The sequence below is a fragment of the Hyla sarda genome, chromosome 3 (genome assembly GCF_029499605.1).
Source record: "Hyla sarda isolate aHylSar1 chromosome 3, aHylSar1.hap1, whole genome shotgun sequence".
In the NCBI taxonomy this organism is placed as follows: domain Eukaryota; kingdom Metazoa; phylum Chordata; class Amphibia; order Anura; family Hylidae; genus Hyla; species Hyla sarda.
The window spans coordinates 434,580,433-434,652,521 of NC_079191.1; the positions used below are offsets into that span (position 1 = coordinate 434,580,433).

Below are 72,089 nucleotides of genomic sequence, written 5' to 3' on the forward strand. Positions count from 1 at the left end.
AATTGCACCTCGGAAATTCTCCTTGGACTTCCCTGGCTTCAACTTCATTCCCCTACCCTGGATTGGTCCACTGGGGAGATCAAGAGTTGGGGGTCCTCTTGTTCCAAGAACTGTCTAAAACCGGTTCCCAGTAACCCTTGCCGTAACTCTGTGGTTCCTCCAGTAACCGGTCTCCCTAAGGCCTATATGGACTTCGCGGATGTTTTCTGCAAAAAACAAGCTGAGACTCTACCTCCTCACAGGCCTTATGATTGCCCTATCGACCTCCTCCCGGGTACTACTCCACCCCGGGGCAGAATTTATCCTCTCTCTGCCCCAGAGACTCTTGCCATGTCCGAATACGTCCAGGAGAATCTAAAAAAGGGCTTTATCCGTAAATCCTCCTCTCCTGCCGGAGCCGGATTTTTCTTTGTGTCCAAAAAGGATGGCTCCCTACGTCCTTGCATTGACTACCGCGGTCTTAATAAAATCACGGTTAAGAACCGCTACCCCTTACCCCTCATCTCTGAACTCTTTGATCGCCTCCAAGGTGCCCACATCTTCACTAAATTGGACTTAAGAGGCGCCTATAACCTCATCCGCATCAGAGAGGGGGACGAGTGGAAAACGGCATTTAACACCAGAGATGGACACTTTGAGTATCTGGTCATGCCCTTTGGACTGTGCAACGCCCCTGCCGTCTTCCAAGACTTTGTCAATGAAATTTTTCGTGATCTATTATACTCCTGTGTTGTTGTATATCTGGACGATATCCTAATTTTTTCTGCCAATCTAGAAGAACACCGCCAGCATGTCCGTATGGTTCTTCAGAGACTTCGTGACAACCAACTCTATGCCAAAATTGAGAAATGTCTGTTTGAATGCCAATCTCTTCCTTTTCTAGGATATTTGGTCTCTGGCCAGGGACTACAGATGGATCCAGACAAACTCTCTGCCGTCCTAGATTGGCCACGCCCCTCCGGACTACGTGCTATCCAACGCTTTTTGGGGTTCGCCAATTATTACAGGCAATTTATTCCACATTTTTCTACCATTGTGGCTCCTATCGTGGCTTTAACCAAAAAAAATGCTGATCCCAAGTCTTGGCCTCCTCAAGCAGAAGACGCCTTTAAACGACTCAAGTCTGCCTTTTCTTCGGCTCCCGTCCTCTCCAGACCTGACCCTTCCAAACCCTTCCTATTGGAGGTTGATGCCTCCTCAGTGGGAGCTGGAGCTGTTCTTCTACAAAAAAATTCTTCCGGGCATGCTGTCACTTGTGGTTTTTTCTCTAGGACCTTCTCTCCAGCGGAGAGGAACTACTCCATCGGGGATCGAGAGCTTCTAGCCATTAAATTAGCACTTGAGGAATGGAGACATCTGCTGGAGGGATCAAGTTCTCCTGTTATTATCTACACCGACCACAAGAACCTCTCCTACCTCCAGTCTGCCCAACGGCTGAATCCTCGCCAGGCCCGGTGGTCTCTGTTCTTTGCCCGATTTAATTTTGAGATTCACTTTCGTCCTGCCGATAAGAACATTAGGGCCGATGCTCTCTCTCGTTCCTCGGATGCCTCAGAAGTTGAACTCTCTCCGCAACACATCATTCCACCTGACTGCCTGATCTCCACTTCTCCTGCCTCCATCAGGCAGACTCCTCCAGGAAAGACCTTTGTTTCTCCTCGCCAACGCCTCGGAATCCTCAAATGGGGTCACTCCTCCCATCTCGCAGGTCATGCGGGTATCAAGAAATCTGTGCAACTCATCTCCCGCTTCTATTGGTGGCCGACTCTGGAGATGGATGTTGTGGACTTTGTGCGTGCCTGCACTATCTGTGCCCGGGATAAGACTCCTCGCCAGAAGCCCGCTGGTTTTCTTCATCCTCTGCCTGTCCCCGAACAGCCTTGGTCTCTGATTGGTATGGATTTTATTACTGATTTACCCCCTTCCCGTGGCAACACTGTTATTTGGGTGGTCGTTGATCGATTCTCCAAAATGGCACATTTCATCCCTCTTCCTGGTCTTCCTTCTGCGCCTCAGTTGGCTAAACAATTTTTTGTACACATTTTTCGTCTTCACGGATTGCCTACGCAGATTGTCTCGGATAGAGGCGTCCAATTCGTGTCTAAATTCTGGAGGGCTCTCTGTAAACAACTCAAGATTAAATTAAATTTTTCTTCTGCATATCATCCCCAGTCCAATGGACAAGTAGAAAGGATTAACCAGATCTTGGGTGATTATTTGCGACATTTTGTTTCCTCCCGCCAGGATGACTGGGCAGATCTCCTCCCATGGGCCGAATTCTCGTATAACTTCAGGGTCTCTGAGTCTTCCTCCAAATCCCCATTTTTCGTGGTGTACGGCCGTCACCCTCTTCCCCCCCTCCCTACTCCCTTGCCCTCTGGTCTGCCCGCTGTGGATGAAATTTCTCGTGACCTTTCCATCATATGGAGAGAGACCCAAAATTCTCTCTTACAGGCTTCATCACGCATGAAGAAGTTCGCGGATAAGAAAAGAAGAGCTCCCCCCGTTTTTTCCCCTGGAGACAAGGTATGGCTCTCCGCTAAATATGTCCGCTTCCGTGTCCCTAGCTACAAGTTGGGACCACGCTATCTTGGTCCTTTCAAAATTTTGTGTCAAATTAATCCTGTCTCTTATAAACTTCTTCTTCCTCCCTCTCTTCGTATCCCTAATGCCTTTCACGTCTCTCTTCTCAAACCTCTCATCCTCAACCGTTTTTCTCCCAAGTCTGTTCCTCCCACTCCTGTTTCCGGCTCCTCGGACATCTTCTCGGTCAAAGAAATTTTAGCTGCCAAAAAGGTCAGAGGGAAAAATTTTTTTTTAGTGGACTGGGAGGGTTGTGGTCCTGAAGAGAGATCCTGGGAACCTGAGGACAACATCCTAGACAAAAGTCTGCTCCTCAGGTTCTCAGGCTCTAAGAAGAGGGGGAGACCCAAGGGGGGGGGTACTGTTACGCCGAGCGCTCCGGGTCCCCGCTCCTCCCCGGAGCGCTCGCTTCACTCTCCCCGCGGCAGCGCTCCGGTCACGTCCTCTGACCCGGGGCGCTGCGATTCCGCTGCCAGCCGGGATGCGATTCGCGATGCGGGTAGCGCCCGCTCGCGATGCGCACCCCGGCTCCCCTACCTGACTCGCTCTCCGTCTGTTCTGTCCCGGCGCGCGCGGCCCCGCTCCCTAGGGCGCGCGCGCGCCGGGTCTCTGCGATTTAAAGGGCCACTGCGCCGCTGATTGGCGCAGTGGTTCCAATTAGTGTTTACACCTGTGCACTTCCCTATATCACCTCACTTCCCCTTCACTCCCTCGCCGGATCTTGTTGCCTTAGTGCCAGTGAAAGCGTTCCTTGTGTGTTCCTTGCCTGTGTTTCCAGACCTTCTGCCGTTGCCCCTGACTACGATCCTTGCTGCCTGCCCCGACCTTCTGCTACGTCCGACCTTGCTTTTGCCTACTCCCTTGTACCGCGCCTATCTTCAGCAGCCAGAGAGGTGAGCCGTTGCTAGTGGATACGACCTGGTCACTACCGCCGCAGCAAGACCATCCCGCTTTGCGGCGGGCTCTGGTGAAAACCAGTAGTGGCTTAGAACCGGTCCACTAGCACGGTCCACGCCAATCCCTCTCTGGCACAGAGGATCCACTACCTGCCAGCCGGCATCGTGACATATATATATATATATATATATGTTGTTCCTATGGTTGCCAATTTTTAATCTTACAGATAAAAGACCGTTTTTCCAAAAACAGCGCCAAATCCTGTCCTCAGGTCGTGTGGGGTAATTACAACTTGGCTCCATTCACTTCACAGGAACTGAGCTGCAATACCTCCTGAGGACAGAGTGGCGCTATTTTTTGGGGGAAACAAATCAAGCTTTTTTTTTTTTCTTTCTAATACTGGATATTATCAGATGTTCAATGGTTTCGTAGAGAAAAGTCTGAATTTTCGATTCTTGATCAATCTGCTGACTGGAAAACAATTAACTAAAAAGCAATAAAAATATCGTAATAAAACTAAAAACTGACCCTCACAAAGGCCAATTGATGGGGAAAAAAAAGGGGGTTTCGGATTAGGGCAAAGCAAATTCTTTTACGAAAGAAAAGGTATTTATAAAAAAAAAAAAAAAAAACAAACAACATAAAATTATAAGTAAAAAGTAATAAAAAAAAAAATCGTAATAAAACTAAAAACTACAGCTATTATGGCCCACAAAAAATAAACCCCACACAGGCCAATTGATGGGAAAATGAAAAAAAAAAAAAAAAAAAAGGGGTGGGGGGGATTTGGAATAGGGCAATTCTAAGCAATTCTTCTTATGAAAGAAAAAGTATATATAAAAAGAAAAACAGAACATAAAACTATATAGACAATATATTTGCTATCGTCCTCATAGCGTTGATCCACAGAATAATAGTGAATGCCATAAAAATGAAACCCCAAAAAACTATGTTATTTTTTTCCCCTCAATGGTTTCTCAGTAGATATCAACGATCACGTAAATGTCAGATACAGGAAATCGCAGGTTCATATTCAAAATGTGGTTGAAATAGACAAAAGTCGTAAACAGAGCCGTAAATGTATAAGGACCTTGGTATAGACGGATGCGTATCGGTCACCGCGGTCAATGCCCCTGCCGCAAATCTTTATGGCAAACTGGAAAAAAGTAATAAAACTAAAAGACATAAAGGAAATGACAGCAATTACATCTATCATGTGGGCGCTGCAGAGCTCAATGGCTAAACACACAGCATGGGATGGAGAGTTACTGACAAGGGGGCAGCCATAGGGGGCACCAGACACATGGTGAGGGGAGGGGGTGGTCTTCTGAAAGTAATCCCCCCCTAGAATGATTGCTTCTAAAATAACACCATATACAGACCTGACACATTTTAAGAAGAGACATGAAGGAGATTCAGAAAAGCAACATATAACACTTTATACATTATGCCCTGCCTCATTTTAATGGAACATCCCCTGCATCACATGTATATACAGACCCCAGACCAAACCTCCTGTACTAAAACAGACCCCAGGCCAGACCCCTAAACTAATATAGACCCCCCAGAAAACACCCCTACACTACCAGACCCCAAACTGATATAGACCCCAGACCAGACCCATAAACTAATAGAGACCCCAGATCAGATCCTTAAACTAATAAAGACCCCAGACCAGATCCCTAGACTAATACAGACCCCAGATCAGATCCCTAAACTAATACAGACCCCAGACCAGATCCCTAAACTAATGCAGACCCCAGACCAGATCCCTGAACTAATACAGACCCCAGACCAGATCCCTAAACTAATGCAGACCCCAGACCAGATCCCTAAACTAATACAGACCCCAGACCAGATCCCTAAACTAATACAGACCCCAGACCAGATCCCTAAACTAATGCAGACCCTACACCAGATCCCTAAACTAATACAGACCCCAGACCAGATCCCTAAACTAATGCAGACCCCAGACCAGATCCCTGAACTAATACAGACCCCAGACCAGATCCCTAAACTAATACAGACCCCAGACCAGATCCCTAAACTAATACAGACCCCCAGACCAGATCCCTAAACTAATACAGACCCCAGACCAGATCCCTAAACTAATACAGACCCCAGACCAGATCCCTAAACTAATACAGACCCCAGACCAGATCCCTAAACTAATACAGACCCCCAGACCAGATCCCTAAACTAATACAGACCCCAGACCAGATCCCTAAACTAATACAGACCCCAGACCAGATCCCTAAACTAATACAGACCCCAGACCAGATCCCTAAACTAATACAGACCCCAGACCAGATCCCTAAACTAATACAGACCCCAGACCAGATCCCTAAACTAATACAGACCCTAAACCAGATCCCTAAACTAATACAGACCCCAGACCAGATCCCTAAACTAATACAGACCCTAGACCAGATCCCTAAACTAATACAGACCCCAGACCAGACCCACTAAATGCAAACTACATAAAAACTGGTCCCTTAAAGGGGTACTCCGGCGGAAAACTTTTTTTTTTTTTTTTTTAAATCAACTGGTGCCAGAAAGTTAAACAGATTTGTAAATTATGTAGATTTATCAAATTGAATTTGAAACACCGGCGCTCCTGGATATACTATTGAAGCTGCTTTTATACCACTATAACAGACCCCTGATCCGCTGTTAAATTGTTGTGTATTTCTAGAAAAAAATGTATTCAGTGGTATTAGCGCTATTATGATGTACTATTGTACTCAGCGCTATTATGATGTACTATTGGACTCAGCGCTATTATGATGTACTATTGTAGGAACTGCTGTTACCCCAATAGTTGATTTGGTAATAAATAAAATAAAATAAAACTGCATGGAACAAATGTATATGGATAATGGGGGAGATTTATCAAAACCTGTGCAGAGGAAGAGTGGTGCAGTTGCCCATAGCAACCAATCAGATAGCTTCTTTCATTTTCCACAGGCCTCTAAAGAGGCCTGTGGAAAATGAAAGAAGCAATCTGATTGGTTGCTATGGGCAACTGCACCACTCTTCCTCTGCACAGGTTTTGATAAATCTCCCTCAATGACTCCATTTATCAAATTTTTTGCTGAGTGTGATGGACGATCTCCTTTTTGAGGGAGGTTGTCTGAAGTAGTCTGGGTCTTTGTGCCGTATCTTTAAAAAGTGATTCCTGCGCTGTATGCGATCGTAGATGTTAATCCTCCTTGATGCGATGCTCACGTGCTAGGAGAACGCCCCGGACGGTGGCGTCTGCAACCAGCGAACGTGAGATAGAGAAGAAGCGGGGATTGGACCTCCGGTGTTTAATGACTGCTCCTCAGGTACCTGTGAGCGCCAAGACTTCACCTGTCTGACGCGTTTCGGAAATGAGCAATTTCCTTTTTCAAAAAGGAAGAGAAACGTTCGGTCTGGTTGGCAAATTTTTGCCCCGTATGCGCTTTTATAACCGGACCTAAAACCGTGGTCGACCACGGTTTTAGGTGCGGGGGAAAAGTGCATACGGGGCAAAAATGAGCCGACCGAACGTTTCTCTGCAGTCGGCTCATTGAAATGAATTACATATGGGAACGCATAGAAAGGCATACCGTATAGGGGAAAACGTAATGGGAACCCAGCCTAACTCTCCATTACTTATCCTGCTCTTATCCTGTCTTATACTCCAGAGCTGTACTCACTATTCTGCTGGTGAAATCACTGTGTACATACATTACATTACTTATCCTGTACTGATCCTGAGTTATATCCTGTATTATACTCCAGAGCTGCACTTACTATTCTGCTGGTGAGGTCACTGTGTACATACATTACATTACTTATCCTGTACTGATCCTGAGTTATATCCTGTATTATACCCCAGAGCTGCACTCACTATTCTGCTGGTGAGGTCACTGTGTACATACATTACATTACTTATCCTGTACTGATCCTGAGTTATATCCTGTATTATACTCCAGAGCTGCACTTACTATTCTGCTGGTGAGGTCACTGTGTACATACATTACATTACTTATCCTGTACTGATCCTGAGTTATATCCTGTATTATACTCCAGGGCTGTACTCACTATTCTGCTGGTGAGGTCACTGTGTACATACATTACATTACTTATCCTGTACTGATCCTGAGTTATATCCTGTATTATACTCCAGAGCTGTACTCACTATTCTGCTGGTGAGGTCACTGTGTACATACATTACATTACTTATCCTGTACTGATCCCGAGTTATATCTTGTATTATACTCCAGAGCTGTACTCACTATTCTGCTGGTGAGGCCACCGTGTACATACATTACATTACTTATCCTGTACTGATCCTGAGTTATATCCTGTATTATACTCCAGAGCTGTTCTCACTATTCTGCTGGTGAGGTCACTGTGTACATACATTACATTACTTATCCTGTACTGATCCTGAGTTATATCCTGTATTATACTCCAGAGCTGTACTCACTATTCTACTGGTGAGGTCACTGTGTACATACATTACATTACTTATCCTGAACTGATCCTGAGTTATATCCTGTATTATACTCCAGAGCTGTTCTCACTATTCTGCTGGTGAGGTCACTGTGTACATACATTACATTACTTATCCTGTACTGATCCTGAGTTATATCCTGTATTATACTCCAGAGCTGCACTCACTATTCTGCTGGTGAGATCACTGTGTACATACATTACATTACTTATCCTGTACTGATCCTGAGTTATTTTCTGTATTATACTCCAGAGCTGTACTCACTATTCTGCTGGTGAGGTCATTGAGTACATACATTACATTACTTATCCTGTACTGATCCTGATTATATCCTGTATTATACTCCAGAGCTGCACTCACTATTCTGCTGGTGGGGTCACTGTGTACATACATTACATTACTTATCCTGTACTGATCCTGAGTTATATCCTGTATTATACTCCAGATCTGTACTCACTATTCTGCTGGTGAGGTCACTGTTTACATACATTACATTACTTATACTGTACTGATCCTGAGTTATATCCTGCATTATACTCCAGAGCTGTACTCACTATTCTGCTGGTGAGGTCACTGTGTACATACATTACATTACTTATCCTGTACTTATCCTGAGTTATATCCTGTATTATACCCCAGAGCTGTACTCACTATTCTGCTGGTGAGGTCACTGTGTACATACATTACATTACTTATCCTGTACTGATCCTGAGTTATATCCTGTATTATACTCCAGAGCTGTACTCACTATTCTGCTGGTGAGGTCACTGTGTAGATACATTACATTACTTATCCTGTACTGATCCTGAGTTATATCCTGTATTATACCCCAGAGCTGTACTCACTATTCTGCTGGTGAGGTCATTGAGAACATACATTACATTACTTATCCTGTACTGATCCTGAGTTATATCCTGTATTATACTCCAGAGCTGTACTCAGTATTCTGCTGGTGAGGTCATTGAGAACATACATTACATTACTTATTCTGTACTGAACATTTGGATACATACAGTGTAAGGCTGGATTCACACTACGTTTTGGACATACGGGGACCAGACCGGATCAGTACAGGATAAGTAATGTAATGTATGTACACAGTGACCTCACCAGCAGAATAGTGAGTACAGCTCTGGAGTATAATACAGGATATAACTCAGGATCAGTACAGGATAAGTAATGTAATGTATGTACACAGTGACCTCACCAGCAGAATAGTGAGTACAGCTCTGGAGTATAATACAGGATGAAAGCAGGATAAGTAATGGAGTTAGGTAATTTCTTATATATTTGTTTGGTAACCTTGGGGGATAAAGCCTTGTGGGGTGTAGGGTAGTTAGGGTGTTGCTGTTCGGAATAATAAAGGGCGCTGTTAACCCTTGTTACACGTGATGCCAGGGTGAGCGTTAAATACTGTAATCTTGATAGGCCTATTGCCACCCTTCCCAAGAGCAATAGGTGAATGTAGAATAAAGGATTGTTAACTGAAAACTTGCAGGAACTTTTACTGAAGAATTTCTGTACATGCGGCAATAGTAACAGTCCAGATAACAGAGTCTCTACAGATATGGTTGGGATCAGATAAGCTCATTTTAGCTTCTCAGAGATTTTGTAGCATAGATCCGCTGGATTTAGGGGTGCGCTTAGGTCCAGTGATCTTGTGGAGTGTAGGGGGGAATTGCTTAGTATAACCGCTTTGATATAGGCCGAGGCCGCAAGGCTTTGGCCTAGTAAATTGTCTTGTAAGCTGCGGAGGTCCTACCTCTTCCAGAATCAGCAATCCAAGAGAGCGAGTAATGGCCGCGGCTCCCTTATATGGGCAGGGGCGGGCCGTTTTGGATTGGTCCATAACAACTGTCACTCACCGTTACATTGCATTGTGGGTGAACACGTGACCAAAACCACCAAAGGTCCTTTAGCAAAACCAAAGAGTTCTGAACCTAATCACATGACCCGCAGGTCCTGCTATGCTGAACAGGTAGGCAATTGAATATATATATATATATATATATATATATATATATATATATAAATATATATATATATATATATTTACACTCATATTTATATGAATTTCTATACAAATATGAACCAATTAAGGGGTGACGAGGCGATAACTATAGAAGAGGGACCCCGACGTTCCTAGGGACTCTGACTATGGGGACCTCTACAAAGGTACAGTGTGAAATATGGTACCGGGACACCACAAACCCCCTTACTTAAAACCAATCGACCCCGACGCCTGTCCCCTAAGGCAGAGGAACTAGGACTAGGACAGGATTATTAATATATTCTGTACATCCTGACAAAATCTGAGTAAACATTAAACACCTTTGTACTTTCTTGTTACTCTGACTAGCATCTTGATTAGACAATATTGAAGCTATCTAGACATTCTGAAGCTATCTAGACATTTTGAAGCTTACTATACATTGATGAAGCTATCTATAGTTTCTAGCTCCTTGGACATTTCTATAGCTCTCTATAACATTTATGAGGCTAACTAGACATTTATAAAGCTCACTAGACATGTATATACAGCTTTCTATACATTTTGTTTCAAGCTGGCATTTTTGAAATCTTACCACATTTTTTTCTTTTTGCCACGATGAGTGACCTGTACACAGAAGGGTATGTTGGCTTGCCCGAGGCTCTCTACCAATAAGGTTAGCTACTAGGGTCTATTGGCTACACGCTACTTACCCCTAGAACACAACAGTGTAACCTACCTAGGTTACCTTTAGAAATACTTGTCTAATTTTTAGCTCGCAAGAGCACCTACTGGCCAGGTAGAGCATCTCACACACGTAATAAAGAGAAAAGAAATATGAGTGTACCTAACAGTGGCAGGAATTGGATATCAATAGGCTATATATTTTTGTTTTGTGTATGTACTGAAGAAGACTGAGGTAGTACTTTTAAGTGAGCAATTTGATGTACTTTGTGTGCAGGTGCCGAATGTGAATCTTGATACCTTAAGGGTAGTTTTATTTGATGAAAGGTGCTAGCGATTGGCGACTGGAATGCTACTCTCGGAGGAGCTGAGAGAGTCACCTATTTAGCAACTACTAAAACACCTTTTTAGTATTTTTATATATTTGCATGTACATGTTTACAAGAATTATTTATGTTTTTTTTTTTTTTTGGTGTACAAGTGCATCTAGCGGCAAAAATTTTTTTGTGTACAGCATTTACTTACTTTTTATGTACACAGACACAAAGCTATCTTTTCTGTGTACAAGGACCATATACATTTTTATTATACAAGCTTACACATCTATTAACACTCCAACAAGGTTAAGGCGCATACACCTGATAAGTCCAATTTTTAGCATGGGAGTCTCATAAATATAGAGGTATATGCACAAACTGGCGTGTAAGGATCTGCAGTCCACCTACACTAAGAGTCTATATTTCACGGCTGCCCCAAATCAACCGGGCACAAAACTTACGAATCTCCTACCGGCTAGGATGGTCAGGCACAAAGCTTGATGGTTACGTTGCTGAACTTGAAAATGGAACAATCTTAGCACAGTCCTGCAAGGCACAATCTCTTGAACTTGGTTACTGGAAAAACAAAAGTGGTTAGCAAAGTAAAGCAACAGTCATTACTTTACAGTCCTTCAAAATAAATTTTTCCGGAATCTTCTTGTGCCTCTTGTAGATCCCCTAGCCCTTCCTACATCAGGGGCTCGCTGGGAGTTAATGTAGCATTCCCACACCACATTGGTGAGGGTAGAGTGGGAAACAGCGGGATTCAAAGTGACCAGGGGCTTACTGGTCGGGATCAAAGTTGGTGTATAAGGTTTTAGCACCATCTCCATGCCAGGAGTAGGCCAAAGCACTTTCGTCGGTACCCTGGAAGCAGGCAAACTCTCCACATTGGAAGAGGGCCTTGGTACATATGTTGGTACCCATGCAGGAGGCAAACTCTCATTGCTCTGAGAGGGTCTAGGTACGGTCTCTGGTGCCCGCAATTTGGGCCAATTTTCTTGGTCTTGCGCAGGTCTTGACACTTTGCTGTATGAAGAAGATGACTGATGCTGTATAGGCTCCTCCTCCTTGAGGACGGTGGTAGAGGCATCAGGAGCAGACCCTTTCGGCCTCAGGTTGAAGGGATCTGATTCCCAATCTGTAGACGGAAAGTATTTGATGGGAAGCTGTGTTGGGGCTGTTGTTCTCCATGCAGGCTCTGGACGGGGGTGTACTCCACTATTTCACCCACCTCCAGGGAGTAGAACTTTTTGTGAAGATATGGTCTCTGTACTGCTCGCCGGTTTACAAGGATGGTTTGCCCTGTATGGCAATCTAGGAGTGTCCCATAACCTCTGAACTTGTCGAATTTGGCCACAGTTGATCTTAGTTGTTCTAGAGGCTCCTCCCCTTCTCAGGGATGGTCCCATTTGCGGATGAATAAAGCTTCCATTTCTTTAGTATTCTCCTGGTAATGAATTCTTTCCTCAGGAGGCAAATGCACATGCTTAGGGGCATACAGTTCTCTGTGTCGGGCCTTTAATTTGTATATCAACTTAGCCAGCTCGGCTTCCTGACGGGCCCTTTCTCTTTGAGCGGTTGGAATTGGTGGGAGTGGCTTAGCAGGTATAGGTTGTAGAACCGCGTGCATATACTCGTTGAGTCCCAGCGCGTCCCCAAAGATCCATTGGGGCAAATCTGGTGAGCACGGTCATGCACTTGGCAATCTGGATAGGGGTATTTCAGCTTCAGGGCTGGAGGAGGAAGAAAAGGCCACCTCTGGCGGTGTACTCACTGCAGACTCATCCGATGGGATTTTGGCCCACGAGCCCCAAGTTCTGTGGTGAGGGGACAATCTCACCGGTGATGCACCTCCAGGTGTCCCTGCGCTCTCCGGTGGAGGTGTGTCCAGCCAGTCATCGTCGTCATCGGGCAGTGGGGGAAGATTGCAGGCCCCCTCTTCGTCCAGTGACAACCGCTGCAGACGGTAGGCAATTTGTTGGAATAGTTGGGCTGTGACTGCCACAACTTTCCGCTGTTCCGGCGCCATTTTGGTGTTCTCACCACGTGGAACGCTGCTCTCCTCCATGTCTGTACTCTCCGGCTCCTTGTGCAGACTGAAGAGGTCGCTGTGCATGGTGTCTTTTATAATGGCCCAAAATTGCGGCCGGTATGAAGGACGTCATCGGTGCAGCCCCGACTTCCTGTCCTCCCAGAAACGACTCCTCTGTTTCCAAGTTCCCTTTCGGCTGCGATACAGCAACTTGATAGCCATGCCCAGGGGCTGAGCGTGGCGCGGGCCTTTTTCGCGCGCTTCTCTGGTAGCAGGTTAACTCTTTCTGTGCTGACCAGACCAGAGGATCGTAGCATGTATTCATTTCGCAGTTTACACATTCTTGCTGCGCATACATTTTCGCCTCCCCCCTTACTTTTCGCGTGGCCCCCTTGTAACGTGCACCACACGCACCGCTCACGTACACAATAATGCGGATTACAGCACATGAATAAAGTCCGTCATATTGGGGGGAGTACAGTTTCACTAGTGGAAACAGCAGCAGGCACACATCCGAATCCTGTTCGTGACGCCAAAAAGGCTTTGTGGTAACTTTGGTTGATAAAGCCTTGTGGGGTGTAGGGTAGTTAGGGCGTTGCTGTTCGGAATAATAAAGGGTGCTGTTAACTCTTGTCACTCGTGACGCCAGGGTGAGGGTTAAATACTGTAATCTTGATAGGCCTATTGCCACCCTTCCCAAGAGCAATAGATGAATGTAGAATAAAGGATTGTCCACAACCACTGTTAACTGAAAACTTGCAGGAACTTTTACTTAAGAATTTCTGTACATGCAGCAATAGTAACAGTCCAGATAACAGAGTCTCTACAGATATAGCTGAGGAGCGATTGACAGTTGGTTGGGATCAGATAAGCTCAATTTAGCTTCTTAGAGATTTTGTAGCATAGATCCGCTGGATTTAAGGGTGCGTTTAGGTCCAGTGATCTTGCGGAGAGTAGCGGGGAATCGCTTAGTATAACCGCTTTGATATAGACCGAGGCCGCAAGGCTTTGGCCTAGTAAATTGTCTTGTAAGCTGCGGAGGTCCTACCTCATCCAGAATCAGCAACCCAAGAGAGCGATCAAGATGGCGCAGCTCCCTTATATGGGCAGGGGCCGGACGTTTTGGATTGATCCATAACAAGTGTCACTCACCGTTACATTGCATTGTGGGTGAACACGTGACCAAAACCACCAAAGGTCCTTTAGCAAAACCATAGAGTTCTGAACCTAATCACATGACCCGCAGGTCCTGCTATGCTGAACAGGTAGGCAATTGAATATATATTTACACTTATATTTATATGAATTTCTATACAAATATGAACCAATTAAGGGGTGACGAGGGGATAACTATAGAAGAGGGACCCCGACGTTCCTAGGGACTCTGACTATGGGGACCTCTACAATGGTACAGTATGAAATACGGTACCGGGACACCACATTTGTAATATGTAAATGCATGCTCGGAGGTCTTCACTTTGACGTATTGAGAAGAATGTAAGATTTAGAATGCTCCTCCTGACCTTCCATATATTTTCAGCAGTTCTATTACCTTTCGATGAATGACAATGACATTCGGACGATTTACTAAGCGCAGCATAATGGGAGCTCCGGCTCTTTAATGACAGTGTAATTGCGCTCACATTGTCCGCGGTTACATTACGGACCTGTTCACACAAGGTGACCTTGTTTTCTGAAGGATGCTGTCACTTTACGGTAAGTCAGATAACACGAAGATTACTGGAGCGTTCTGGAAAAACAGCAGATGGGGGTTATAGGGCTCTGATCGAAAATGGCGCGGAAAAAAAAGAGGAAATTTAGATTTTTCTGCATGTACAAGTCTGTATTCAATATTGAGATGATAGCACATTGGCAATTGATTTTTTCCCCACTTTACGGTTATTAAATTGCCGCTGTTTTGCCGAGCACCTGGAGCTCTATTATAAACAGTCTAAAATTAGCCTCAAGAGATGACATTTCCTTTACAATAAAAATAACACCGGGCCTATGTGTTATCAATGTTTACGGTTCCCTGACCCAAGCAGCGGAGTGTTCAGGATAATATTCCATCCCGCTGTGAGCGCTGCATGACCGCGCTAAAGATTTCAGACATTTTATACCATCATTTTTCCCTTAAAATAACATATTTGACTATGAGTCCGTAATCTGTGTAGCCATTTCTCAGTTGTCTTGGTGCCTATAGGCCAGTGTTCTCCAAACTGTGGCCACTACAACTCCCTGCATGCCCAGACAGCCAAAGGTTGTCCAGTCTTGCTGGGACTTGTAGTTTTGCAACATCTGGAGGTCCACAGTTTAGAAAATACTGCTCTACATGGCAACTAAAAGTCATGCAACAACCATGACATGACTGTGGTAATTTCCTATTGCAACAAAATACAACCTTGGACTTTTGTGTTGGTTGCCCATGTTGATGGTGTTGGTTGCCCATGTTAATGGTGTTGGTTGCCCATGTTGATGGTGTTGGTTGTCCATGTTGGATGGTGTATGTTGCCCATGTTGATGGTGTTGGTTATCCATGTTGATGGTGTTGGTTGTCCATGTTGGATGGTGTCAGTTGTTTATCTTGGACAGTGTTAGTTGCCCATGTTGATGGTGTTGGTTGCCCATGTTGATGGTGTCAGTTGCTTATATTGGATGGTGTTGGTTGCCCATGTTGATGGTGTTGGTTGTCCATGTAGGATGGTGTCAGTTGCTTATATTGGATGGTGTTGGTTGCCCCATGTTGATGGTGTTGGTTGCCCATGTTGGATGGTGTTGGTTGCCCATATTGAATGTTGTTAGTTGCTTATATTGGATGGTGTTGGTTGCCCATGTTGGATGGTGTTGGTTGTCCATGTTGGATGGGGTCAGTTGCTTATATTGGCTGGTGTTGGTTGTCCATATTGATGATGTTGGTTGTCCATGTTGGATGGTGTCAGTTGCTTATATATGATGGTTTCAGTTGCTTATATTGGATGGTGTCAGTTGCTTATATTGGATAGTGTTGGTTGCCCATGTTGGATGGTGTTGGTTGCCCATATTGGATGGTGTCATGTTGGTTGTCCATGTTGGATGGTGTCAGTTGCTTATATTGGATGGTGTCAGTTGCTTATATTAGATGGTGTTGGTTATCCATGTTGGATGGTGTTAGTTGCCCATGTTGATGCTGTTGGTTGTCCATGTTGGTTGGTGTCAGTTGCTTATATATGATGGTGTTGGTTGCCTATGTTCATAGTGTTAGTTGCTCATGTTAATGGTGTTGGTTGCTTATATATGATGGTGTTGGTTGCCCATGTTGGATGGTGTCAGTTGCTTATATTGGAGGGTGTTGGTTACCCATGTAGATGGTGTTGGTTGCCCATGTTGATTGGTGTCAGTTACTCATATTGGAGGGTGTTGGTTGTCCATGTTGGATGGTGCCAGTTGCTTATATATGATGGAGTTTGTTGTCCATATTGATGGTGTCAGTTGCTTATATATGATGGTGTTGGTTGTCCATGTTGATGGTGTTGGTTGTCCATGTTGGATGGTGTCAGTTGCTTATATATGATGGTGTCAGTTGCTCATATTGGATGGTGTTGGTTGTCCATGTTGAATGGTGTCAGTTGCTTATATATAATGGTGTTGGTTGTCCATGTTGATGGTGTTGGTTGCCCATGTTGATGGTGTTGATTGTCCATGTAGGATGGTGTCAGTTGCTTATAATGGATGGTGTTGGTTGCCCATGTTGATGGTGTTGGTTGCCCATGTTGGATGGTGTTGGTTGCCCATATTGAATGTTGTCAGTTGCTTATATTGGATGGTGTTGGTTGCCCATGTTGGATGGTGTTGGTTGTCCATGTTGGATGGGGTCAGTTGCTTATATTGGCTGGTGTTGGTTGTTTATATTGGATGGTGTCAGTTGCTTATATTGGATAGTGTTGGTTGCCCATGTTGGATGGTGTTGGTTGCCCATATTGGATGGTGTCAGTTGCTTATATTAGATGGTGTCAGTTGCTTATATTAGATGGTGTTGGTTGTCCATGTTGGATGGTGTCAGTTGCTTATATTGGATGGTGTCAGTTGCTTATATTAGATGGTGTTGGTTGTCCATGTTGGATGGTGTTGGTTGCCCATGTTGATGCTGTTGGTTGTCCATGTTGGATGGTGTCAGTTGCTTATATATGATGGTGTTGGTTGTCCATGTTGGATGGTGTCAGTTGCTTATATATGATGGTGTTGGTTGTCCATGTTGTATGGTGCCAGTTGCTTATATATGATGGAGTTTGTTGTCCATATTGATGGTATCAGTTGCTTATATATGATGGTGTTGTTTGTCCATGTTGATGGTGTTGGTTGTCCATGTTGGATGGTGTCAGTTGCTTATATATGATGGAGTTTGTTGTCCATATTGATGGTGTCAGTTGCTTATATATGATGGTGTTGGTTGTCCATGTTGATGGTGTTGGTTGTCCATGATGGATGGTGTCAGTTGCTTATATATGATGGTGTTGGTTGTCCATGTTGATGGTGTTGGTTGTCCATGTTGGATGGTGTCAGTTGCTTATAAATGATGGTGTTGGTTGTCCATGTTGGATGGTGTCAGTTGCTGATATATGATGGTGTTGGTTGCCCATGTTGGATGGTGTCAGTTGCTTATATATAATGGTGTTGGTTGTCCATGTTGGATGGTGTCAGTTGCTTATATATGATGGTGTTTGTTGTCCATGTTGTATGGTGCCAGTTGCTTATATATGATGGAGTTTGTTGTCCATATTGATGGTATCAGTTGCTTATATATGATGGTGTTGTTTGTCCATGTTGATGGTGTTGGTTGTCCATGTTGGATGGTGTCAGTTGCTTATATATGATGGAGTTTGTTGTCCATATTGATGGTGTCAGTTGCTTATATATGATGGTGTTGGTTGTCCATGTTGATGGTGTTGGTTGTCCATGTTGGATGGTGTCAGTTGCTTATATATGATGGTGTTGGTTGTCCATGTTGATGGTGTTGGTTGTCCATGTTGGATGGTGTCAGTTGCTTATAAATGATGGTGTTGGTTGTCCATGTTGGATGGTGTCAGTTGCTGATATATGATGGTGTTGGTTGCCCATGTTGGATGGTGTCAGTTGCTTATATATGATGGTGTTGGTTGTCCATGTTGGATGGTGTCATTTGCTTATATATGATGGTGTTGGTTGTCCATGTTGATTGGTGTCATTTGCTTATATATGATGGTGTTGGTTGTCCATGTTGGATGGTGTCAGTTGCTTATATATGATGGTGTTGGTTGTCCATGTTGGATGGTGTCAGTTGCTTATATATGATGGTGTTGGTTGTCTATGTTGGATGGTGTTGATTGCTCATGGCAAAAAGATTTTTTTGCCCTGGTCAGGATGTATTGGAGACAAAATGTATCAATGTTCAACCAAGAAAAATGTATCAATAATGACATCATAATATACATTTTAGCCTAAGGATACTAAACATGTGACTGGCCGTATAGTATTATGTAAGTTCTGATATCAGTATCCAAATGAAAGGTGCAGGTAGGGCCAAGTGGGACTAGTGAGAAGCTGATGACTCTGGAACTGTCTGGTCTTAGAAACAGAATTTCTGAGGTGTGGTCATGTCTGCATACAGGAATAGCAAGGAGATGCATCATCTTGTGTTATAGACCAAAACACGGACTCTGTCATTTTAAATATTGCCTATAAATCACGCCTGTTCTTATGTACTACAAAATCAGAATGTTTTCTAGGACCAGACCTGCCCAGTGTCATCAGCTTCATACTAGTCCCGCTTGGTCCTACCTGCACCTCTAGTTTTGTACGGTGATATCAGAAGTTACAGAATACTATACAGCTTGATACATGTTTAATTTTCTGATGCCAGAATTGATCTTAAGCAGTACACTTTGTCCTGTCTGAACATATGACTTCTTACATTCTTACATAGACTTACAATACATGTATGTGAAAGTCCTTAATGTTGTGGTGTACAAATGACTAGAATATAACTATGATAATACTGCGCCTTATGTAAAAGAATATACCTGATAATATTCTCCAGTATGTAAAAGAATATACCAACTATAATGCTGCTCCCTATATACATTATACCTTCTATAATACTGCCATCTATGTACAAGAATATAACTACTCTAATACTGCTCCTATATTTAAGAATATACCTACTATAATACTGTTCCTATATACAAGAATATAACTATTATAATACTGCCCCCTATATACAAGAATATAACTACTATAATACTGCCTCCTATATACAAGAATATAACTACTATAATACTGCTCCCTATATACAAGAATATAACTACTATAATACTGCTCCTATATACAAGAATATAACTACTATAATACTGCTCCTATGTACAAGAATATAACTACTATAGTACTGCTCCTATATACAAGAATATAACTACTATAATACTGCCTCCTATATACAAGAATATAACTACTATAATACTGCTCCTATATACAAGAATATAACTACTATAATACTGCCTCCTATATACAAGAATATAACTACTATAATACTGCTCCTATATACAAGAATATAACTACTATAATACTGCTCCTATATACAAGAATATAACTACTATAATACTGCCTCCTATATACAAGAATATAACTACTATAATACTGCTCCTATATACAAGAATTTAACTACTATAATACAGCTCCTATATACAAGAATATAAATACTATAATACTGCTCCTATATACAAGAATATAACTACTATAATACTGCCTCCTATATACAAGAATATAACTACTATAATACTGCTCCTATATACAAGAATTTAACTACTATAATACAGCTCCTATATACAAGAATATAAATACTATAATACTGCTCCTATATACAAGAATATAACTACTATAATACTGCTCCTATATACAAGAATATAACTACTATAATACTGCTCCCATATCCGAGAATATAACTACTATAATACTGCTCCTATGTACGAGAATATATCTACTATAATACTGCTCCTAAATACAAGAATTTAACTACTATAATACTGCCTCCTATATACAAGAATATAACTACTATAATACAGCTCCTATATACAAGAATATAACTACTATAATACAGCTCCTATATACAAGAATATAACTACTATAATACTGCTCCTATATACAAGAATATAACTACTATAATACTGCTCCTATATACAAGAAAATAACTACTATAATACTGCTCCTATATACAAGAATATATCTACTATAATACTGCTCCTAAATACAAGAATATAACTACTATAATACTGCCTCCTATATACAAGAATATAACTACTATAATACTGCTCCTATATACAAGAATATAACTACTATAATACTGCTCCTATATACAAAAATATAACTACTATAATACTGCTCCTATATACAAGAATATAACTACTATAATACTGCCTCCTATATACAAGAATATATCTACTATAATACTGCTCCTAAATACAAGAATATAACTACTATAATACTGCCTCCTATATACAAGAATATAACTACTATAATACTGCTCCTATATACAAGAATATAACTACTATAATACTGCTCCTATATACAAAAATATAACTACTATAATACTGCTCCTATATACAAGAATATAACTACTATAATACTGCTCCTAAATACAAGAATATAACTACTATAATACTGCCTCCTATATACAGGAATATAACTACTATAGGCTCCTATATACAAGAATTTAACTACTGTAATACAGCTCCTATATACAAGAATATAACTACTATAATACTGCTCCTATATACAAGAATATAACTACTATAATACTACTCCTATATACAAGAATATAACTACTATAATACTGCTCCTATATACAAGAATATAACTACTATAATACTGCTCCTATATACAAGAATATAACTACTATAATAATGCTCCTATATACAAGAATATAACTACTATAATACTGCCTCCTATATACAAGAATATAACTACTATAATACTGCTCCTATATACAAGAATATAACTACTATAATACTGCTCCTATATACAAGAATATAACTACTATAATACTGCTCCTATATACAAGAATATAACTACTATAATACTGCTCCTATGTACAAGAATATAACTACTATTATATGTGAAGATGTCAGGTCTACAACCCGTATATACAAGAGGATTAACCCTTTAATCCTGGAAGTCCTGAGATCAGAAGGTTACAGGAGAACAGGCATCTATTGTTTGTCACACAATGGTTGCTATTCTGGAATTTTTTTGTTGCGGTGCATTTTTTGTCGGGATTATGTCACACTATGAGTAATGAGCTGCGATTAAAGCAGAAATAGAAGCTGACGGAAAGTGACAAAAGCAACTGGTAACATTCACAAGTCAGGGAGAAGCGCTGGAGGCGATGTGAGGACGATGGCGTTATTGAGTCTCCTCGGGTCTCTGGGCTGCACCATGCGCCATTCTGAACTGACTGCAGAGGGCAGCATATTGGCCCCCCAGTATTACCCTGGGACCCATCTACAATCTGTCATATCTAATACTGATGTCTTCCTATAAGGGGTTCAGGATACAAGGTCCAGGTGGGATTGGTTACCAAACAGTGAACCTCCAGCTACTGCAAAACTACAACTCCCAGCATGTTGGGAGTTGTAGTTTTGCAACATCTAGTGGTCCACAGTTGGAGACTACTTTCCTTTAGTTCTCCTGTTGTGCTACTCTACAATGATAGACAAAGGAAGTTACAAGAAATTTCCTGAGAGACTGTGTGTGTAAAGGGAGATAGCTCCTCCCCTGAGGAGCAGGGTAAGTGTTTTTTTTATGCCTTATTTTGAGTTTGGCATTTTAGGCACTACTACTGTGTGACTCTACAATGGGCTACGACATACTTGATTACTTTCAACATCTAGCAGACTCCCCAATTTTTTTTTATATTGCCCCACCCATTTATATAGGACGTGTCCCAACCTGAGCGTGCCACACCTAAAATGAAGTACAACCCCAGAGCAGATGTTCTGCACAACTGCAGAGTGCACCATTAACACTGAGCTAAACAAAAAGAGAGGGGCCCCCACAAAACTTCCCTCCCCTTTCAGGCCAAAGAGCACCTGCAAGGGTCCAGTATCAATGTTCCCCCTTTGCCGATGCTCAGGGAGGACCAACAAGGCTCCCGATTTCCACCTGGGCATCAAGCCAAGTTCCAGACTAAGAGCCAGGTGGCATCCCCGTGAAACAGGGACCCAGAGTTGCTGGGAGGTGAGGAACCAGATGGCCACAAACACCTCCCCTAGACCTCCAGGAGGGGCACCAAGGGTCAAATCCTGGGGGGAAATAGTGTAAGAACTCAAGATTTGTACTCATAAGCTGGTCCTGCAGGACTCTTGCTAATGGGAAAAGTGCAGGAACTCTGTTCCCATGCGTTTCTGCAGGACTTGAGCCCTGAGGGGCACCCAATATAGGTGTAAAACTTATACCCGTCCCGAAGTGGCATAGGGAAGAGAAAGTGTTTAGTGAGTTGTGCTCAGTTCTCAGGGGCAACTTGCTCTCATTGGGGAGATTCATCTGGTGCAAGGAGTCATATAGGCAACTGGCTATGCATCCTGGGAAAAAGCTATGCAAATTCAAGTGAAAGGCAGCTATGAGGATACCTGGAGGTTGTTCTCATAGCCAATGGACTTCCCATTTGAGGTTGGGGGCTCCTCCTCACATCTATGTATACCCCATTTTCAAGTCGAAGGGGTGCAGAAATGTAACCTATGAGAACACACACACAAAAGAGGGCCCCATAACAAAACCAGCGGGAAACCTACCTAACTACCCCCCTGGGGGGGGGGGGGGGTGATCAATAGTAAATACCTAAATTGGACTTGTAACCAAGTAAAACGGGGCTTTAGACAAGTATATGGCTAGGCTAGATGGAGATAGTTATTATTCCGGGCATACCTTTTTTTATTCCAATAGCCCTTTCCATCACCGAGATATAAGTGATTTTTGTTAATATGTAAATTAGACTTAAGTGTCCAGAGGGCACTCCCCAGCATGGGAAGTCCCAGGGTTAGTAGCCCATCTACTTGTTTCTTTACTTGCCTGCTCTTCCCCTTTGATTGACAGTGGCCATGAAGGTTGTGAATAGGAGGAGATGGACTGGTAACCCTGGACTCTTGCCACACCGGGGAATGCCCCATTGGCACTACAGCCTCATTTAAATATTGACAAACAAAAGCTTATATCTTGGCACTGGGAAGGACTATAGACATAAAAAAGGTATGTCCAGAATCGTGATGACCAGCTCTATCTAGCCATGCACTTTCTACTCCTGACAGGTCTGCCTTGCGGTCCACTGTCAAGCACCATAGCGTGATTACCATGTCCGCTACAGGGCCTGGGCTGAGCTGACTGGTAGGTTTTCCAGGAATAGTACAGGATAGGACCCTCAATAACGCGACCATGCACCGGCTAATAATAGCTCCTGTTTCCATCCTGAAGTCATGGTCTGACACAGAAAACATCACCGCCAGTCATTCCCACCGGCCACATAAAAAGATGAAAGGCCCGACTGACCGGGAACGGGAAGCAGTTTGCATTCCTGAGCGCTGATACATTTCACAGGGAAAAATTTCCTTTACCAAGTAGGGAAATTAGATCCTATAGGACGGTGGTCTCCAAACTGCGGACCTCCAGATGTTGCAAACCTACAACTCCCAGCATGCTCGGACAGCCGTTGGCTGTCCGGGCATGCTGGGAGTTGTAGGTTTGCAACATCTGGAGGTCCGCAGTTTGGAGACCACCGTCCTATAAGAATAACCCCCCCTCCCCCCGAATACCCCAACATCATCAGCTGCTCCATAACACCTTAAAAGGGGTACTCCGGTGGAAAACATTTTTTTTTATTTATTTTTTTTTCAAATCAACTGGTGCCACAAAGTTAAACCGATTTGTAAATTACTTCTATTTTAAAATATTAATCCTTCCAGTACTTAGCAGCTGCAATATGCTCCATAGGAGGTTGTGTCGTTCTTTCCAGTCTGACCACAGTGCTCTCTCTGTCTTTCTCAGGAACTGTCCAGAGCAGGAGAGGTTTTCTATGGGGATTTGCTCCTACTCTGGACAGTTCCTGACATGGACAGAGGTGTCAGCAGAGAGCACTGTGGTCAGACTGGAAAGAACTAAACAACTTCCTCAGCTGATAAGTACTGGAAGAATTAAGATTTTTTTTTTTTTTTTTTTTACATAGAAGTAATGACAAATCTGTTTAACTTTCTGGCACCAGTTGATTCAAAAAAAGGAAAAAAAAAGAAAAAACTTGTTTCCCTCCAGAGTACCCCTTTAAGAACACAGCGATTTTTCATATTTGTGTTGTCATTTTTTTATCCATCCTCGCCTTCTGAATTTTCTGAATCAATTTTCCACCTACAGACCCATATTAGTGCTTGTTTTAATGCGCCACCAATTGTACTTTGTAAGGACATTATTATTATTATGATAAAATCTACTGCAAAAAAAAAAAATATATATATATTTGGAGCAACTTTGGGGGGGGGAGGGGGGTTCGTTTCTACGCAGTGTACTTTACAGCGACACGTTATCTTTATTCTGTAGGTCCATACGACTACAGCAATAGACAATTTATACAGGTTTTGTTTTAGTTTACCACATTATAACTTTTTGAAAGAAAATTACCGTATATACTCGAGTATAAGCCGAGTTTTTCAGCACAATTTTTCGTGCTGAAAACACCCCCCTCGGCTTATACTCGAGTGAACTCTCCACCCGCAGTGGTCTTCAACCTGCGGACCTCCAGAGGTTTCAAAACTACAACTCCCAGCAAGCCCGGGCAGCCATCGGCTGTCCGGGCTTGCTGGGAGTTGTAGTTTTGAAACCTCCGGAGGTCCGCAGGTTGAAGACCACTGCGGCCTTCGACATCATCCAGCCCCATCTCACCCCCTTTAGTTCTGTACAGTACTCGCCTCCGCTCTGCGCTGGTCCGGTGCCGCAGGACTGTCCAGAGAGGAGGTGGTCCGGTGGGATACTGGTTCCGGGCTGCTATCTTCACCGGGGAGGCCTCTTCTAAGCGCTTCGGGCCCGGCCTCAGAATAGTCACGTTGCCTTGACAACGACGCAGAGGTACGTTCATTACCAACGTATTTCTGCGTCATTGTCAAGGCAACGCCTCTATTCCGGGCCGGAAGCGCGGAGAAGAGGAGCCCCCGGTGAAGATAGCAGCCCGGAACCACTATCCCACCGGACCACCTCCTCTCCGGACAGCCCTGCAGGACCGGACCAGCGCCGAGCGGAGGTGAGTACTCAGAACTAAAGGGGGTGAGAGGGGGGCTGGATGATGTCGAAGGCCGCAGTGGTCTTCAACCTGCGGACCTCCGGAGGTTTCAAAACTACAACTCCCAGCAAGCCCGGACAGCCGATGGCTGCCCGGGCTTGCTGGGAGTTGTAGTTTTGAAACCTCTGGAGGTCCGCAGGTTGAAGACCACTGAGGGCGGATGATGAGAAGAGGATGATGAAGGGGGGGGGGGTGGGATGATGACAAGAGGATGATGAAGGGGGGGTGGGGGATGATGAAGGGTGGTGGGGATGATGACAAGGGGATGATTAAGGGGGGTGGGGATGATGACAAGGGGATGATGACAAGGGGATGATGAAGGGGGGGGGTGTGGGATGATGACAAGGGTATGATGATGAGGGTCTGGATGATGACAGGCGGTGATGATGAGGATGTTAATGACGGGGGTCTGGATGATGACAGGGGGGGGATGATGTATTTCCCACTCTAGGCTTCTACTCGAGTCAATAACTTTTCCTGGGATTTTGGGTTGAAATTAGGGGTCTCGGCTTATACTCGGGTCGGCTTATACTCGAGTATATACGGATGACGAAAATTGTCCTCCTCTGACCCCTATAAATTATTATTTGTAGAGTAAAATTGAAAAAAATAAAAAGTAAAAAAAAAACATTTTGTAATTTAGGGCAGTGCACTTCTCTGGAAAAATGACACCTTATCGTTATTCTGTAGGTCCATACGGTTACAAGGACACCCAAGGGTTTATTTTACTACTTTAAAAGAAAATTATAACTACATGCACCAAAATTAGAGATGAGCGAACTTACAGTAAATTCGATTCGTCACAAACTTCTCGGCTCGGCAGTTGATGACTTATCCTGCATAAATTAGTTCAGCTTTCAGGTGCTCCCGTGGGCTGGAAAAGGTGGATACAGTCCTAGGAGACTCTTTCCTAGGACTGTATCCACCTTTTCCAGCCCACCGGAGCACCTGAAAGCTGAACTAATTTATACAGGAAAAGTCATCAACTGCCGAGCCGAGAAAGTTCGTGACAAATCGAATTTACTGTAAGTTCGCTCATCTCTAACCAAAATTAGTATGTTTGAAATTGTCACCTTCTGACACCTAAAAATTATTCTTCCACAAACGGGACTTTATGAGGTCTCATTTTTTTGCACCGTGATCTGTAACTTTTATCGGTTTTTGTTTTATATCACTTTGCTCATTTTTGGTCACTTCATATACCATAAAAAAAAATGAATAAAATTAAATGAGCAATTAAAATAGAACGTTAATAGGTCGGACATTTACGCATGCGCCAACTCCACCCATATTTATTTTTGTTTACATTTTTTTTTTTTTTTTAAAGGAAAATGGAGGGAGATTCAAACTTTTAAGGAAAGGGTTAAATTCACATTGCGATTGCATACACTGTTTGATGCTGGGCTTTGGCTTAGCATTGATCAGTGTTATCGGTGCTCTGCTTCTTCAGCCTGAAAAGCCTGGCTGGAGCATTAGAGCACCGATTGGACAGCGAGGAGGCAGGTAAGGGCTTTCCCGCCATCTACTCAGCTGATCAGGACCCCCCTCCCAGAGACATGAATGGAGGGGGTGTGGCATAACATCACATCTCCGGCCAGCAACGGGACACCCGATCAGTTATCTTATCCCCTATCCTTTGAATAGGGGAGAGGATGTCTGTGAGTGGAGTACCCCTTTAAAGGGGTACTCCGCAGCTCAGCTTTTGGAACAAACTGTTCCAGCTCGTGATGTCATAGACCCGCCCCCTCAATGCAAGTCTATGGGAGGGGGCGTGACAGCTGTCATGCCCCCTCCCATAGACTTGCATTGAGCAGATGGGGCTATGACACCATGAGGAGGCGGGGCTATGATGTCACAAGCTCCAGCGTTCAGAACAGTTTGTTCCAAATGCTGAGCAGCGGAGAACCCCTTTAAGGTGATAGAAAAACTACTTTACTCCTGTATGGTTATTCCAGTAGGCACCAAGTCCAGCAAAGTTAACTGTAGAAGAAACAACGGGTTCAGCTATTGGGGATGCAACATTAGTATTTCTGCCCCATAAGACACTTAAATTATAAATGGCTCATGGTAGGTGAGGGCCATGTTACGCCACTATTTCACTATGCTCTTGGGGGCACTATTATTTCCAGTGGGAAAAGTATTGTTATCATACCCTTATTTCTGGAGTATACTATTTGGGGTCACTGCTTAGGCCAGTGACCCCAAACTTAACATGCTCCTCAGGGGAGGAGCTATAACTGAACACCAGTTTCCTCTTCCAGGAGTCTGGGTTGGAAGGAAAAGTAAACAACCCTAATCCAAGAAGACTCCCCCTGTAGTCATTAGATGTAACTGCACTGTAATTACTTATATGGCCTATACAGCCTGTGCAGAGCTGGTATTTACCACTAGATCATTGTATATCGGTAATATTGGTCAATGTGATTAACATTACAACTTTTCTATTTCTATATAGAGCCTAAATAGCAGCTGAAATTTACCGTAAAATTGTGATGGACGCACGTTGGAACTTTTTTCCGTAGTTGCGGCTCACATCCGGTGAATCACTGGTACGCTTCAGTAATGTGAAGTTCTGCCCAAAACCCCAATTTCAGCAACCAAACACCCCTGGCAAAAATTCAGGACTCTCCCTGTAAATTCACAAAATGTTTAAAGGGGTACTCCCGTGGAAAACTTTTTTTAATTAACTGGTGCCAGAAAGTTAAACAGATTTGTAAATTACTTCTATTAAAAAAATCTTAATCCTTTCAGTACATATTAGCTGCTGACTACTACAGAGGAAATTGTTTTCTTTTTAGAACAGAGCTCTTTGCTGACATCACAAGCACAGTGCTCTCTGCTGACATCTCTGTCCATTTTAAGAACTGTCCAGAGTAGGAGAAAATCCCCATAGCAAACATATGCTTCTCTGCACAGTTCCTAAAATGGACAGATGTCAGCAGATCAGCAGAGCGCACTGTGGTCATGATGTCAGCAGAGAGCTCTGTGTTCCAAAAAGAAAACCATTTCCTCTGTAGTATTCAGCAGCTAATAAGTACTGGAAGGATTAAGATTTTTTGAATAGAAGTAATTTACAAATCTGTAACTTTCTGGCACCAGTTGATTAAAAAAACAAAATCAAAATAAGTTTTCCATGGTAGTACCCCTTTAATAGCTGAACTTTCTTCTCCATGTCGTCTCAATTTTTTCTTATATAGTGGGCATAGGCTATTAGAGGGATTCTTGTGTATGCCTTTGTGCCTACCTTTTTAGCCGATGGGGCAGGCATGGGATTCTCAGCCATCTTTATCTTCTATTTTAGAAGATAAATTATTTTCTCATGTTGCCTACATATGCCATGATTGCTCTGTCATTCCAGAGGGGGGGGGGGGGGGGGTAAGTCTCAATTGATCACTGCAACTCACCTAATGAGATGAACCTAATCACCTGACTAGATTCCAGTAAGCAGAAGCCTAGACTGCTTACTCCATAGAGATAGCAACAGTATACAGATAGAGCTGAGGGGAGGTGTATAACTTATGCATATCCTGATCCCATAGAGATAGCAGCAGAATATAGAAAGTTTAGGGGAGGTGTAACTCTTCTATATCCTGAACCCATAGAGATTGCAGCAGTTTACAGATGGAGCTGGAGGGGATGTGTATAACTTATACATATCCTCATCACCAGAGTAGTGTTTCACAACCAGGGCACCTCCAGCTAATGAGGCACCCTGGTGTGGAAACACTTACAGAGATAGCAGTTGTATACAGATAGAGCTAGAGGGAAAGTGTTGTAGTGTTAAGAGGCTTTTGGGGTTCCTCCAGTTGTTGCCAAACTACAACTCCCAGCATGCCCAGACAGCCAAAAACAACAGCTTGAGTATCCTTGGTTGGGACGACAATGCCTTAACCTAAACTCCCTTTAATAAATAAAATGAAGGCTGCTAAAATCTGAGTTTTTGGGAAATTTGTTAGTTTGATTTTAAATCAATTTCCTCATCTCAGCTATTAAAGGGGTACCCCGCCCCCTGATGTCTTATCCCCTATTCAAAAGGATACACCAAAGAATAGGGGATAAGATGTCCGATCGCTGGGGACCCTCGTGATCTCGGCTGCAGCACCCCAGACATCCGGTGCACTGCGTGAACTTCACTCCGTGCCGATGACTGGCGATGCAGGGCGGAGGCTCGTGAAGTCACGGCCACGCCCTGCTTATGACATCACTGGCACAACCCATCAATGCAAGTCTATTTGAGGGGGCGTGACAACCATCAGACCACACCCCCATAGATTTGCATTGAGGGGGCATGGCTGTGACATCACGAGCCTCGAGCGCTGCACCCAACGCTCTAAACGAACGCCGGGCGCAGCAGGGAGATTGCAGGGGTTTCCAGTGGCGGGACCCCGCGATCAGACATCTTATCCCCTATCCTTTGGATAGGGGATAATAAGTCTAGGGGCAGAGGAGTACCCCTTTAAACCTTGTTCCGTTTCATATCAGATTTCTGTATTTGCTACTAAGTAATAAAACCGGTGGCTGCTGTATACGTTGGGATCCCAAGGGTTGTAAAAGTGAACGATTCTGCAACCTAATGTCTCCCAACACCAAGACAGAAAGGTTCTTCTCCTGACTTTGTAAGACAACCAGACGGAATGCCCGGTCAGGGAGCGAGGATCCTCCGGTCACATACCAGGTTCTGCACAATGTCAGTCTGCTCCCTGTACAGTCAGGGTGGGGTGAAAAACAGCACTCCCGCACGTGCAAATAAAACCACCACATCGGCTGAGTTGGAAAGCAATTTGAAACTTTATTTACAACTGTCACAGTGACATAAAGGTTTTTGAAAAAAAAAAAAAAAGCTAGCATCTCCCTGAGCCTCAAAAATTACAGAAATATATATTTATATATAACTATTATACAACAGAGTTTACTCGAGTGCTTTTGTTCGCAGACATCTGTAACAAATGAAAATTTACAATACTCTCAATAAAAGGAGAAAAAACAAACAAAAAAAATCGAGACAAACACAAAAGTAGTTCCTTCCACTGAATTGACCTTAAAGTTTTTTTTTGTTGTTTATGTTTTGTTTTTTTCCGAGAGCTCAGAAGAACCTTTGACGGATGGCATAGAATGAAGATAGTCACGAGGTCTCAGTGGATTGTCACTACATATCTACTGGATCACCATCACAAGTGTATCACGTTCCATGCGGGTTACGGCACATCTGTTGCACTCATCGGTGATGCTCTAACATTTGCACCCCTTACCCCGTAACCAGTTTGTGAACCCATGACAGACATACACTATAACCTGGAGAGCCTTCAGATGGTCATGAAGACCATTTGACGGTGGACACTACCACAAACCTGTGCAAGATCTACACGAGAATTTTTTAGAATTTAACAGATCAAAGCACAAGAATTATTGCTGTATAATCATTGGAAAATATTTTACCGGTCTACAAGGACAAAGCATCTGGTAATATGATGTGTAATAGGCAATCTCCACAATGGCCACCAGCCGAGGTATCTTTCAATTCAACGGGTAGGAAAGTATTCTCTAAAAATAAAAGGCTTGAAACATTTGGTGGACTAAAGGGCAACTATGGGTCTTGTAAAAGGCCTTTTGGATTGTGAACGTGGGATCTCACTGGAAGAGATGGATATGTCTTTTTTTAAGAGCTCTCCTCTATGAGCTTCATCCGTCACAGCCTGCGAAATCAAGAATGTGCGAACAGACCACCAAACGTGGTTGACTTAACACAGAAAATATGTCCCGACAACCTCAATCCTGGATTGACTTCTAATACATCTTGCGAGAAGTTGAGTAACTCGTTGCCTACCACTAATATTTTGGCAAACTTTTCCCAATCTCATTTCCATGCCATAACGGACAGCCAACGTACAACTGCATTCAGCGATAGGTACAAGCCACGATGGTTGACGATGACCAACACACCAATTCGATGACTTCTGAGCACACACAACATAAGTGATACACAAGATGGCCATTTTATCCAGAAAGGAAGCGCAATGTTTTTTGTTTTTTTCATACCGGAGAACTTTACATACTGGTCTACAATGTTGACTTAGTTGCTGACCCCTACGACAAACCGAGGAACACACCAACATCTCATAGTACAGGACAAGTACATGACAATAATTGCATCCCTGTACACACTGATGAACACTGGTATTAATACTACAGAGACAGATTCCACTTTTTGATCCAATTACAAATAGTTACGACACATCGATGTCATTTAGAACTTGTTGGGAATGGAGCAGAGATGTACACAGCCAGTTCACCAGAAGATGGTATCAACCAAGACTCCAGTCTGGACAGAATGACAGAACATTCAGATGGAGAAGAGACGGGTTAACCTTGTGTTCTTGCAGAGAAGGCAGTTTTCTTAATAGTCGATGAGTCTGTGCCTCTGTCCAAAGAATTCCTTCTTACATTATTCTAAGATTATCACTGCATCTAGCCTTGGAAAAACCTCAGATAGTATTCTAATGATTGAATTAAAAAAAGCAAAAAAAAAAAACACTTCTTCAAGACTTGGGGCTTTTAATCACAACGGAGGCTGGATTCTTCCACCAAGAGGAAAAAGAAAAAAAAAAAAGACTCATCGTGCGTCTTGGAATTTGTCATGGTTAACAAAATCCTTCCTAACCGATTCATAGTAGGCCCATTGATGGGCAATTCCTCTTCCAAATGACAAGGGTCAAAACATGATTATTGCTCCTTGTTGTCTTTCTTTTGTGTATCGCAGTTGGATTCCTTCTCTTCTTCCACCAGGAACTCTTCTGGGGGCCATCTCAGTTCTCCGCTCTCCACATCCCCCTCTGTGGGCTCCACCACAATGGAGGGGAGCCGATCCTTCAGTTTGCAGCATCGTTCGAAGTCTGAAGGATCTGGGAAGATCTGTAGGAGAGAAACAAAAAAGGAAAAGGTCAACTCAAATATCCCAAAAAATTAAAGAGTACCTGTCATGATCTTGTTAAATGTTATAATCCTTCCAGGTCACTACCCCCATCATGATAAACCACCCCCTGCCTTTATTTATTAGTTTTCTACATTGATATTGCTCTGTATTTTCTGCTCAGTGAGATTCACAGACTGGGAAGGGGCGTTCCCCAGCAGGCGTGACGTCATCTGAAGCCATACAGGGGAGAACTTCCTCCCTCACTCTGCTACACAGCCCAGAGCAGTTCAGTGCGAAATGAGCTATGACTGGCTAAGGCTGCACACACACACCCCTCAGCACTCCAGACTGCATTTCCTGATTTTGGACTTCTGCCAGGCCAGCTGGCGTCCAAAGTCTGTGCAAGAGTTTGGGGGAAACGTGCTCTGAGCAGGTAGGGAGACACCTAGTGGCAGCTTTTTTTAAACACAAAACAATTTTTTTTAGAAAGATTAGAAAGATTTTTAGAAAGATTTTTTATTTACCATAAGGAGAGCAATAACAAAACTTTGATTTTATGACAGTGCCGATTTAAGACCTACAGAAGAGTTGTCAAAAAGACCATATCAAACCCCAAGTTGAGGTAATTAAAAAGCAACTAAATTTAATTAATGAAGAATTTAAGGCCCATTCGGCATATAAATATTACAACGTTTCTACAGAAGAGAAGAACATTTTGGAACTGGTCTGTAGGTGTCAAATCATGCAGGGAGTTCTATCTAGAGAGCTCGCGGTTACAAACCACTACCCTACACAGGCAGAACTAGGTGAAACACCAAAAAGCATCATCCTGGCCTATGGATACAACTGGAGAGGTGTGGACAGGGGCTTAAAGGGGGTCAAAACAGGTACTATCATAAATATACCTGCAAACATGACAATAGAAATCGAAAGTCTCACTTTCCATTTGGTAACTATGGGAGCAACCCAAACCTTTTCTGCCCCCTGTTTAAAGTATATAAAGAAGAACACCGGGTGCGCTCCCCCGGGTGGAATCCATAAATACAAAAGTATTACTTGAAGTGTAACTGAAACGCTCTCACCTGTACAGTGTCCATTTAGTCAGTCAGGCGAAACAGTGTCCCACCTCCTTCCTTGGACTGATCTCAGTCAGGCGTCAGCCACAACTCCCTCCTCAGTCATCCTAAACTCCCTCATCCGAAACAGTCATCCCTCAGACAAAAAAACCTTCCTGCCGTATAGCAGCGCCGAGTCAGTGTCGGCTCTCTGCTATACATGTTATTCAGACTCTGTAGTGGTCTGGTCGGCTCTGCTATGCGGCAGTAAATTGCGTCTAAGGGAGAATAGTCTGAGGCATGACTGTGCTTTGGGTGAGGGAGTTTCACTGAGGGAGGAGGGAGTTGTGGCTGAAGGATGACTGATTGGTGTGAGGGAGGAGGCGGGATGCTGTTTCGCCTGACGGGGGACGGAGTTGCGGCTGATCACTGACGATGTCCCAAAATGGACGCTGTACAGCTGATCGTGTTGTGTGAAATGAGGAACACCTCTCCGTGTGTTTTCAATCAATATCACGGACAGCGGCGGCTGCAGCTTCCTGCATCCCAGGCGCACAAAATAATCACCAAACAAGATCCACGAAATGGGAGATAGATCGCAGCGCGATCTATCTCCCATTTCGTGGATCTTGTTTGGTGATTATTCCCTATCTAAAGTAGGTATGAGAGCTTAGCATTGGCTTCAGGTGGAAAAATATATTAATTGCCACTTAAAGGGGTACTCCGGTGGAATTTTTTTTTTAAATGAACTGGTGCCAGAAAGTTAAACAGATTTGTAAATTACTTCTATTAAAAAATTTTTACCCTTCCAGTACTTTTTAGCTCCCAGCATGCCCTGATACAGCCTGTGGCTCAGCAGCTGCCCCAAATGAAAACTACAACTCCCAGCATGTTGGACTATATAAGTATATAGTATAGGTCAGTGTTTCCCAACCAGGGGTGCCTCCAGCTGTTGCAAAACTATAACTACCAGCATATTGGACTATACAGTATAGGTCAATGTTTCCCCAACCAGGGGTGCCTCCAGCTGTTGCAAGACTACAACTCCAACCATGTTGGACTATATAGTATAGGTCAGTTTCCCAACCAGTGTGCCTCCAGCTGTTGCAAAACTACAACTACCAGCATATTGGACTATACAGTATAGGTCAATGTTTCTCAACCAGTGTGTCTCCAGCTGTTGCAAAGCTACAACTCCCAGCATGTTGGACTATATAGTATAGGTCAACATTTCCCAACCAGGGGTGCCTCCAGATGTTGCAAAACTACAACTCCCAGCATATCCGGACAGCCGTTGGCTGTCCGGGCATGCTGGGAGTTGTAGTTTTGCAACAGCTGGAGGCGCTCTGGTTGGGAAACACTGTTATAGTATATGGTGCAACATCCCAGGAGATGGAGGATTGGCTGGATAAATACCGGCAGTGTGGCCAAAATACCGTCTGTGCCGGTAAAATACCGGCCAGGTGGTAACCCTACTTACATCTAATATGTGAGAGCACTAGATTTGGTTTATCTTTTGGGGCCTTGTACAAACTCCTATTCTAAGAAGAACATTGCAGCACATGAGCACAATCTCCAATTCAGTCTGCGAGGCCGTTCGAGGGTTACTGCCCCTTGTGACTATCACATTCCATCCAAGTAAGAAATGGCCCTTTTTAATCTCAGCATTTCCTTGGAAATCAATGCAGATTCCCAGATTTCCTGTCCACAGGCGGTCTTGTTTTCGGATTACACAATACAGTACTTCTCGGTAACCTCTTTAGGATCATTTCTGAAGGATTTTAATTTTCCAAAAATTTATGAGAACTTTTCGATTTTCAAACCTTTGCTGGACTTTTCCCTTCTAGAAGTTATATTTTTGGTTGCAGCCTTAACATTTGGGTCCAGGTTAGGGTCGCCACCTGGGCGGAATTTTAGCCACCTGGCCTGGAATTTTTATATTAAAAATACCGGCGATGCAATGGCCGGTATTTATCCAACCAATCCTCCAACTCCCGGAATGTTGCACCATACACTATACCAGTGTTTCCCAACCAGGGGTGCCTCCAGCTGTTGCTAAACTACAACTCCCAGCATGCCTGGACAGCCAACAGCTGTCCGGGCATGCTGGGAGTTGTAGTTTTGCAACAGCTGGAGGCACCTCTGGTTGGCAAATATTGACATATACTTCTATATAGTCCAACATGCCGGGAGTTGAAGTTTTGCAACAGCTGGAGGCACTCCTGGTTCAGAAACACTAACCTATACTATATACTTCTATATAGTCCAACATGCTGGGAGTTGTAGTTTTGCAACAGCTGGAGGCACCCCTAGTTCAAGAAACACTGACTACATAGTAGCATATAGTATAGGTCAGTGTTTCTGAACCAGGGGTGCCTCCAGCTGTTTCAAAACTACAACTCCCAGCATGTTGGACTACATAGTAGTATATAGTATAGGTCAGTGTTTCTGAACCAGGGGTGCCTCCAGCTGTTTCAAAACTACAACTCCCAGCATGTTGGACTACATAGTAGTATATAGTCTAGGTCAAACATGCTGGGAGTTGTAGTGTTGCAACAGCTGGAGGCACCCTTGGTTCAGAAACACTAACCTATACTATATACTACTATGTAGTCCAACATCCTGGGAGTTGTAGTTTTCGTTTGGGGCAACTGCTGAGCCACAGGCTGTATCAGGGCATGCTGGGAGTTGTAGTTAGTAACTGTAACTCCTGAATTTAATTTAAACAAAAAAAGTGATCAAAAAGTCACATCAAAACAAAAAACGGTCCTGTTAAAAACTTCAGATCTGGGCGCAAAAAAATTACCCCTCATACAGGCCGTATAAGGAGAAAAAGTTATAGGGGTCAGAATAGGACAAAATTTCCCCCCCCCCCGCATAGATGTATCCTGTGATGTTACGCATATATAATTATGCAAATTAGCATGGCCGGTAGTTTCTTTTGCAAGAAGGGTGGCAACTCTAGTCCAGAGAAAACGGATCAGCAATATACAAGATGGACCCTCCCCCCCAATTTCATGGACACCACAATGAACGTCTTCTATCTGTATATGTGACGAATGCAGCTTATGGGCTTAACCCTCGGTAAACAATACTGTCTTCTCCAACCATTGTGTCCTAGTTATGAGATTAGGACTTGTCAGCACCCGGCTCTGTGACAAAGACCCAGATGAAAGATTAGTCGGGAATGTGAAGGATGTGATCACTTATGAATGAGAGGCCTTATGTACTCCAGTCATTGAAAGACTTTTCCAGACCGTCTTGCTCAGTGACCGCAGCAGAAGAACTTTAAAGGGGTACTCCACTGGCCAGCATTCGGAGTGATTCGTTCCGAATGCTGTGTGCGCACTGCAGGGGTCAGCCCCCCCAAACTCTTCCCTAAGGGTTGGGAGAAGTCACGAGCATTGAGCCAACAACAATTAAAGATGTAAACATATAGGTAGTGACTTCATGTAAATTACAGTGCGAAAAATGTTGTACTCTTACTTCAGTTGATCACTTAAAGGGGCACTCCGCCCCTAGACATCTTATGCCCTATCCAAAGGATAGGGGATAAGATGTCTGATCGCCAGGGTCCGGCTGCTGGGGATCCCAGCGATCCCCCTGATGCACCCAGTGTTTGTTTAGAGCATTGGGTGCAGTGCCGGAGGCTCGTGATGTCACAGCCACGCCCCCTCCCATAGACTTGCATTGAAGGGGCATGGCCGTGACGTCATGAGCCTCCGCCCCGCATCACCGGTCATCTGGCACGGAGCGAATTTCGCTCTGTGCACTGGATGTCTGGTGTGCCGCAACCGAGATCGCGGGGGTTCCCAGTGTAAGTAATTTACAAATCTGTTTAACTTTCTGGCACCAGTTGATTAAAAAAAAAAAAAAAAAAAAAAAAAGTTATCCAGGGGAGTACCCCTTTAAATAAATAGTGCAGAATGGGCTATTAGAGAATACTGTAGAGGTTCTTGTGTGTATGCCTTGTACTCAAAGGGGTACTCCGATACTCCAAATTTTGTTCAGAACGCTCTGAACCGGAGGCTGGGATCGTGACATCATGGCCATGCCCCCTTGTGACGTCACGCGAATCCCCCTCCATTCATGTCTATGGGAGGAGGCGTGTCTGTCGACACGCCCCCTCCCACAGACATGAATGGAGGGGGTGTGGCGTGATGTCACAAGGGGGCATGGCTGTGATGTCACGACCACTGCCACATAACCCAGCAGTGGGACCCCACAATCAGACATCTAGTCCCCTATCCTTTGGATAGGGATAAAATGTCTAGGGGCAGAGTACCCCTTTAAAGTTACAGGCCCCAAAGCCTAATTCTGCAGTACTGAGGGATCCTGGTGACCTCATACTGAATGGACTTGATTGGATGCATTCTACATCAACATGGAAATTAGACATAAGTGCCTCATATTAGGAGTGTCTGGATGCTTGGGGGCAGCTCATGGGTGGGACTTACAAGTGTCCAACAACTTGAGATTCTTAAGACCCCATACACATTGAAGAAAGGACAGCAGAACCTGCTCTTATTTGTATGGTGGCCTCCCAACTCTTCCCCAAGTGTTCATGTATATGGAGGACGTCCAAACAAGCATTGAGCCGACAGCTATTGAACATGGAAAAAGTATAAGAAAAGTTACTTCATGTAAGTTACTAAGTGAAAAGTTTTCTACTTTTCAGGCCAAGATGTGATCACTTAAAGTTAAAGGCCCTCAAAGCCTGATGCTGCACTACTGAGGAATCCTGGTGACCTCAGTGAATGAAGGCCTTGAGTGGATGCATTCACCATCTACAGCAACATGAAAATTAGACAAAAATGCTGCATATTAGGATTGTCTGGATGCTTGGGGGCAGGTCATGGGTGGGGCTTACAAGTGTCCATCAGTGTGAGATTCTAAAGACCCCATAACACTGGGGGGGGGGGGGGGGGGGGGGGGAAAGTCAGCAGACCCTGCCAATTTTGGTGGGACAGGCCAACTATCATTTGAATGGTGGCCCTCCAAGTGTTCATGGGGAAAGACCAAGCAAGCATTGAGCCAACAGCTATTAAAAAGGGGTTATCCAGGAATTAAAAACCAAAAAAAAAAAAAAAAAACTTAAGAGTAGTCCAGTGCTGAAAACTTATCCCCTTTCCTAAGGATAGAGGATAAGTTTCAGATCGCGGGGGGATCTGACCGCTGGGGCCCCCGGCAGCCTGCGGGAAGGGGGAGAACTGACCACCGCACGAAGCAGCGGCTGACACGCCCCCTCAATACAACACAATGGCAGAGCCGGAACGCTGCCTTCGGCAATCTCCGGCTCTGCCATAGCGCTGTATTGAGGGGGGGTGTCGGCCGCCGCTTCCTGCGGTGGTCAACACCCGCTATCTGGCCAACGAGCTGGGGCCCCATACAGGAGATCGTGGGAGGCCCCAGCAGTCAGACCCCGGGCGATCTGAAACTTAGGACAGGGGATAAGTTCCTTAGGACAGGGGATATGTTTTTCAGCACTGGATATCCCCTTTAATATCTTTCAAACACCACTCTGTCTGTCTCCACTTTGGGTGTGGTATTACAACTTGATTCTATTCACTTCAATGGAACTGAGCTGCAGAATCAAACCCAATCTGGAGACAAACAGGGAGCGGTCTTTGAAAGAAATTCCTGAATTTGATTCCTGCATAACCCCTTTAAAGATGTAAAAGATAAGAGAACTAACTTTTCTTTCAAACTTTTACTTCACTTGATCATTTAAAGTTATAGGCCCAAAGCCTGAGGCTGCACTACTGGAGATTCTGGTGACCCAATACTGAATGGAGGTCGTTGATTTAGATGTTGAAGGCTCCACACAGGTACATAACCACCATAGGTGCCAATAGGCCAGGGAAAGGGGAACTAGTCTACCACAAAGTAGGGGTTTGGGCATTTGAAGCCATCTTGGGGTGATGAGCCAGATGAAGACTACCACAGAGGGGCATTTGAAGCCATCCTAGCAACCAGAAACCATGACTATTCAAGGCAGGAAGCGTATTGTGTGAACGCCGATAGGTCTGGTAATTTGGACCCATACAAGATCTTAATGTAGGTCTCAAAAACACAAGAAAAACATGAATAGAATTTCAGTAGTGCAGCCTCAGGCACTGGGCCGTAACATGTTTCAGGTTCATTGGCAGCAAGCAGAGATATGGGGAAGAGATTGCGTCAACTACCTACTACGATTTCACGTATGGGGATAAGAGATACGATAGTGCAGATCTATAACGTTAACCCTTAAAGGGCAGATACAGATCAACTATCAGTTGCGTGAGCAGGAACAGGTTCTCCAAATGTAAACAGAAGTGTTTCCATTCACTGACCATAAAGCAGAGATTTTGAAAAAGGTGAATTGATCCATAAAGCCTATGAGAACGTTACAGAACTAAATCGAAGTTTTCCAAGCAGTGTGCCTCCAGCTGTTGCAAAGCTACAACTCCTAGCATGCCCGGACAGCCAAAGGCTGTCCGGGCATGCTGGGAGTTGTAGTTTTGCAACAGCTGGAGGCACACTGCTTGGAAAACCCCCCTATACAGGTATTTTTTTATATTCGCAGATATCGTTCTGTGTTCTGATGAGACAGCCCTTGGCTCTCGGACGCCGTCAGACACACGACGACAGTTTCCTGCTTTCGACAAAGGAAGCGCTTACTGTAAAGAGAAAATTCACAGCTGTGGTGTAAGAATTAGTCACATTCTGTGGCGGAACACCCAAAAAAAGCGAAGCAGAGCACTGGCCCAGGTGACATCACAGCCCGTCCGGTGTATATTAACCCTCTGCTGCACGACAGGACTTTAGGTTCATAGAAGGAATGTGGTGGTCCACAAGGTAACTTGGGGTCATACGGTGCCTCAGTGATGCCATATTGCAGACCCATTTCCCCACAATATGGCATGCACAAGACAACGTACATGGTGGAATAGTATGGGCACATAGGTGCAAGTTTTAAAACTGTTGCCCGTAGCAACCAGTCACAACGCAGCTTTCAAGAGCAGAATATGAAGTGAAAGCTGCACAGTGATTGGTTGCTATGGACAACAGTTTCTAAATCTCCATATTCTGGGTCTAGTGATATTGCTACGGCAGTAATATCACTGCCTGTAAACCCCATAGTAACCACTATAGTGTTGCCCATAGTAACCAATCACTGAGCAGCTCTCTAGAGCAGAAAAGAAAGTGAAAGCTGCACAGTGATTGGTTGATATGGACAACAGTTTCTAAATCTCCATATTCTGGGTCTAGTGATATTGCTACGGCAGTAATATCACTTCCTGTAAACCCCATAGTAACCAATATAGTGTTGCCATAGTAACCAATCACTGAGCAGCTCTCTAGAGCAGAACATGAAGTGAAAGCTGCACAGTGATTGGTTGCTATGGACAACAGTTTCTAAATCACCTCCATATTCTGGGTCTAGTGATATTGCTACGGCAGTAATATCACTTCCTGTAAACCCCATAGTAACTACTATAGTGTTGCCCATAGTAACCAATCACTGAGCAGCTCTCTAGAGCAGAAAAGAAAGTGAAAGCTGCACAGTGATTGGTTGCTATGGACAACCGTTCATAGATCTCCCCCCATATTCTGTATCTGGTGACATCACCGGCCTGGAAGTTATTTCCCGTAAAACCTCTGTTAGGCTGAATTCACACCACGTTTTTGCAATACAGTTCCCGTATCATGTTTTTGCTGAAAAGCAGATTCCTCAAAACCGGTCCAAACTATCAAAACGTGTGTACAAATTTTAACCTGTATATAGTTAAAAACCGTATACTGTTTGAAAAATGATCCGATCCGGTAGCATCTGTTTTTTTTAAGAAAAACGCATACGTTTTTAACTTTTCACTCCATTATGAATAAAGTTTCACTTGTTTGATTGAAATTCCATCGTATGGTTGGTACCGTACGCACATAAGGTTCTCTACGGTTCCCATTGACACTCATGTTAAAAAAAATAAAAAAATATAAAAAAGTATGCGGTTTCAATACGGTATTTCACCCGGACCAAAAACCGAGGTAGGCTACGGTTATGGGTAACAGGGAAAAAAAAAAATGACAAAACTGTGTAAGAAGCAAAACAGATGAAACCGGATGCATCGTTTGGCATACGGTTTTCAGTGGAGAGTCAATGCATACGGTTTTCAATACGATTCCATATGGTTTTCAAATTGAAAACGTATACGGGAACTGTATTGCAAAAACGTGGTGTGAATGCAGCCTTAGGCTAAAGGTCTAAAAAGGTCTAACAATTGGGGGTTTTGCATGACGTGACATCACAGTCGGACCGATGAGGTCACTAGCTGCAAAATATTAGGAAGATCGGTTGCTATGGGTAACATTTAAAAAATCTTCCTGATATTCTGGAGTAGTGTTGAGCGGCATAGGCCATATTCGAATTCGTAATATTTTGCGAATATATGGACGAATATTCGTCATATATTCGCAAAATTTGCATATTCGCAATATTCACGGCCTTTTTTACTATGCGCCATAAAATTTGCATGTGCAATATCGCGTGATAAAAGAGCTAAAAAACGAGGGATCAATATGCGCGAATATTCGCATATGCAAATTTTCATGCGCCCGCCAGTCTGACACAGTAACTAGTATTGGAGCCATGTTTACACCACAAGCTGGAAGCAGGGAGGGATGATCATGAAAAAAAAAAGTGAATATTAGTAATTGCAAATATATAGCGCTATATTCGCAATATTCACGAATTTACGAATATGCGATATTCGCGATAAATATTCGCATTGCGAATATTTGCGCCCAACAGTATTCGGGAGCTAGGGACATCGGGGGAGATTTATCAAAACCTGTTCAGAGGAAAAGTTGCCCAGTTGCCCATAGCAACCAATCAGATCACTTTCATTTTTAACAAGGCCTCTGCAAAATGAAAGAAGCGATCTGATTGGTTGCTATGGGCAACTGGGCAACTTTTCTTTTGCACAGGTTTTGATAAATCTCCCCCATCATCTTTCTGTCAGTGTTGCGACTTCCTGTAAAACCCCCAAATTATTAAACATTTTTTTTTTAGACATTTAACAGTTAGGGGTGTTCGCATGAAGTGACATCACTGTCTATATCTATATCTAGAATTTGGGGGGGGATATTTATAAACTGTTGCCCATAGCAACCAATCACATTTCAGCTTTCGCTTTGTGTTCTGCTGTAGAAAAGTGAAAGCTGTGTTGTGATTGGTTGCTACAGGTAACCATTAGATCTCCCCATATTCTAGGCCAGTGGTCAACCTGCGGACCTCCAGATGTTGCAAAACTACAACTCCCAGCATGCCCGGACAGCCATTGGCTGTCCGGGCATGCTGGGAGTTGTAGTTTCGCAACATCTGGAGGTTCCGCAGGTTGGAGACCACTGTTCTAGGCCATGACATCACTTCATATAGACCCCAAACTGTGTAAAAAGTTCTATTGGCACCATAACATCTGTATTAGATGTGCATAGGCCTTAATAGGTATTACATCAGTCTCCAGTCTAGAATATACGAATCCTGAGCTTCCTGGTTCATTTACAGAAGGCTACATAAAGTAAACATTGTACAAACATTGGCTTTCTCTGTTTAATAGTTGCATATGTTAAAGACCCCCCCACACCACCACCACCAAGGAATAAATGTGCTTTGGCCCTTTAAGGAACTGCCATGCGTCACTATAGACAGTGCAGTATAGAAATCTGACTAAAGTGTCTCGGGAGGGCGTGGGGGTCCGCACTGGGATTCTTCTAAATCTGCTTGGCCTCGGTCCGCTCATGTACAAGTGAAGAGATTCTCATGATCGTAACGATTCATTCGTAACAATAACCTTCACTGTGTCTCGAAAATGGCCATCGGAGTCCGTCTGCTCCTACACGCAAGGCCGCACTGTATCCGGCAGAGAACCAAAGGCCGAGACCACAGGATATCAGCGTTTAATGAAATTCTTGGGATTTTTGGATGATTCCACAGAAATTTTAGATGTTGCAGAAAGGAAATCCGTCTATCCATCCCATTGATTTTCTTTTTATAGATCAGGAAAGAAGAAGAAGATGAGCCAAGTGGGAGAGGTGAATAGGCTCTTTGATACACAAAAAAAAAGTCAGGAACATGACCACCTCTTCAGAACTAGCCAAGATACGTCCATCTGAGGGTGTGGTAACCCAATATACCCCTATGGCCACCAATTTCCAAGCCTCAGATGTGGCCCCACAGTTTACCCTTCAGCTTCGTTATTTTAAGGTCTCACATCAAGTGACATCACTGCACGTCTCATTCTATCCATAGCTTTGCCGCCACCGCCATCCAGCAGCCGCCACCCCCACCACCACCACCACCCTCCAGCATGGGCAGCCGCCACCACCACCACCCTCCAGCATGGGCAGCCGCCACCACCACCACCCTCCAGCATGGGCAGCCGCCACCACCACCACCCTCCAGCATGGGCAGCCGCCACCACCACCACCCTCCAGCATGGGCAGCCAATACCACCACCCTCCAGCATGGGCAGCCAATACCACCACCCTCCAGCATGGGCCGCCAATACCACCACCATCCAGCATGGGCCGCCAATACCACCACCATCCAGCATGGGCAGCCAACACCACCACCATCCAGCATGGGCAGCCAACACCACCACCATCCAGCATGGGCAGCCAACACCACCACCATCCAGCATGGGCAGCCAACACCACCACCATCCAGCATGGGCAGCCAACACCACCACCATCCAGCATGGGCAGCCAACACCACCACCATCCAGCATGGGCAGCCAACACCACCACCATCCAGCATGGGCAGCCAACACCACCACCATCCAGCATGGGCAGCCAACACCACCATCAAAATCTAAGGGCAATCCTTGCACAGTCCTGCAGTGACTTTTGTAGCTATTTACAGGAGCCTTGCATAAATCTGTCATGCGGCAGGCTTAAAGGGGTACTCCACTGCATCAGTGTTCGGAACATTTTTTCCGAACGCAGAGTGCGTGCGCAGAGGCTCATGACTTCCGATGATCACGGTCACGCCCCCTCGTTATGTTAAACCACGCCCCCTCAATTCAAGTCTGCATGTAATATTGCAGTTCAGTTCCATTGAAGTGAATGGAGCAAAGCTGTAATACCACACACAACCTGAAGTACACAAGACTCCCTCGGGAGGTCATCAGCAAGCAGGCGGTTTGGCACAGGCGATATCTACAAGGCGGCAGACGCTGCGTACATCATACCTGATAGGAATCTTTGCGAGGGCTTAGACCGATCTCGTCCATGGGCTGAGTGTTCATTATAACCTCAGTCATCTCAGCTGATCTCAGGTAGTCAGTGCTGCGAGAGAAGAACAAAAAAAAAAAATTAATTAGTTAACATCCTCGCCTTCCGCTTCATACAAAAGCTGCAAAACCAACACGAATTAACCAAGAGGAAATACATCTAGTTGCGTAGATACATAAACCTCATTTTACAGTAAGAAACCTCTGTCTTAGTTTAGAACAGCGTTTTCCAATCAGGGTGCCTCCAGCTGTTGCAAAACTAAAACTCCCAGCATGTTAAGCAGCAGGTATCATGGTCTGGGCAATGGATGGGAGACCTACAGCAATGCTCAGAGCAGTGTTTCAAAACCAGTGTGCCTCCAGCTGTTACAAAACTACAACTCCCAGCATGCTAAGCAGCAGGTATCATGGTCTAGGCAGTGGATGGGAGACCAACAATGCTCAGAGCAGTGTATACCAGTGTGCCTCCAGCTGTTATAAAACTACAACTCCCAGCATGCTAAGCATCAGGTATCATGGTCTAGGCAGTGGATGGGAGACCAACAATGCTCAGAGCAGTGTATACCAGTGTGCCTCCAGCTGTTACAAAACTACAAATCCCAGCATGCCCGGACAGCCTTCGGCTGTCCGGGCATGCTGGGAATTGTAGTTTTGCAACAGCTGAATGCACCCTGCTTGGGAAGCACTGGTTTAGAAAGACTTCCGCTTGCTTTAAGTGAATAGGAATTCTTAAAGAAGTACTCCAGGATCTGAAAACTTATCCCCTATCCTTAGAAAAGGGGATGTGTCAGATTGAGGGGGGGGGGGGGCCGACTGCTGGGCCCCCGCCGCGATCTCCCGTATGGGGCCCTGGCAGTCCGTAGAAAGGGGGCGTCGACCACTTAATGAAGCGGCGGCGGCCGACATGCCCCCTTAATACAACTCTATGGGAGAGCCGGAGCACTGCATTTGTCAATCTCCAGCTCTGCCATAGGATGTGTCAGCACCGGTTCGTGCGGTGGTCGACCTGCCCCCTTTCTGTGGACTGCCAGGGCCCCGTACAGGAGATCGCGGGGGGTCCCAGCAGTTGGACCCCGTGATCTGACACTTATCCCCTATCCTTAGGATAGGGGGTATGCTTTCAGATTCCTGGAGTACGTCAAAGATCTGTCCTGATCCTTGAGAAGAAGGGGCTCAGATACATTGTAATTCTATTTAGATTTTAAATATAAATAAATACAGAAATAAAAAAATAAAAAACATACTCCGATACGTTGTAACAAACTCTACTGTGAAGAACAAATTGAAGACAAGTTTTCATATTTCTATTCACTGATCAATCTTGAAACCTCATCCTGACTGACAATGACTTGTTACAATGTATATATAGAAAAAGAATTTTTATTTATTTAAATTATATATATATATATATATATATATATATATATATATATATATATATATATAATATTTTTTTTTTTTTTTTTTTTTTTTTTTTTGAAGGAACAGATATGCAATTACATAAAACAAAGAACTTTACATTTGGGCGAGTTTCAGAAGGTCATGCACATACAAAAAGGTCTGAAGGTGCAACCTTTCGGAACTTTGCGGGTATGTAAAGCAGGAACTGCCCCTCCCCCCCCCCCCCCCCGTCTTAAATGGTTCACAGACAGGGAACCCATCCACGCCTGGACCCTCTAAGTCCTGACCAATATCTGAAGGTGGATTTTTAATGTACAGTGCTTGAGACTAAACCTGGTCAATGTGCTCCACAAAGTAAGTACCCTATAGACCTGTAGTAAAGGGGTGAATAAAATAGTTTAAAGGGGTACTCTGGTGGAAAACAATTTTTAAATCAATTGGTGCCAGAAAGTTAAAACAGATTTGTAAATTAATTCTATTATCAAAATCTTAATCCTTCCAGTACTTAGCTGCTGTATATTCCAGAGGAAGTTCTTTTCTTTTTTGAATTTTTCTTCTAGTCTGACCACAGTGCTCTCTGCCGACACCTCTGTCCATGTCCGGAACTGTCCAGAGCAGGAGCAAATCCCCATATAGAAAACCTCTCCTGCTCTGGAAAGTTCATGACATGGGCAGAGGTGTCAGCAGAGAGCACTGTGGTCAGACTAGAAAATAAATTCAAAAAGAAAAGAACTTCCTCTGGAAATAAAGCTACTGATAAGTACTGGAAGGATTAAGATTTTTAAATAGAAGTAATTCACACCTCTGTAACTTTCTGGCACCAGTTGATTAAAAAAAAAAAAAAAAAAAAAAAAAAAAAAAAATGTTGCCACTCCAAACCCAAATGATCACTTTTTGTTTTAAAGTCACGTGTAGTTCGGAGACATTTCCATCCATAGTCATATAGGACACTCCCGTACCATTATAAGCCGCCGTCTATAGGTTTAGGGCTCTTTGTAGGTGTTTATTGACAGAACTAAGAAACCATGAGATGCTTGACATTTCTGCAGCACGTAGTGGATCACGACAATCCGAAGAACACCCACAGCTGGCCATTCATCATCCCCCAGAACAATGGACTCCAAAGGTAAAGGAGCAGACGTACTGCGGATTCTATACATGACCCTACACACCTTCACCAAACACTCACGATCCTCCACCATAGAGCGTAAACAAGTTCTAGAAGAATGGTATCTCAAAAGAGATCTCTCCAAAGACAAAGGGCTATTCACGGAGAAGACACTTATAGGGGCCAAAGGAAAAGGGTGCAACAATGTAACCAGGAGGAAGAACTCCGGAGGGGAACGAGTTACTTGGGCAAGGGGCATCAGTCATTTAGAGATGCCATATGATGTACTGGGCCGACCCTTCAAAACATGGTCTACATGGTGCTACATATATCCCCTTAAATACAGAACTGCTATATAGTCTACAGCAGACTGTCCCTACAGAATTCTTACGAGAACTATGGATATCCATACACTTCATTGACCATCCAGAATGGCTATAAGGTCTACAATATATCCATAACCTGAACCATATGGAATGGCTTGAGGTGTATAGTTATACATTTACTGGACCCTACAGAATGGGTATAAGGTCTACAAATATATCTATACAGTGACCCCCCCGACCTACGATGGCCCCGACATACGATCATTTCAGCATACGATCACTCTCAGCGGCCATCGCATGTTGAAGGCAGCATCAACATACGATGCTTTTGCATGTCGGGGCCATCGCATAAACGGCTATCCTGCAGCGCAGACTGCTTCAGCTGCCACCGGATAGCCGTTTACGGTGCCCCGTGTGGTCCGCTGATGATCACTTACCTGTCCTCTGGGCTCCGGCGCGTCCTCTTCGGGATCCCCTGCATCGTCGGCGCTCTCCATCGTTGTCATCACGTCACTGCGCACACCGTCCCGTCATCCAATAGGAGTGGCGTGCGTATCGACGTGATTGCGGCGACGGAGAGCGAGGATGCCGGGGAAGCAGAGGCCTTGCTGGACCGTCGGGGACATCCCGGGGACGCGGCGACAGCGATGGAAGGCGACATCCAGGGCAGCGGTGACGAGCGGTGACGGTCCGGAGCGGCGGGGACAGGTGAGTATAACTTCCTCTACCAGTGGTCTTCAACCTGCAGACCTCCAGATGTTTCAAAACTACAACTCCCAGCATGCCCGGACAGCCGTTGGCTGTCCGGGCATGCTGGGTGTTGTAGTTTTGCAACATCTGGAGGTCCGCAGGTTGTAGACCACTGTCCTATACTTTACATTGCACGGATCCCTCAACATACGATGGTTTCAACAAACGATGGTCCGTTTGGAACGGATTACCATCGTATGTTGAGGGACCACTGTATAGTGAATCATACGGAATGGCTATAAGGTCTACAAATATCCATATACTGGAGCCTACAGAATAGCCATAAGGTCTACAAATATATCCATATACTGGAGCCTACAGAATAGCCATAAGGTCTACAAATATATCTATATACTGGAGCCTACAGAACAGCTACGAGGTCTACAAATATTTATATACTGGCACATACGGAATGGCTATAAGATAAAACAAATATCCATATACTGGACGCTATGGAATGGGAATGAAGTCTACAAATTCCTATATACTGGACCATACGGAATGTCTGTAGGGTCTAAAATTATTTATACATTGTATTGACGCTACAGAACACCTGACCGTATATGGAATATTTCTATACATACACTGCCTTGACTTTATAGAACTAATACAGGGGAGTGGGGGGGGGGGGGGGGGGGGATTTTGTCTTAATTTTGGTGAATATTTTTACCCATGCGCCATTTTGTGCAAAACTTTAGAAAATGTAAAACATCCACGTTTCTCAAATGACTTGTGCAAAACTGACTTTGTAGATGTTTTCTCACTGGTTGTACAGGCAGCAGTCAGAGATTTAGAAAAGTACAAATTTCGCAAATTTACAACGCAAATGTAGAGAAAAATTTGCAGACCTTCGCTACCTCAAGCAGAGCGCTAGTAAAAGGCTTATAACACGTTATTTAATCTTACTGCCTTCCTTAGTGTACCGGCACGCAATTTACCGCACATCGCACAAACATAATAAAGCTCGATTAGCTCTGAATTTCTACGTAAAAAAAATAAAATTAAATAAAAAAAAGCTAGACAAATATAGTAAATTAAATAAATATTCGCTTAACAGAACCTACAGAATGGCTAAGTCTACATATATCTCCCAACAAAGCTTTAGGAGTCACAGGAGACCCTGCAATACTGCTATAGGGGCTGTATATATTTATTGCAAAGGCCATACAGGACTGCTACATGGACTACGCTTGTCTGTATACAGGAACCTGCAGAATCTCACTGCATATGTACAATGGACTGACCCTACTACTATAGGGGCTACATCCATATACAGACAAGAAAAGATCCTACAGAGCTTCTATACAGTCATATGCTAAACATAACTGCTATATGATCGACACATGACCGTACATTACACTGAACCTACAAGACCGCTATATTACAATATATATTTATATACTGGTAATCCAGCATATAAGGTAATAGAAATAAAGCCGGCACTCACCGTTCTTCTCAAAATTCTTGCTTTATTGTGCTTCACATAAATTCAGGGGTTGGGAACAGACGTGGGGGGGGGGGGGGGGGGTTACATAGGCGACAAAAGCTCCATTTTGTGCTATAGATGCACTTCCTCCGGCCCTAAGGGCCGGAGGAAGTGCATCTATAGCACGAAACGGAGCTTTTGTCGCCTATGTAACCCCCCCCCCCCCCCATGTCTGTTCCCTACCCCTGAATTTATGTGAAGCGCATCTATAGCACGAAGTGCATCTATAGCGGAGGAAGTGCATCTATAGCACGAAACGGAGCTTTTGTCGCCTATGTAACCCCCCCCCCCACGTCTGTTCCCTACCCCTGAATTTATGTGAAGCGCATCTATAGCACGAAGTGCATCTATAGCGGAGGAAGTGCATCTATAGCACGAAACAGAGCTTTTGTCGCCTATGTAACCCCCCCCCCCACGTCTGTTCCCTACCCCTGAATTTATGTGAAGCGCATCTATAGCACGAAGTGCATCTATAGCGGAGGAAGTGCATCTATAGCACGAAACGGAGCTTTTGTCGCCTATGTAACCCCCCCCCACGTCTGTTCCCTACCCCTGAATTTATGCGAAGCGCATCTATAGCAGGAAGTGCATCTATAGTGGAGGAAGTGCATCTATAGCCCGAAACGGAGCTTTTGTCGCCTATGTAACCCCCCCCCCCGCGTCTGTTCCCTACCCCTGAATTTATGTGAAGCACAATAAAGCAAGAATTTTGAGAAGAACGGTGAGTGCCGGCTTTATTTCTATTACCTTATATGCTGGATTACCATGAACACTTGTCTATAAGCCAGAGCACCATAGTACTTTCAGCAGCGTTTCCCAGTAAACCGTAGAGATCCTCCCACGTCCTCAGTGCCGTATGCACACCTATGAGTGATCTTTATTTATATACTGGACAGACTAATACAGATTACATTGTTTTATATGTCCATACAATGTACATTCACTGGACCCTGCAGGGACACTATAGGCTACAACTTTCCATAGACAAGACCGGTGCTACAGATCCACCATTTGGTCAAACTGCAACCTACAGAAGAGGTATAAGGTCTAAACATGCGACCCTACAAAACAGGGCTAGGGTGTAGATACGAGAAAACCGCTAAATGATCTACACATGTATATAGCCTCAAACCTGCAAAACTGATGGTCTACATCAGGGGTTCGCCAAGGGATATGCGGGGGAGCGGCAATTCACTGACAAATCCCGGCCATGCATTGGCCAGTATTTGTCAGCACAGAGAGGGGATTGGACGTGAGCTGCAGTGGCTGTGGGGCCTAACACTTGACGTCCCTGACGTTGCGTGGAGGTGCCGGCACAGCGCAGAAGGACGTCACCCATCAGTATGGCCCTCCGACTCCTGACGAACGGGATAGACACAGGCCTGGTAAGCATGGTAAACTAAGTGTAACACCGCAGTATGGGAGGGTGTTATTGTATGCATCTCATATTGGCCCAAGGGGATCGGAGGGGGGGATAATGGCACAAGGGGATTAAGATGGAAGGGGGGAATAAGGGCAAAAGGGGATCAGCGGGAGAGGGGGGGAATAATGGCACAAGGAGATTAAAAGGGGTACTCCGCTGCTCTGCGTTTGGAACAAACTGTTCCAAACGCTGGAGCCGGGAGCTTGTGACTTCATAGCCCCGCCCCCTTATGATGTCACGTCCCGACCCTCATTGCAAGTCTATGGGAGGGGGTGTGATGGCTGTCACGCCCCCTTCCATAGACTTGCATTGAGGGGGCAGGGCAGGGCATGACATCATGAGGGGGTGGGGCTATGAAGTCACGGGCTCCCTGCGCCAGCTTCAGCGTTTCGGAACTGTTTGTTCCAAACGCTAAGCAGCAGAGTACCCCTTTAAGTATCGCATTAGTATCGCATTAGAAAGGTAAGCACACGCTATTGCGAAATTAAGTACTTTTATGACTTATATTGTTCTCTGGTACCCCTCGCGCACAAGTTCTGCATGAACTTAGGCGTGAGGGGTACCCGCGGACATACTTTCACCCTTCGGGGGTACTGTAGTGAAAAAGGTTGAGAACCACTGGTCTACATGAAGACCTGATCGGCATGAAAGACTACATTGATGCAATGGAGGACCATGAAGAACCAAAGAAAAGACCAAAAATTCTGGAGAAACCCATTGATCTGGTCACTGTGGGGCCAAACAATCTGATAACCCACCCTTGGACACTTTGGAGACCCAATTTTCTATGGAGGACCATGAAGGACCAAAAATTCTCAAGAAGCCTTATTGATATGGAGACCATGGAGCCAAAATCATGATGGCCACCTTGGACACTTTGGAGACCCAATATTTTAAGAAGTACTTATGGGTCAGAGCTACAAGGATCGGTCCTAGTCTTTAGAGCCCATTTCTGGTCTATGGTTCTGTGGACAATCGTGTTCCACCAAATAGTGTAATACCACCTTAAAAGGTGGACTACTACCTCCCCCGATCCCTTCATCATACTGGTCTCACTGCTGTTGTCTAAAGGTGTAAGTTGGTCACCGACTATCACCAAGATGGACAAAACCCTTTTAGAAATTCCATATGGGAGGATTCGGACTTCTACGCAGCTTCTCCAGGAAACTGATGAATGAACGCGAGCCCATGACTGATTCATCGCGGCGAAGTGTGAATGAGGATGCTGGCAGCGACAAGAACAGAACATTGTCATTCACGCTATACCGACCACGCAGATAGACAATGACATCAGCTGCATGGAGCCAATGTAAAGCCATCTCTCCAGCCTTGGCTGTCCTATATGATGGGACACACAACAAAGGACTAAAGCTGTGTTTCCCAACCAGTGTGCCTCCAGCTATTGCGAAACTACAACTCCCAGCATGCCCGGACAGCCTTTGGCTGTCCGGGCATTCTGGGAGTTGTAGTTTTGCAACAGCTGGAGGCACACTGGTTGAGAAACACCACTGAGCATTTTTGGTCTCCCATCCACAGCCTAGACCACGACACCTGCTACTTAGCACGCAGGGAGCTGTAATTTTGCAACAGCTGGAGGCACACTGGTTGGGAAACACTGCTATATGATGAGAACAACAATTGGAACACCTGGCTCTATGTCTGTATATACTCCCAAGAAATACTGTGCCCAGTATACACAACCCCCATGGAGCAGCTCTGTGCCTCCTCTCTGGTTACACTGGGCATTTTGCATTAAACATGCAGAAGAAGAGATCAATAGGGGAAACAAATCTTTCAGCACAAGGCATTCATGGCCGCCTGCAAAGTTCACCACATGGAAAGAATGGTTCATGTCTACAGAAGACTCATCTAACCCTGTGCAACAAGAGCCGGAGGTTAGGTCTACACAACCACAGCAGAGCTCAAGAGGGAGGAGGGGGTTAACAGCTGCATTGCATCCTAATAACAGGACTAAAAGAGGTTTATCTGCAGTCCTATGTAAGATGAACACAGGTCAGCTCTGCTACATCAGTCCAAGTCAGCTCTGCCAAATGCGAAAACTAATGCAATTACTGTGGATCAGTGCAAGCTTATGGGAGTTGCCCATGTCTAGCTAGAGATTTCCTCCAATTCACTTTTACAGAACTAAATATACACACAGATATTATATATATATATATATAATATATATATATATATATATATATACATATATATACATACACACACACATATACATATATATATATATATATATACATACACACACGCATACATAGACGCATACAAAACTATAGTCTAACTATATAAGTTTATGCAATGTAAGTCTGCTCTCCTAACATCTGCTCTTTAGCCCTCCTGCCAAACCCCTAAGCAACTCTCTGGGTACATTACATATTCTTTCCAATCTACCCCTCCATGCACCCCCATCTCTTCCTACCCTAACCCCTCCTTACATGTCCTATCCTTCAGTTTCCGCTTAAATATACCCTCTTCCCTTCCACACAGCCCCCTCTCTCCCTATCCTGCCCTTCCATACACCCCCCCCCCTCAGTGCCAGTCCTGCCCCTTGATACACCCCAGTCTACTCCTCCATATACCCCCCTCTCCCCTTTGCTGCCTCTTCATGCCCCCCATAAAGCCCCCTCTCCCTATCCTTTCCTTCTATACACCCCCGATCTCCCTATCCTGATCCTTGATACCCCCTCTGCCCCATACCACCCCCTCTCCCTCTCCTTTCCTTCTATACACCCCCTCTGCCCCCCATAAAGCTCCCTCTGCCCCATACAGCCCCCTCTCCCTATCCTTTCCTTCTATACACCCCCCTCTGCCCCCCATACAGCCCCCTCTCCTTTACTTCTATACACCCCCCTCTGCCCCCCATAAAGCCCCCTCTCCCTATTCTTTCCTTCTATACACCCCCTTTGCCCCCCATACAGCCCCCTCTCCCTCTCCTTTCCTTCTATACACCCCCTCTGCCCCCCATACAGCCTCCTCTCCCTCTCCTTTCCTTCTATACACCCCCTCTGCCCCCCATACAGCCTCCTCTCCCTCTCCTTTCCTTCTATACCCCCCCCTGTGCCCCCCATACAGCCCCCTCTCCCTCTCCCTATCCTTCTATACCCCCCCTGTGCCCCCCATACAGCCCCCTCTCCCTATCCTTCTATACCCCCCCCCCCACCACTGCCCCCATACAGCCCCCTCTCCCCCCCCTGCCCAGCCCACCCAGAACAATTCATTCCAAACACAAAAAACATTAAATTAATTAAAAGCAACAATGTAACAAGAGCATTAACCCCTTCCTTCCCTGCCCTCAGTATCAACAGACAATTAACTTCATCAAAGAAAAAAAAAAAAAAAAACCCAGACCACACATCGCCCAGCTGCTCTCCTGGCACATTAGAAATGCCAACCTGGCACCCAGACAGGCAGACACCTCAGATTTCTACCTGATACCAGATGCCAAGTGCAGCCTGCGGGGGCGCCCATCACATCACCCTCCTTTATGCCTCTCACATCACAATTCAGGGCACATTAACCCTTCAACCAAACAAAATCCCACCCTGCAGGGGTTAAATCCGCTTACTTACCAAGGAATAGGGTAAAATACAGACATGAAGTCCAGAGAGGCTGGGGGGAGTTGTCCTAGCTTAAAGAGATGGCACAATACAGAGAGGGGGTCCGCCTGCTGCAGTAGTGGGGGGGGGGGGGGGGGGTCTTCTAGATACAAAGCCAAGTGGGTGCAGAGAATACAAAGTATCAGCCCTGACTGTGTGAGCTCTGAGGCACTGTGTCCCAGGCAGCATGGGCTACACTGCCTTATATAAAATAGGGGGGCGGAGTCTCCCAGAGGCCACGCCTTGACGTGATGATGTCACCTAAAGTATGAATGGTCTGTGCTGCAGCTCATCCCCTGGATACACTCAGCTCTGGAGTACATTCATGCTCTCTTGCTCACTCATCCCGACCGACCAATCACAGCTCGCATCCACCATCACCTGCTTCGCCTCTTGCTGCTATTTTTCCTTCCTTCTCCCTAAGGTGGCTCTGCTTTTTGTTTTAAAGTCACCGTCTATTGTCTGCAGCGCCCCCCCCCCCCTCCAATCTCCGCCTTTAAGGAAAAAAAAAAAATCTGTGCCGCAGCAGCAGCGCCATAGATCACCGGAGCTATATTTAGCTTTGCGGCCATTGCAGCCGACTTCATGCATCCAAGCAAAAAATTTCAGGCTTGTTTTATTTATTTATTTTTTTATTTCTAATACTTTTTTTTTTCCCCGCCATGTGACCTTGTGAATGGAGAATAATCATTTTTTTTATTTTTTATTTTTTTGTAGAATTGGCTATTGGCCTGGAAGGGGTTAAAGCCGGGGTCGTGGATTTGAATGGATCGCATATTACATTGTCGCAATAATTTTCTCTATTTGTAGCGCCGGAATTGTTAGAAGTGCTGCGGAATGTTTTGGCGCTGTATAAATAATAATTATAATAATAATTACTATTATGCTTGCATGGAATCAATGTAAAGCCATCTCCGTCCTTGGCTGTCCTATATGATGGGAGACACAACAGGGGTCTAAACCAGGGTATCCCAACAAGTGTGCCTCCAGCTGTTGCAAATCTACAACTCCCAGCATGCCCGGACAGCCTTCGGCTGTCCGGGCATGCTGGGAGTTGTAGTTTTGCAACAGCTGGAGGCACACTGGTTGGGATACACTGCCTTGAGCATTGCTGTTGGTCTCCCATCCACTGCCCAGACCATGGTACCTGCTGCTTAGCATGCTGGGAGTTGTAGTTTTGCAACAGCTGGAGGCACACTGGTTGGGATACACTGCCTTGAGCATTGCTGTTGGTCTCCCATGCACTGCCTAGACTATGATACCTGCTTATAAGCATGCTGGGAGTTGTAGTTTTGCAACAGCTGGAGGCACACTGGTTCGGAAACACTAGGCAAGACAATGGGGCAGTGAATCTATTTTGTTACATTGTTGCAATAATTGTCTCTATTTGTAGCTTTGGAATTGTTAAATATTATATATATTATTATTGTGATGCTTGTTCTTAAAGAGAAACTCCATCTTTAGCTTTCCTTTGAGAGGGCATAGAGGGGGCATAGAGGGGGCATACAGGAGGCATAGAGAGGGCATAGAGGGGGGCATAGAGAGGGCATAGAGGAGGCATAGAGGAGGCATAGAGGAGGCATAGAGAGGGCATAGAAGGGGCATAGAGGGGGCATAGAGGGGGCATAGAGGAGGCATAGAGGAGGCATAGAGGAGGCATAGAGGAGGCATAGAGGAGGCATAGAGGGGGCATAGAGGAGGCATAGAGGGGGCATAAAGGAGGCATAGATGGGGCATAAAGGAGGCATAGAGGGGGCTTGGGGGGGCATAGAGAGGGCATAGAGGAGGCATAGAGGGGGCATAGAGGGGGCATAGAGGAGGCATAGAGAGGGCATAGAGGTGGCATAGAGAGGGCATAGAGGAGGCATAGAGAGGGCATAAAGGAGGCATAGAGGGGGCATAGAGAGGGCATAGAGGAGGCATAGAGGGGGCATAGAGGGGGGGCATAGAGGAGGCATAGAGGGGGCATAGAGGAGGAATAGAGGGGGCATAGAGAAGGCATAGAGGAGGCATAGAGGGGGCATAGAGGGGGGGCATAGAGGAGGCATAGAGGGGGCATAGAGGAGGAATAGAGGGGGCATAGAGGGGCATAGAGGAGGCATAGAGAGGGCATAAAGGAGGCATAGAGAGGGCATAGAGAGGGCATAGAGGAGGCATAGAGGGGCATAGAGAGGGCATAGAGAGGGCATAGAGGAGGCATAGAGGGGGCATAGAGGAGGCATAGAGAGGGCATAGAAGGGGCATAGAGGAGGCATAGAGGGGGCATAGAGGAGGAATAGAGAGGGCATAGAGGAGGCATAGAGAGGGCATAGAGGAGGCATAGAGGGGGCATAGAGAGGGCATAGAGGAGGCATAGAGAGGGCATAGAGGAGGCATAGAGGGGGCATAGAGGAGGCATAGAGGAGGCATAGAGGGGGCATAGAGGGGGCATAGAGGAGGAATAGAGAGGACATATAAGGGGCATAGAGGGGGCATAGAAAGGACATAGAGGGGGCATAGAGAGGGCATAGAGGAGGCATAGAGGGGGCATAGAGGGGGCATAGAGAGGGCATCAGGAGATACAGATGAAGCCCCCGACCACCAATATTCTAGACTTGCCAATGTAGCACTTGCACTGATTTTTGCTCCTTTTTGCTGGTGAAGAAGAAGTCTCCATGAATGCACAGACGACTGACTCATATAAGGCTATGGCAGTGTTTTCCCACCAGATTGCCTCCAGTTGCTGCAAAACTACAACCCCCAGCATGCCCAGACAGTCGTTGGCCATTGGGTCTGTGTGGTATGGGATCATAGGGACTGCAGAATGCAAAACTTTATTGTGTATTATGGAACCATAGCGACTATATAATGGGAAACCATGAGGACTGTATAGTACAAAAACATAGTATGGAACTATCAGGACTGTGTACTATGGAACCATATGGACTGTATAGAGGGGAACCTACTGGACTGCATAGTATGGAGCTTTCAGGACAGTGTATTATGGAACCATGAGGTCTGTGTCGTATGGAATCCTAGGGACTATGTAGTGGGGAACCTTAGGGACTGCATATGGCAAATTCATATTGACCATGCATTATGAAACCATAGTTGCTACATAATGGGGAACCATAGATAGGGGCTGCATAAAGGGGAATCCTAGGGACTGCAAAATAGGGAACCATAGGGACTGTATAATGGGGAATCATAGTGACTGCATAATGGGGACTCATAGGAACTACATAATGGGCAACCATAGGGACTGTATAATGGGGAATGATAGGGACTGCATAATGGGGAACTATAGGGACTGCATAATGAGCAACCATAGGGACTGCATAATTACAAACCAAAGGGACAGCATAATGGGAAACCACAGAGACTGCATAATGGGAAACCACAGAGACTGCATAATATAGAACCATAGGGACGATGTGGAATGGAATCATAAGGATTATGTAGTGGGGAACCTTAGGGACTGCATATTGTACAACCACATTGACTGTGTAGTATGCAACCATAGGGGCTACATAATGGGGGTCCATAGGAACTGTATAGTGTGCAACCATTGGGACTGCAAAATGATTAACTATAGGTATTCCTCATAATACTATACTATTCCTCATACTATAGGTTGCAGTGTAGAACCACAAGGACTGCATAGTGAGGAACCATAGGGACTGCATAGTGAGGAACCATAGGGACTGCATAGTGAGGAACCATAGGGACTGCATAGTGAGGAACCATAGGGAATGCATAGTGAGGAACCATAGGGACTGCATAGTGAGGAACCATAGGGACTGCATAGTGAGGAACCATAGGGACTGCATAGAGAGGAACCATAGGGACTGCATAGTGAGGAACCATAGGGACTGCATAGTGAGGAACCATAGGGACTGCATAGAGAGGAACCATAGGGACTGCATAGTGAGGAACCATAGGGAATGCATAGTGAGAACCATAGGGACTGCATAGTGAGGAACGATAGGGACTGCATAGTGAGGAACCATAGGGACTGCATAGTGAGGAACCATAGGGAATGCATAGTGAGGAACCATAGGGAATGCATAGTGAGGAACCATAGGGACTGCATAGTGGGGAACCATAGGGACTGCATAGTGGGGAACCATAGGGACTGCATAGTGAGGAACCATGGGGACTGCATAGTGAGGAACGATAGGGACTGCATAGTGAGGAACCATAGGGACTGCATAGTGAGGAACCATAGGGACTGCATAGTGAGGAACCATAGGGAATGCATAGTGAGGAAACATAGGGAATGCATAGTGAGGAACCATAGGGACTGCATAGTGGGGAACCATAGGGACTGCATAGTGGGGAACCATAGGGACTGCATAGTGAGGAACCATGGGGACTGCATAGTGAGGAACCATAGGGACTGCATAGTGAGGAACCATATGGACTGCATAGTTATGAACCATAGGGACTGCATATTGAGGAACCATAGGGACTGCATAGTGAGGAACCATAGGGACTGCATAGTGAGGAACCATAGGGACTGCATAGTGAGGAACCATAGGGACTGCATAGTGAGGAACCATAGGGACTGCATAGTGGGGAACCATAGGGACTGCATAGTGGGGAACCATAGGGACTGCATAGTGAGGAACCATAGGGACTGCATAGTGAGGAACCATAGGGACTGCATAATGAGGAACTATATTGACTATATGGACTGAGATGTACAGAACAAGATCTCTGATTGCCTCTGTATTGCACCATACTTGTATTGACTCCATTGGGTGAGTTACTCGTGTTGCATATACATTGTATTGTTACATGTTGAGTCATTTGTATCGTTCGCTGGGATTTGTTGTCGCACTGAGCTCACGTTGTCCGTCTGCCACCGAGCACAACACAACAGCTTATACAGGGCTTTAAAAAGGGAAAATTGATCCCTGGGAGGATTAGACAGGAGGTGCATGTGGTCAGAACTACAGTCTGGGGGGATAAGTGCTGTACATGGTGTCTATGTAACAACTACTCTCATCATCCTTAACCATTGCTATGCCAACTGACTGTGTACTGAATGGCTCCTGATAATAAAGGAGCGGAGGGGAGGTGGGGGCACTGTCTGCGGCATTACACGATGGTGGGTAAGCTGGGCTTAAGAAGCTACTCCTGCTTAATGATAAAGGGGGGGGGGGGAAGATGTGCAGAAGAAGTGTTTAACACAATGATGTCATAGAAGGTTTTATATTAAAGAGCTCAAAGATAAAGCACAAGTAAGCAATAATCTTTATATTCATAAATTATGTCCATCCCATCATATCTCAGGATGAAATATACATTTCATATTATCATTGTCTTAACAAGCTTAATACAGTTACTGCCCTCCTATCTACAAGAATATAACTACTATAATACTGCTCCTATCTACAAGAATATAACTACTATAATACTATCTCCTATATACAAGAATATAACTACTATAATACTGCTCCTATATACAAGAATATAACTACTATAATACCGCCTTCTATATACAAGAATATAACTACTATAATACTGCTCCTATATACAAGAATATAACTACTATAATACTGCTCCTATGTACAAGAATATAACTACTATAATACTGCTCCTATATACAAGAATATAACTACTATAATACTGCTCCTATATACAAGAATATAACTACTATAATACTGCTCCTATATACAAGAATATAACTACTATAATACTGCTCCTATATACAAGAATGTAACTACTATAATACTGCTCCTATGTACAAGAATATAACTACTATAATACTGCTCCTATGTACAAGAATATAACTACTATAATACTGCTCCTATGTACAAGAATATAACTACTATAATACTATCTCCTATATACAAGAATATAACTACTATAATACTGCTCCTATATACAAGAATATAACTACTATAATACCGCCTTCTATATACAAGAATATAACTACTATAATACTGCTCCTATATACAAGAATATAACTACTATAATACTGCTCCTATATACAAGAATATAACTACTATAATACTGCTCCTATATACAAGAATATAACTACTATAATACTGCTCCTATATACAAGAATGTAACTACTATAATACTGCTCCTATGTACAAGAATATAACTACTATAATACTGCTCCTATGTACAAGAATATAACTACTATAATACTGCTCCTATGTACAAGAATATAACTACTATAATACTGCTCCTATATACAAGAATATAACTACTATAATACTGCTCCTATGTACAAGAATATAACTACTATAATACTGCTCCTATATACAAGAATATAACTACTATAATACTGTCTCCTATATACAAGAATATAACTACTATAATACTGCTCCTATATACGAGAATATAACTACTATAATACTGCTCCTATATACAAGAATATAACTACTATAATACTCATCTTATATACAAGAATATAACTACTATAATACTGCTCCTATATACAAGAATATAACTACTATAATACTGCTGCTATATACAAAAATATAACTACTATAATACTCCTCTTATATACAAGAATATACTTACTATAATACTGCCCCATATACAAGAATATAACTACTATAATACTGCTCCTATATACAAGAATATAACTACTATAATACTGCTTCTATATACAAAATATAACTACTATAATACTCCTCTTATATACAAGAATATACCTACTATAATACTGCCCCCATATACAAGAATATAACTACTATAATACTGCTACTATATACAAGAATATAACTACTATAATACTGCTCCCTATATACAAGAATATAACTACTATAATACTGCTCCTATATACAAGAATATAACTACTATAATACTGCTCCTATATACAAGAATATAACTACTATAATACTGCTCCTATATACAAGAATATAACTACTATAATACTGCTTCTATATACAAAATATAACTACTATAATACTCCTCTTATATACAAGAATATACCTACTATAATACTGCCCCCATATACAAGAATATAACTACTATAATACTGCCCCTATATACAAGAATATAACTACTATAATACTGCTCCTATATACAAGAATATAACTACTGTAATACTGCTCCTATATACAAGAATATATCTACTATAATATTGCTCCTATATACATGAATATAACTACTATAATACTGCCTCCTATATACAAGGATATAACTACTATAATACTGCTCCTATATACAAGAATATAACTACTATAATACTGCGCCTATATACAAGAATATAACTACTATAATACTGCTCCTATATACAAGAATATAACTACTATAATACTGCTCCTATATACAAGAATATAACTACTATAATACTGCTCCTATATACAAGAATATAACTACTATAATACTGTCCCTATATACAAGAATATAACTACTATAATACTGCTCCTATATACAAGAATATAACTACTATAATACTGCTCCTATACACAAGAATATAACTACTATAATACTGCTCCTATATACAAGAATATAACTACTATAATACTTCTCCTATATACAAGAATATAACTACTATAATACTGCTCCTATATACAAGAATATAACTACTATGATACTGCTCCTATATACAAGAATATAACTACTATAATACTGCTCCTATATACAAGAATATAACTACTATAATACTGCTCCTATATACAAGAATATAACTACTATAATACTGCTCCTATATACAAGAATATAACTACTATAATACTGCTCCTATACACAAGAATATAACTACTATAATACTGCTCCTATATACAAGAATATAACTACTATAATACTTCTCCTATATACAAGAATATAACTACTATAATACTGCTCCTATATACAAGAATATAACTACTATGATACTGCTCCTATGTACAAGAATATAACTACTATAATACTGCTCCTATATACAAGAATATAACTACTATAATACTGCTCCTATATACAAGAATATAACTACTATAATACTGCTCCTATATACAAGAATATAACTACTATAATACTGCTCCTATATACAAGAACATAACTACTATAATACTGCTCCTATATACAAGAATATAACTACTATAATACTGCCTCTTGTATACAAGAATATAACTTGTCTATGGCGGACAATGGGTTAATGTCTCCGGACATTGTATAGTCATATATATGGGCCGGCGATTGTCTCATCTTTGCCTGATTCGATTTGCCGGGCCGGCTCTGCTTCTCAGAAGACGGGCGGGGGAGGGGCTCGCTGCCGCCTCACGCTGTTATTTTCCACTGAACGCTAATATGATAAACTGTGGAGGATTAAAAGCCCAACTGGTGCTACGAATCTGCGGCTTAAAATAACTCTTAAATAAGTTTAATTAGGTGAAGGGATTGGGTGGGGGCGGGGGAGGGGGGTCCGCGCGGGTGACGGGATCCATGGCGGTCGGTTTGTTCTATAGGAAAAACAAGAGCGTAATCAGAACTAGAAGGGCGTTAAAGTTCTCAGGCGGTGCAATAGAGAAGAACAGAGACTGCGACAAGTGCTGAAAATTACTGGGAAGCAACGAATCCACCGCCGTAACTGAGGTGTCTCGCCGTTTTACCGTTATTATGAAACTGCGCCATTTTTATAAAATGATACATGACAATCTTTATAGAAAAAGTTACGTGTGGGTTTTGTGTCAAAAATGGTTACAGCAGTGTTTTCTTATCAGTGCAATTCCAGCTGTTGCAAAACTACATCTCCCAGCATGCCCGGACAGCCTTCGGCTGTCCGGGCATGCTGGGAGTTGTAGTTTTGCAACAGCTGAAGGCACACTAGTAGGGAAACACTGCTTTGAGTATTGTTAATATTCATTCTCTGTCTAGGCCATGATGTCTGCTGCTTAGCATGCTGGGAGTTGTAGTTTTGCAACAGCTGGAGGCACACTGGTTGGGAAACACATGTTTGAGCATTGCTGTTGGTCTCCCATCCACTGCCCAGGCCATAATACCTTTACTCAGCATTCTGGGAGTTGTAGTTTTGAAAAAGCTGGAGGCACAAAGCATTGTTGGTCTCCCATCCACTGCCCAGACTATGATGCCTGCTGCTTAGCATGCTGGGAGTTGTAGTTTTGCAACAGCTGAAGACACCCTGGTTGGGAAACGCTGCTCTGAGAATTGCTGTAGGTCTCCCATCCACTGCCCAGACCTTGATACCTGCCGCTTAGCATGCTGGGAGTTGTAGTTTTGCAACAGCTGGAGACACCCTGTTTGGGAAACGCTGCTCTGAGCATTGCTGTAGGTCTCCCATCCACTGCCCAGACCTTGATACCTGCCGCTTAGCATGCTGGGAGTTGTAGTTTTGCAACGGTTGGGAAACACTGGGCTACGGATTAGCAGTGTTTTTCATCTTTTGCATTGCTGAGCTCAGTTAGATACACCCTGAAAGAAGGTGTATCAAACCAGTCATTAGGATGTGAAGTAGTGCAGTACATCATGAATGTAACACAAAGTTAGAGGCGTGTTATGGGCAGTGCCCCCTGCAGGTCAGTCTTAGTTTTACCTGTATATTATTCAAAGGGGTTATCCAGGTTAAGAATAGCAGAGTTGATTTACTCTAAAAACAGCGCCACCTCTGTCCTCAGGATGTGTCTGGTATAACAACTCTGCTTTATTCACTTCAACGGCAGTGAACTGTAATACCGCACACAACCTGAGAACAGGAGTGGCGCTGTTTCTGGAAGAAAGAAGCTATGTTTTTCTACTCCTGGATGACTTCTTTAATTAGACCCCATATAAAACAACAATAACATGAATGGTATCTAATACAAAGGAAATGTCCATAAAGAAAGCATAAATGTGTAGAAGTATGTGTGTGTGTGTATATATATATATACCACCTATAGGTCTCCATCCCCAGACATGAGAACAGGTTGTTTGAGGTATCGACCTGGAGACAAAACCTACAAGAGCCTCTATATACTGAGGATTTAACATGTTTGCTTTCTCTTCTGCTTTATTTTGCTGGCTCCATACTGCCCTCTAATGGTTAAAAATAAATATCACGTAATATCCTGACAGAAGGTTTCAAGGCAAGATAATAAATCATGAAAATTATCTCTCTCTTTATATGTATATAGTGACATGGACCATGCTGGTATATACTGTATATAATATATATGTACAGCTGGTATAAGTTATATATCTCCTGTATATAGTGATATGGACCATGCTGGTATAACCTGGTATATACTGTATATAATATATATGTACAGCTGGTATAAGTTATATATCTCCTGTATATAGTGATATGGACCATGCTGGTATAACCAGGGTATATACTGTATATAAATATATATGTACAGCTGGTATAAGTTATATATCTCCTGTATAAAGTGATATGGACCATGCTGGTATAACCTGGTATATACTGTATATAATTATATATGTACAGCTGGTATAAGTTATATATCTCCTGTATATAGTGTTATGGACCATGCTGGTATAACCTGGTATATACTGTATATAATTATATATGTACAGCTGGAATAAGTTATATATCTCCTGTATATAATGATATGGACGATGCTGGTATAACCTGGTATATACTGTATATAATATATATGTACAGCTGGTATAAGTTATATATCTCCTGTATATAGTGATAAGGACCATGCTGGTATAACCTGGTATATACTGTATATAATTATATATGTACAGCTGGTATAAGTTATATATCTCCTGTATATAGTGATATGGACCATGCTGGTATAACCTGGTATATACTGTATATAATTATATATGTACAGCTGGTATAAGTTATATATCTCCTGTATATGGTGATATGGACCATGCTGTTATAACCTGTGTATATACTGTATATAATATATATGTACAGCTGGTATAAGTTATATATCTCCTGTATATAGTGATATGGACCATGCTGGTATAACCTGGTATATACTGTATATAATTATATATGTACAGCTGGTATAAGTTATATATCTCCTGTATATAGTGATATGGACCCTGCTCGTATAACCTGGTATATACTGTATATAATAGATATGCACAGCTGGTATAAGATATATATCTCCTGTATATAGTGATATGGACCATGCTGGTATAACCTGGTATATACTGTATATAATTATATATGTACAGCTGGTATAAGTTATATATCTCCTGTATATAGTGATATGGACCATGCTGTTATAACCTGTGTATATACTCTATATAATTATATATGTACAGCTGGTATAAGTTATATATCTCCTGTATATAGTGATATGGACCATGCTGGTATAACCTGGTATATACAGTATATAATATATATGTACAGCTGGTATAAGTTATATATCTCCTGTATATAGTGATATGGACCATGCTGGTATAACCTGGGTATATAATGTATATAAATATATATGTACAGCTGGTATAAGTTATATATCTCCTGTATATAGTGATATGGACCATGCTGGTATAACCTGGGTATATACTGTATATAAATATATATGTACAGCTGGTATAAGTTATATATCTCCTGTATATAGTGATATGGACCATGCTGGTATAACCTGGTATATACTGTATATAATATATATGTACAGCTGGTATAAGTTATATATCTCCTGTATATAGTGATATGGACCATGCTGGTATATCCTGGGTATATACTGTATATAATATATATGTACAGCTGGTATAAGTTATATATCTCCTGTATATAGTGATATGGACCATGCTGGTATAACCTGGGTATATACTGTATATAATATATATGTACAGCTGGTAAACATTATATATCTCTTGTATATAGTGATATGGACCATGCTGGTATAACCTGGGTATATACTGTATATAATATATATGTACAGCTGGTAAACATTATATATCTCCTATATATAGTGATATGGATCATGCTGGTATAACCTGGTTTATACTGTATATAATAGATATGTACAGCTGGTATAAGTTATATATCTCCTATATATAGTGATATGGACCATGCTGGTATAACCTGGGTATATACTGTATATAATATATATGTACAGCTGGTATAAGTTATATATCTCCTGTATATAGTGATATGGACCATGCTGGTATAACCTGGTATATACTGTATATAATATATATGTACAGCTGGTATAAGTTATATATCTCCTGTATATAGTGATATGGACCATGCTGGTATAATCTGGTATATACTGTATATAATATATATGTACAGCTTGTATAAGTTATATATCTCCTATATAAAGTGATATGGACCATGCTGGTATAACCTGGGTATATACTGTATATAATATATATGTACAGCTGGTATAAGTTATATATCTCCTGTATATAGTGATATGGACCATGCTGGTATAACCTGGTATATACTGTATATAATATATATGTACAGCTGGTATAAGTTATATATCTCCTGTATATAGTGATATGGACCATGCTGGTATAACCTGGGTATATACTGTATATAATTATATATGTACAGCTGGTATAAGTTATATATCTCCTGTGTATAGTGATATGGACCATGCTGGTATAACCTGGTATGTACTGTATATAATATATATGTACAGCTGGTATAAGTTATATATCTCCTGTATATAGTGATATGGACCATGCTGGTATAACTTGGGTATATACTGTATATAATATATATGTACAGCTGTTATAAGTTATATATCTCCTGTATATAGTGATATGGACCATGCTGGTATAACCTGTATATACTGTATATAATATATATGTACAGCTGGTATAAGTTATATATCTCCTGTATATAGTGATATGGACCATGCTGGTATAACCTGTATATAATTATATATGTACAGCTGGTATAAGTTATATATCTCCTGTATATAGTGATATGGACCATGCTGGTATAACCTGGTATATACTGTATATAATTATATATGTACAGCTGGTATAAGTTATATATCTCCTGTATATAGTGATATGGACCATGCTGGTATAACCTGGTATATACTGTATATAATTATATATGTACAGCTGGTATAAGTTATATATCTCCTGTATATAGTGATATGGACCATGCTGGTATAACCTGGGTATATACTGTATATAATATATATGTACAGCTGGTATAAGTTCTATATCTCCTGTATATAGTGATATGGACCATGCTGGTATAACCTGGTATATACTGTATGTAATTATATATGTACAGCTGGTATAAGTTATATATATCCTGTATATAGTGATATGGACCATGCTGGTTTAACCTGGGTATATACTGTATATAATTATATATGTACAGCTGGTATAAGTTATATATCTCCTGTATATAGTGATATGGACCATGCTGGTATATCCTGGGTATATACTGTATATAATATATATGTACAGCTGGTATAAGTTATATATCTCCTGTATATAGTGATATGGACCATGCTGGTATAACCTGGTATATACTGTATATAATATATATGTACAGCTGGTATAAGTTATATATCTCCTGTATATAGTGATAAGGACCATGCTGGTATAACCTGGGTATATACTGTATATAATATATATGTACAGCTGGTATAAGTTATATATCTCCTGTATATAGTGATATGGACCATGCTGGTATAACCTGTGTATATACTGTATATAACATATATGTACAGCTGGTATAAGTTATATATCTCCTGTATATAGTGATATGGACCCTGCTGGTATAACCTGTATATACTGTATATAATTATATATGTACAGCTGGTATAAGTGATATATCTTCTGTATATAGTGATATGGACCATGCTGATATAACCTGGGTATATACTGTATATAATTATATATGTACAGCTGGTATAAGTTATATATCTTCTGTATATAGTGATATGGACCATGCTGGTATAACCTGGTATATACTGTATATAATAATATATGTACAGCTGGTATAATTTATATATCTCCTGTATATAGTGATATGGACCATGCTGGTATAATCTGGTATATACTGTATATAATATATATGTACAGCTGGTATAAGTTATATATCTCCTGTATATAGTGATATGGACCATGCTGGTATAACCTGGTATATACTGTATATAATTATATATGTACAGCTGGTATAAGTTATATATCTCCTGTATATAGTGATATGGACCATGCTGGTATAACCTGGGTATATACTGTATATAATTATATATGTACAGCTGGTATAAGTTATATATCTCCTGTATATAGTGATATGGACCATGCTGGTATAACCTGGGTATATAATGTATATAATTATATATGTACAGCTGGTATAAGTTATATATCTCCTGTATATAGTGATATGGACCATGCTGGTATAACCTGGGTATATACTGTATATAATATATATGTACAGCTGGTATAAGTTATATATCTCCTGTATAAAGTGATGTGGACCATGCTGGTATAACCTGTATATACTGTATATAATTATATATGTACAGCTGGTATAAGTTATATATCTCCTGTATATAGTGATATGAACCATGCTGGTATAACCTGGGTATATACTGTATATAATATATATGTACAGCTGGTATAAGTTATATATCTCCTGTATAAAGTGATGTGGACCATGCTGGTATAACCTGGTATATACTGTATATAATTATATATGTACAGCTGGTATAAGTTACAGTCATGGCCGTAAATGTTGGCGCCCCTGAAATTTTTCTAGAAAATGAGGTATTTCTCACAGGAAAGGATTGCAGTAACACATGTTTTGCTATACACATGTTTATTCCCTTTGTGTGTATTGGAACTAAACCAAAAAGGAGAGAAAAAAGCAAATTGGACATAATGTCACCAAACTCCAAAAATGGTCTGGACAAAATTATTGGCCCCTTTCAAAATTGTGAATAAATAGGATTGTTTCAAGCATGTGATGCTCCTTTATACTCACCTGGGGCAAGGAACAGGTGCGGGCAATATTAAAATCACACCTGAAAGCAGATAAAAAGGAGAAAAGTGCGCGACATTATCAAGAAGTTTGTAACCCCCGGCACTGTAGATAATCTCCCTGAAAGGTGAAAGGTGTCAACGCAGGATAGTCCGGATGGTAGATAAGCAGCCCCAAACAAGTTACAAAAATATTCTATTCCTGCAGGCTCAGGGAGCATCAGTGTCAGTGGGAACTATCTATCGACATTTAAATTAAATTAAATGCTATGGAGGAGACCCAGGAGGACCCCACTATGGAGGAGACCCAGGAGGACCCCACTATGGAGGAGACCCAGGAGGACCCCACTATGGAGGAGACCCAGGAGGACCCCACTATGGAGGAGACCCAGGAGGACCCCACTATGGAGGAGACCCAGGAGGACCCCACTATGGAGGAGACCCAGGAGGACCCCACTATGGAGGAGACCCAGGAGGACCCCACTATGGAGGAGACCCAGGAGGACCACACTATGGAGGAGACCCAGGAGGACCCCACTATGGAGGAGACCCAGGAGGACCCCACTATGGAGGAGACCCAGGAGGACCCCACTATGGAGGAGACCCAGGAGGACCCCACTGCTGACACAGAGACATAAAAAAGCAAGACTACATTTTGCCAAAATGAACTTGAGTAACCAAAATCCTTCTGGGAAAACATCTTGTAGACAGATGAGACCAAGATAGAGCTTTTTGGTAAAGCCCATCATTCTACTGTTTACCGAAAAGAAAAGAACCAAGTACCTACAGTGACATATGGGGGAGGTCAGTGATGTTTTGGGTTGTTTTGCTGCCTCTGGCACTGGGGGCCTTGAATGTGTACAAGACATCATGAAATCTGAGGATTACCAACGGATTTTGGGTCGCACTGTACAGCCCAGTGTCAGAAAGTTGGGTTTGCGTCCAAGATCTTGTGTCTTCCAGCAGGACAATGACCCAGAACATGCATAAAAAGCCCCAGAAATGGATGACAACAAAGCGCTGGAGAGTCCTGAAGTGTCAGCAATGAGTCCAGATCTAAATCCCATTGATCACCTGTGGAGAGATCTTAAAATTACTGTTGGGAAAAGGCGCCTTCCAATAAGAGACCTGGAGCAGTTTGTAAAGGAAGAGTGGTCCAACATTCCGGCTGAGAGGTGTAAGGAGCTTATTGATGGTTATAGGAAGAGTGGTCCAACATTCCGGCTGAGAGGTGTAAGAAGCTTATTGATGGTTATAGGAAGACACTGATTTCCGTTATTAATTCCAAAGGGTGTGCAACCAAATAATAAGTTAAGGGTGCCAATGATTTTGTCCTTCCCATTTTTGGAGTTTGGTGACATTGGCCCTTATTTACTAAGAGTGTTGTGTAGGTTTCTTTGTGGGTTTTTATTCCCTACAATTTATTTTCCACAGTATTTACCGACATTTTCCAATTTCCCTTCATTTTGCTTTTTTTTACACCTGCTCTGACCTGTCCAGTTTTCCTCAGCTCAAATCCACCACATTTTATGTGAAAATGGCGGGAACACGCCCCTTTCCCTGCCGACCACGTCTCCTTTCCTGCCGACCACACCCCTTTTTCAGGTTTTCTTAGCAAAATGGAGAGTTAGTCTGGGTTTTTTCAATTCTGGCGTAAATTCTGGCGCAAAATCTGGCACAGACAGAATTTCTGGGCAATGCGACAAAATCTGGCGCACAACCCGACAAAACATGTCGGGTTTGCAATAGTAAATGAGGGCAATTATGTCCAATTTGCTTTTTTTCCTCCTTTTTTGGTTTAGTTCCAATACACACATAGGGAATAAACATGTGTATAGCAAATCATGTGTTACTGCAATCCTTTCCTGTGAGAAATACCTCATTTTATAGAAAAATTTCAGGGGGGCCAACATTTACGGCCATGACTGTATATATCTCCCGTATAGTGATATGGACCATGATGGTATACAGTTGTATATATGTTGGGGTCACTTTAAGCAGAGTTAGTAAGGTGTTTTGTGGCATCTCTGATGTTCCTGAGATCTGGCGGTGGCTGCCACTTCTGTCACTTCTCACTAGTAGAAGAAGCTTTATTTAGTCAGTAGAGAATACACAAGTAGTTGTGTGAACAGTGACCTCAGATCACATCTTTAATGAATGAAGTAAAGAGCTCAGTAATTCTTATAGACTGGCCATTCAGCATTTCTCCTTCTCCTGCTGCTCCTCCTGTCACTGCTGCCATCCTTTATTCTGTTCCACCTTCTGTCATCCTTCCTCCTGCAGCACCTCCTGTCACTGCTGTCACCCTCCATTCTGTTTCACCTCCTGTCACCTTTTATTTTTTCTACTACACCTACTGTCACCTTCCTTCCTGCTGCACCACCTGTTATTGCAGTTACCCTTCCTCCTGCTGCACCTCCTGTCACTGCTGTCACCCTCCTTTCTGCTGCACTTCCTGTCACCCTCCTTCATGCTGCACCTACTGTCACCCTCCTTCATGCTGCACCTACTGTCACCCTCCTTCATGCTGCACCTAATGTCACCCTCCTTTCTGCTGCACCTCCTTTCACTACAGTCACCCTCCTTCTTGCTGCACCTCCTGTCACCCTCCTTTCTGCTGCACC

The 72,089-nt window shown here is 43.2% G+C and overlaps 1 protein-coding gene across 1 annotated transcript; it reads right to left on the minus strand.

Annotated features, from left to right (window-relative positions):
- Nucleotides 1–30,076: 30,076 nt before the first annotated feature.
- LBH (LBH regulator of WNT signaling pathway) lies at nt 30,077–54,749 on the minus strand. Its single transcript, XM_056563448.1, has 3 exons — nt 54,631–54,749; nt 44,505–44,601; nt 30,077–32,220 (listed from the first exon to the last, which is right to left on the minus strand). Exons 1-3 carry the CDS (start codon nt 54,654–54,656, stop codon nt 32,032–32,034), a joined length of 312 nt encoding a protein of 103 aa, XP_056419423.1. The 5' UTR covers nt 54,657–54,749; the 3' UTR covers nt 30,077–32,031.
- Between the last annotated feature and the right edge of the window lie 17,340 nt (nt 54,750–72,089).

What these genes read in the sequence shown, in the direction of transcription:
- LBH (XM_056563448.1), bottom strand. Translation starts at nt 54,656, where the DNA reads ATGTCTGTATTTTACCCTATTCCTTG. An exon ending in GTATTTTACCCTATTCCTTG is followed by an intron (nt 44,602 to 54,630) that starts GTAAGTAAGCGG and finishes CTTCTCTCGCAG; the next exon opens with CACTGACTACCTGAGATCAG. An exon ending in CTCGCAAAGATTCCTATCAG is followed by an intron (nt 32,221 to 44,504) that starts GTATGATGTACG and finishes TCTCTCCTACAG; the next exon opens with ATCTTCCCAGATCCTTCAGA.